Source organism: Rhinolophus hipposideros (genome assembly GCF_964194185.1).
Source record: "Rhinolophus hipposideros genome assembly, chromosome: 23".
In the NCBI taxonomy this organism is placed as follows: domain Eukaryota; kingdom Metazoa; phylum Chordata; class Mammalia; order Chiroptera; family Rhinolophidae; genus Rhinolophus; species Rhinolophus hipposideros.
The window spans coordinates 12,244,447-12,313,847 of NC_138069.1; the positions used below are offsets into that span (position 1 = coordinate 12,244,447).

Consider the following 69,401-nt stretch of genomic DNA (forward strand, 5'->3'; position numbering starts at 1 on the left):
GGATTCCTGGCCTGCATCATTCAAATGTCTTGCCTCCCTTTCCTCATGTCACCCCCTTGGGCTGTATTCCTCCTTTGTCTCTGTGAGTCATTATGATTGTCCCCTCATAGCACCTGCTACTGGGAGCATTGAGTGTGGCTGGTGCTCCCCGCAAGCTCTCAGTCCCCTCGCTCTGATGTCTTGTTTACATGTCCGGTGGCTGTGTCCTCATTAGAGACAGTTAACAGATCCAAGTAGCATTTCTTGATCCTTGTAAAGTAATAAATTGTGTTATGTTTACCTTTTGGTTTCTAGGTGGAGTGCTAGGGTTTGCAAGAAAAACTGCCTGCGGTTATTTAATTACAGAAAGCTGCTCATGTTAAGGATTCTTAGCTAAACACGCCATTAGCTCGGGGAGAGACAGCCCTGAACAAGCCATGCCTACTCATTTGCTGGCTGCTGATGGACACTGACTGGCTCCCAGATCTCACCTGGGAGGAGACAATGTCACTGTTGCTCCTGCCTGTGGGCAGGGTTGCTCCAGTGTGCACTGCCCTGCCGGGACAGCGGTCTGGCTGACTCTACCCTGGGGCTCAGAGTTTATGGGTCAGCCCCTGCCATCCTGTCTCCTCCCCTCCCGTTCCCCTGAGGGCTGCCAACAGGGCAGGGGGAGGAGATTATCAGGCTGGTGGGGACCCCCCACAGCCCCGGCTCCCACTACTCAGGTGCCACCTCAATGCTGAGGCACTCCCTGGCATACACAGTATGTCCCATGTGGGTCCCCTGTGGGATGCGAGGCCTGTGGCCCCGAGCAGCGCAGTACACCAGCCACATCTGCCATTTTCTGGGGACAGGCTCATCTCTGTCCTTTTCATTCTAATTAAACTTTTTCTTTTGAGATAATTGTAGATCACATGCAGTTGTAAGAAATAACACAGAGAGAGTCCATGTACCCTTTACCCAGCTTCCTCTCATGGTAACGTCTCACAAAACTATAGTACACCATCACGACCAGGATGTTGACCTTGATGGTCAAAATACAGGCACTTCCATCACCATAAGGACCCCTCCCGTTGTCCTTGTATAGCCATGCCCCCTCCCTCTCCCCTCCACCCCTCCTGAACCATTGGTAACCACTAAATGCTTCTCTGTGTCTATAATTTTGTCATTTCAAGGATGTTGTATAGATGGAATCATACTGAGATGGAATAGTTAGCACGTCCCTAGGTAGACAGGGAGGTCCCTGGTGGAATAAACAAAGACAGCCATATCCTGAAACTCCAGGTTTTGAAATCACTCCTTCACTCCAGGACATAATGTAACAAGGCCTTGAGGTTAATCGTAAAATTCCTTTTGGCTTGACAAACGGAGCTGATCTGATAGATAAGAGTGGGTTACTTGGCTAATTCCTTTAGGATGGACAAGCAGAACAAACCTGGTAGACGAATATCATTAGAAGGCGCCAGTTCCCTTCTTCAAACAGCTCCCCTTCCCCAACCGGCAAGGGAAGGTATAAAAGTAAGAGCTTTTGCCTCAGTCATGGGGGCACCCCCATTCAGGACGCCCTCCAGCTCGGGAGCTTTGACTCTTTGCTTTCAATAGACTATCCTCTTTTTAAAACTCTTTGCCTCTCCTGGGTCCATGTTTCCATTCTTCGGTCTCACGAGACATGATCCCGGCCCACACCCAGAAACTGCTAGCAGATCCAACATCACCTACATCATTTGGGGAATCACAGGAAAAATATTCCTCCATCAATACAGTATGTAAATTTTGGGGATTGGCTTTGTTCACTTGGCATATTTCTCTGGAGAATCATTCAGGTTGTTGTATCAATAATTCCTCCCTTTTTACTGTTGAGTAGTAAGTCGTCCATGGTATGGACGTACCACTGTCTGTTTACTCTTTACCCATGGCAGGACATCTAGGTTGTTTCCAGTTTGGGGCTACTATGAATAACACTGTTAAATATGTTCATGTATAGATTTGGGTGTGAACATAAGTCTTCATTTCTCTGGTCTAAAGGCCCAGAAGGACAATTGTTGGCTTCTATAGTCATGGCCTATTTCGGTTCTTAAGAAACTCTTTTCCTGTGTGGCTTTCCTATTTTACGCTCTTACCAGCAATGTACAAGCGATCCAGTCTCTGTATATCTTCCCCAGTATCTGGTGGTGTCACTGATTTTTATGTTAGCCGTTCTCATGGGTGTGTAATGATACTTGGCTGTGGTTTTCATTTGCATTTCCCTAGTGGCTAGTGATGTTGAACATCTTTGCATGGGTTTTCTTGGTCACCTGTATATCCTGTTTGGTGAAATGTCTTTTGTCCATTTTCGAATTGACTGTTTTTTTGTTTGTTGTTGTTGTTTTTTATTGTTTGGTTTCACAGGTTATTTACATAGTCTAGATACTAGTCCTTTGTCAGATATGTGGCTTGCAAATATTTTTCCTCCTCTTAACAGGGTCTTTTTCAGAGCAAAATTTTTATTTTTAATGAAGTCCAATTTATCAATATTTCCTTTTATGGGTTGTGCTTTTGATGTTATGTCTAAGAACTATTTCCTGGCCCTGAAGTTTTTCTTTTTTTCCCCTAAAATGTCATAGTTTTACATTTAAGTTTGTGACCTATTTTTAGTCAATTTTCATACGAGATGTGAGACTGACGTTGAGGTTCACTTTTTTTCCCTCTTTCCCCCCCACAGATGTCCAGTTGTTCCAACATCATTTGTTGAAAAGACTGTCGTGCCTCTATTGATTTGCTTTTGTCAAAAATCAGATGAACATACTCATGTGGATCTATTTCTGGCTCTGGCTTCTGTTTCATTGACCCGTTTGTGTCTCTACCAATAGCACACAATCTTGATTGCGTAGTAAATCTTGAAATCAGGGGAAATGGTTCTTCCCATTTTATTCTTTTTAAAAAATTCTTTTAGCTGTTCTAATTCCTTTGTCTTTCCATATAAATTGTACCATAGTCTTGCCTATCTCACAAAATATCTTGGTGGGATTTTGATAGGAATTTTGGGTTCTGTCTTTTTTTTAATGTAACTTTTCTATAGCTAGCATGTGTTTCACGTATTCTTTTTAATTAGTTGACAATAAATTTAGCAAAAAGAGAGAGACCATTTGCAAATCTGCCACAATGTATGTATCCTGTATAGACTGTTTCATAACCAGCTGTCTTATTGACTCTTTTTATGTATTGACACTTTCTCCATGGCAATAAACACATTTCTATGTTATAATTTTAAATTATTTCATAATATTTACCTGTGTGGAGACAGCATTATTTATTTGACCAGTCCCCCATTGTTCGATAGTTTAGGGGTTTTCCTTTAAAATTATTTATTCATTTATTTATTTTTCATTGTTATAAACAACACTGTGACAAATATCTTAAAGCCACATCTCTGTAAACATCTTCAAACATTTCCTCCGGAAAAACTCCTGTGAGTAAAATAGCTGGTATCTTCTTGATTCTTCTGTTTTTCTGACCTCAGATGGAAATTTAATTCCTTAACTGAAGCTAATGTGTGGTTATTCGCTCAAAAGAGGACTGAGCATGAACCCACTTTTTACCTCTGGCTTACCTACCACCTGGGTTTCCTCTTGGAATGCCCTCCACCCCCACCCCCACCCTGACAGAGGCTTGGATGGGAGATCAGGCAGATGAGAGATCCAGCTTCTCCACAGCTCTGTTCTTCACGTCGTCTTTGAGGCTCCCACTGTGGTTCAGAGCTGTGTGTTCCTAACCCCACATATAAATAGGTTCCTAACCCCACATATAAAACTGTGCCTTGAGCTTAGATTTCCCCCACATCCCTCCACTTGCCTAGCGATCTCTGTTCTTCCTTCTGGAAGGAGGTGGCCAGAAATTCATGGGCTCTTCCACCTCCACTGTCACTGAAAAGACCTTCTCCCTCATCCTGAATAGCATGTGACTTTTTAAAGAAAAATCTTTCAAGACTTCAAAGAGTAATAGGATAGTTTCTGAGATGCTTGTTAACATTCTTGAATATGTTTAAGGGATTTACATTTTCAAAGAGAGAATGTTTTCTTTCTGATGTTGAGAAAAGATGACTTTTTCCCCCTGTGAATTTAAGTTATTTGCTTGACTTTCTAGTGGAAAAACCACGGTGTTCTTAGATTCTCGATGTGGCATTTGTTAGAATCCCCAATGATTGACTGCAGGGAGAATGTGTGTGTAAATGATTCTGAAATGTTTTTAAACCAACGGCCATCTGTAAGTCGTCAGCTTAAGAAACATGGCATCTGCCCTGAATAGGGAAAGCTTATTTCTTTATATCAGTTTTAGATGATCTTTAACGATGATTGAAATGGTACCTTTCAGAAGAAATGGAATCAGTCTTCCCCCTTGTGGATAACTAGGAAAGTGATACCATCCTAAGGTCCCGCTGATGGCCACTTGGAAACGTTAAAAATCCAGAGACCAGGTTGGTGGAAAGAAAAGTAGGTTTATTCAGAATGTCAGCATTCTGGCAGAATGGTGACTCCTGTCCAAAGTCCATCTCACCGTTTCTGGACAGGTCAGAAGGTTTTATAGGTGCACAAGAAGAACAAAGGAAAGGGGAGTGGGTCAGGCAGGTCCCAGGACTGACATGCTTCCTGGGGGCTGGTCTGCTTTAAGATAATGTTATCTCCGGACCCCGGACTCTGGCCTGGGGCGTTGTGTGTATTCCAATGTGTGGGCACCTGAGGATGAAGAAATTGCCCTTTCCAGCTTAGGATTTTGTTAATTAATGAGGTAAGGATAGCTTTGAGAAAGGGAACAGAGTTCTTCAGTTAATCAGTGAAGGGAGAAACAAAGAGAAAACAGATGAATATCCGGATGGATCAAATAGCAAACAAAGTCTATTACAGGTGGCTAGATAGCGAGCTATGTGGTGAATTAAACTGTAAACTAGCTAAGTTTAACTGTGTTATTGATTTCCTGAATTTCACCCTTACAAAAGTACCTGTTTCTCCCAATACAAGTTACAGGTAACAATTCTGAAGGAACTGTAGAGTATATGACATTTTCCTTCTCATCTAAAAGTAATAGTAAGTACTCAATGTAAAATTTGTGTTAAAGAAACAATATCTCTGTAATAGCTGATTTGGCTTTATGACTGGTATTTTAAAATAGAACATGCAAAAAACTAAGTACACAAGGTAGTGTGATATGTATATAAAATTTTAGTTTCCTGTCCCACATCTCCAGAGCAATGGCAACCTGTCAGATAAGGTAGTCTTCATGTTCCTGACCGTATCCTGTAAACTGAGAGATTCGGGGTACGCCAAGAGTTCATGGCGAGGAGCTTGGGGCTCACAGCAGAGGTAACAATAATGATCACTGCCGTTTGGGGGAGGTTACTATATTCCAGGCACTGTTCTTATGCCTTATGTCTGTGCTCTAAATCAATTCTCATAACAAGCGTATGCAGTTATGATCCCAGGTTATAGCTGAGGAATCTGAGACTCCAAGGGGTCATCTTCCTCAGAGTCACCCTGCTAGGAAGTGGCAGCTGGGATCTGAAGGAAGGCCTGCCTGACCCTGGAGCCCTGTGCTCCGTGCTCCCAAAGCGCTGGAGGCAGACGCCCTGGGAGGGGACAGGGACACCACCGCCGCAGTGGCACAGGGCACTCGGGGAGCAGGGGCCTTGTTCCTGCTCCCAGGAGGCCGCAGCCATTCTCTCTGTAACACAGACTGAGAAAGGGGAGCAGAAAAGATCTGAGCACCTGTTATGAGCTGAATCGTGTCCCCCAAATTCCTATGTTGGAGTGCTAACCCTAAGAACCTCAGAGTGTAACCCTATTTGGAGATAAAGTGTCTTGAAAGCAGTAATTAAGGTAAAATGAAGTCGTCGGGATGAGCCCTAATCTAATATGACTGGTGTCTTATAAAAGGAGGTTAGGACACACACACACACACACACACACGCGCGCACACACACACACGCACACACACACGCGCGCACACAATCACACACACAGTCTGAGCCTTAAAACTCTGATGCTACACAACTGCAGCCTGGGTCAGCTGACTCCAACTTTCACATGTGTACTCCCGGCAACCCACCCTGCTGCCTTTTGGGGTCATTTGTCCCAGATACATTCCTTGGAGGGGACTCACTGTGGTTGCAGTTTGGACCCTCCTGCATCCTGCAGACAGCCTTCCCTGACCGCCCCAGCCTTCTAGAGTCTCTGCTTTGTCTAAACTCCAGCTGTATTTGGCAGTGCAGGGAGCACGTGTCCCCGGAAGTCTAGGAGAGTCTGCATTTCAAACCTCCGCGCACACTGCCTTAACCTGCTCCTGTCAGGCCAGACAGATGGTCCCTGTTTCACAGGTGAGGTGTGAAGCATGGGAGGGTTGGTGTCCTTCCCCACCTAGATGGTGGTCTGTCGGCGTACACAGCACGCTCCTCCTGCCCAGCAGCGGCTCAGAGCACAGGCTCGAGGGCCAGGTACCTGGGACAAGAGGCTTAGTTTAGCCACCTTGACCTTGAGGGCCGCATCTCCAGAGTGGCGGTCCGAATCCCTGCCCCAGGGCCTGTGAGAATGACATGCAAGGACACATTTACAGGGTCCTGGTGCTGAGGCCTGGCTCCTCATTCTATAACCCTGGATATGTCAGCCCCCATCTCTGGGCCCCATCACGCCCTGGGGTCCACGAGTGTGAGGATCAGTGAGGATTGGGTGAAGCCACGATAGGCCGAAGCCTCGTGAATTGGCAGCAGCCCCCGGGGACCGGCCCACAGTGGTAGCGATTCTCCTGGGCCAAATGCTTGGGCTCCAGTGTGCGGAAGCTCCCGATGACAGGTAAATGGGGCACATTTCCTCCTGGGCTTTGTGCTGGCTGGGATAACGGAGGACTTACTAGGAAGACCCCGGGACCCTGGACTAGCACTGGGGTCCCCTGAGGAAGCAGCTCTCTGAAAGTCACCTGAAACTTCTGGCAGGTAAAGGAGACGATGAGCCCCATAGAAAGGCTTGAGGGACTGGCTTTAGCCTTTATTATTTGAGAAGGACAAAATCTAGCACATGTTATGGAGTAAAGGGAGCAAGTTGCAACGCATGACTCTCTTTACGTAAAATTTGGTGTAGTCACCAATACACACGCACACAGGGACCCGCCTGGAAACATACTCACCAGACTGGCGTCCTGTGGTCACGTGTTCTCGCGTCACCTGCATGACCTTGCCATAGATATTTAAACGGACACATCTTTTGATAGAAAAAAAAAATCTACTCTTGTTCTAAGCAAAAATATCTGCAAAATCGTGGCTTTGATGTCATCATTATATTTTCTTTCTGATATACATTAAATTAAATATATTTGCTGTTAAAAACTGTTCACCTGTGTGTCACCTAAAATCACTTTTCAACGGCAAAGTTATTAAATACTTCAGCTTCAGAGTCTAACTGCCTAAATTTGAATTCCAGGTCTGCCGTTTTACTACTGGCCATTTACTACTCAATAAATTCTTAACCTCTTTACACCTCATTTCCTTCTCTTCACATAGGGAGACAACCTCAAGGCCTGAGGCTGAAGACTCACTCTAAGCCGTCTCCCCCAGGCTCACCTCTCCAGCCTGTAAAATGGTGTAACACTGGTAAACTTGGAAGTCTGCTGTGAGGACCCCATAGGGGGTGGGGGGCACTTGCCCAGCACCTTAGCTGACACTTGGCAGATGACAACCATTGCCGGTCTCTTCCCTCTGAGCAGGAGCCACAGACTTGGGAGAGAACCTGGGGATGGTGGTTTTGTGGGTGAAAGCAGACATTCTGTGACTGTCTCTCTGGGGTCACGAGTGACTGGGGAAGAACCACAGAGGAGAGGCAGCTGGCATCAAGTGGCAAGAGTAGAGACCCAGCCCAGAGAAGACTGAGGCACCCAGGTAAGAAGAGGTCACAGCCCCGGGCGGTTAAAGGGATCCTTGACCTCCCCTCTCCCCTTCCACTGGAGGCCCTGGGGCACTCTGTGAGTGTCTGGGCACAGGTCCCAGGGACAGCTCACTGGCCCTGTCAGGGAGAGCTGATCTGATTCCAGGTGATGTCTGCCTCCCCTCTGTTCCCCCCAAGTCTCTGGGGGAGATCTGGATTAAGCTGAATTAAGAGGCAGGTGATAATCACAGGTGTTGGGCACTTGGACGGAGGTCTCCATGGTAACAGAGCCATCTGGCTTTCTTGCCTGGCACCAGGCCTTGTGACCTCATGGTGGAATCTTCTCTGACAGGCAGGGTGATTTGCCAGGGGAAGAGCAGGCCAGGAGGATGGGGCCTGCCGAAGGAGGCTTTGTCTTTTCAGCCGAGTTAGAAGACCAGGCTTGATCATCTCAACACGGGGCTTCTGCTGACTCCAGAACGGGTGCTAGAGGTGGTGTCTGAGGGCCAGCACAGGCGGCACTATGCACGTGCCATTCTGCTGAGCCCCTCTGGGGAGTGGGTGGGCATATCTGGCCTCCTTCAGTTAGGACTCGTTGGTGAAGTGGAGCCAGGGCCCCTGCGGGAAGAACTGAGGTGTGGCAGAGCCACTGGCCCACCTCAGGGAGGTCTGCCAGCACCACAGGACGGCAGGAAGGGTAAGGCCGAGGTGCCCCAGCCCACGGAGGGGACCGCGGTCATGGCGATGGGCTTCTCCACAAGCTGCTCACCAGGTCGTGCTGGGAGAGCCCTACAGCCTTCATCCTTGTGCCGAGTCCCTTCATCCACACAACCAGCCACCTAACCGACCTGTGTGACGGGGTGCCCTAGGTCTCCCGTAACAAATCCCCAGCGAAGGGGTGGCTTCACACCACACAGATTTACCCTTACAGTTCTGAAGGCCAAAAGTCCAAAATGAAGGTGGGGTTCCTTCTTGGGGACTCAGAGGGAGAATCTGTTCCTTGTCTCTCTCCTGGCTTGTGGTGGTTGCTGGCACCCCTGGCCGCTGCTTGGCTTGTGGCGGCGTCAGTCCAATGTCTGCTCCATCGTCCCGTGGCATTCTCTCTGTGTCTGTGTCCAGATTTCCCTGGTCTTATAAGCACAGGCAGTCACGGATTAAGGCCCACTCTAATGCAGTGTGACCTCGTCTTAACTTGATTATATCTGCAAAGGGCCCATCTCCAGATCAGGTCACGTTCACAGGGACCAGGGCTTAGGAATGGACAAATCTTGTGAAGACACAATTCACCCCCCCACTACCACGTAGCTCACAGTGAAAGGCACGCACAGGCTTTGGAGCAGGGCAGACTTGGGCTCCGACCCCAGCACTGCCACTCACTGTCCTGTTTCCTCGGCACAGCGAAGTTGGAAAGGCAAGCCTGGCCTCAGGGGCCACCTCAGGATGGCCTGAGAGAACACTGCAGCGTGCCCGTGTAGTGTCTGGGGAGTGGTAGAAACCCAGCAAAGATGGCCCAAGCTGGACCCCAGGACTCGAGGTGGGGGGCTGGTCCCTGATTTCCAGGAGTTCACCTGTGGGACAGCAGGTGCTGACCACAGGCTAAAACTTACGATTGGAACTGCAGGGATCCAGCTGCAATCAAGGAGTGAGCACAGGCGTGGGCCCCACAGACGTAGGCTGGGGGAGGGGACTTCAGGCCCAGAAGCCCCAGCAGGGACTAGGAAGCCAGGGCTAGACCACAATAGGTCTTTCCTCGGGGACAAAGAGTCCACCCCATGGGCTCTGGGCCTGGCGCTGACAGGCAAAGGTGGAGAATTGGCTGACTTTTCCCTAACAGGTGCTCTGGGTTTCTATGTCCCTTCATTTCCATCTTTCCCCCTCCCCCAAAGACATGGCTTCTCCCTCCTGTCGACGTTGAGTCTGGCAAGGACTTGTTTCCTGGCCAAGCACACTTTAATATTCTCTTTCAATCTTCTTCCTTCCTTTCCTCCCTCCCACCTTCCTTTCCTTTCTTCCAATCTTTGGTATCTTCTGTATGCCAGGGATGTTGTGAGCACTGAGGATACAGAAGACAGATGGGCCAGGCCCTGGTGGAGTTTAGAACTAGTGGGATGAGAGAGATTTAATCAAATAATCATGCAGATGAAGGTTTCACACTGGAGGAATGGGTGCTCTGAGTGGTATCAGGGCAGTCGAAGCAATAATAGAGTGATGCTACTAAGCAGGGAAGTAAGGGAAGTGACCTTGAGTCAAGAGCTAAAGAAGTTGTCATGAAGGAAAAAGGCGAGGGAAGAGGTTCCAGGCAGGAGCACATGCAAAGGCCCTGTGGCAGGAATTTGCTTGAAGGACTGAGAGGAGGTCTGTGTGGCCGGAGTAAACAGAGTAAAGGGACTAGGAGATGGGCTGGGAGTCAGCAGATTAGGCCAATCATTTGTTGGCATCATATCAGTTGAGTGCCTACAGTGAGCCAGGAGCACCGTGTACACAGAGGGGGAAGACCACCGACCGAGAACATTCCAGTGTAGGAAAAGTGAAGGGCAAAGTGATCCATAGTCACAGGGAGGGGTGGGGGAGGAGGGGGCTGGACGGCTCTTCTGAGCTGAGAGTGGAAGAACAGCTGTGGGCACAGGCTGTAAAGCAGGAGCGGCTTGGTGTGACTGAGGAGAGGTAAGAAGGCCAGCGTATATGGAGTGGAGCGAGCAGGGGGAGAAGGACGCAAGATGAGGTTACAGGTGCTGGCAGGGCCGGGTCTGCCAAGGCTCATGGGTAACCTAACCACAGGAGCCATTGCTGGGTTTTAACAGAGGAGAGAGCCACACTCAGGTTTGCGCTACGGAAAGAACCCTCTGGCCTCCAATGTAGGCAAGAATGGGGGGCGGGCGGGATGGGGGGGGTTGAGTTGGAAAGGTCAGAGAAGTTGGGGTGGACTAACAGATGGAATGCCCTCTCTTCCCAGACATCCCGGAAAAGCTCTGAGGATGAGCCTGGAGTCTTGTCCACTCAGAGCTTCTTGGAGGAGGATGACATGGGACCCCTGTCCCAGCAACTACAGGCCACCAGTTCAAGGGCCAGGAAGCCCCTCAGCAACCGTGAACTCTCCCCTGGGTCCCTGGTGGACGTGCCCTTCTTCCTGAAGTTGCCCTTCTTCCGCACCTATGGACAGCTCCTGGCTGAGGAGGAGTGGGCCCCGCAGCTGCAAGTTTGCAGGGACCAAGCAGGAAACTGGGGTGTCAGAAAGGCACAGTTCTGGGAAGACTTAGAACCACCCAGCGGGTACTTCCCTTACTACCGCTCCAAGGAGGAGAATTTTCCCAGCCTTTTGCATGGGGGCTCCCAAGACCCACCCACCAGGAAGGAGGTGCAGACTGGATGCTTCTGCAGGAGGACAGTGAGCACTGGGAGCTCTGTGAGTGGGGAAGGCGGCATGGAGGGGCCACAGAAGGGTGCGGGGAGCAGCGCTGGGCCCCGGGGCCTCCTTCCAACCTCTGTCCCAGGGCCCCTGACCCCAGTAGGCCAGGCCGGTTCACCCCACCACCCGGGGTCTGCTGGAGCTCCTGGAGCGCTGAGTCTTTGCTTAATTGCCCAGAGGCTGGAGGCAAACTATCTCACTCAATCCCAGCTCAGCCCCTTGCTAAGAGAGTGGCCTGGGGAATGTGTTTAAGCTTCAGGAGCCTCGGTTTCCTTATAAAAGAGAGAGACTAGTAGTAGCTACTCTTAGAGCCACTGTATGAATGACATACAATAATGTGATCATTACGCCAGGCTTCGCCTGGTGTTCCTGTTTCATCCTTATGACTTGCTAGGAACCCCAACAAATATTACTCATATATCATCTCATTTATCCTGATAATAGTCCTATGAGAGAGTTCTGATTATTATTTCCTTTTTATGGATGAGAAAAATGAGTCTCAGAGAAGCTAAGTGACTTGGCCAAGGACAGGTGGCTAGCAAGAGCAAACCGGAGACTTGACCCCAAACCCATGCCCTGTAATGTTCCTAATAGCCACCGTCTGTACCATGAAGTTGGGCTCCGTGCCCCATGACTGCAAAGGTGGAAGAAGCAGGATGAGTTGCTTCTAATCCCAGATACACCTCTCCTAGCTGGGAGCCCTGGAGGGGTGAGTGACATCATTGTGCAGTATGTGCCAGAGCACAGAGCAGCCCAGGTCCTGCCTTCTTCCCTTATTGCCCCCGGGGTTTTGTAGGCACAGGCCAATGCCAGGGGTCTAGACTGAAGCTGGGAGCCTGGCTGACTGCCTGTCTCCTCCTGACCCAGGCTGCCTCAGCAGGCCCAGACCTCGTCTCTACGTCCTCACTGACCTGCTGCCCCATCCTGCTGGTCTCAGCAGGGCCCTCCCAGGACAGTGGCCTGGTGGCCCCTCACTGCAGTGATGCTGCCCTCCGTGGCCACGCCCTATGTGCCTCAGGATACGTGCCTTACTACAGAACCCCCGAGGAGGGGCTACACACTAGCCCTTGGCCTCCTGCTTCTCCGTCGGGGGGTCCAGGAGCCCACAGGGCGGCTGCCACACTGTGAAAGGAGCAGGAGCTGGTAGCAGCAGGAGCCACTAGCGAACGGGCCCACAACACTTGCTGATCACCGAGGGGTGAAGGTGGCTGTGGGTAAAGTTCCCATAGCTGGGTTTGCCCTGGGACCAGAGCCTACGGGCCTTTATTCCCCTGCCTCAGTGCCAACAAGCTGCAGAGCTAGCAGGAGGAGCCCAGCCTCTTGGGCAGGCTCTGCTGTCCCCTCTCAGTCCACTAACCTGGGCAGGCAAGAAGACCCTGCACCCTGCAGGGTGTGGCTCCACGCTGGTGTCTGGCTCAGCAGACCTGGGGTTTCCCTTTCTCCTCAAGGAACAGAGGGGCGAAGCTCAGCCTGTGCCTGCATTCAGCCACAACCCCAGGAGGTGACCCCACCACCCTGGGCGGCTCCCATCTGGCTCTCCTAGCAAGAAAACCTGCCTAATGAAACATGGCGGGCAGCAAAGCCCCCAAAGTGTGTCCACAAAGGGGATTCTGCCTGGTGCAGCACTCACATCTTCCCACTGGTCCTGTTGTAGCCTGTTCCACGCCCAGGGGGAGGGAGCAGGTCCACCAGACCACTAAGGGATGCAGAGACCAGAAACAGGTTTTGGAAATAAATCATTTCAGTACAAGGGTTGGCGTCGCTGCGCTAATTTGATGCTAGGGAATAATGCTTGAAGCTTCCATTTACTGAGCATTTACTATGTACTGGGCACCTTATCGAGACCATCTCCATAATCCTTAGGGGTAGACCCTGGTGTCATCTCCCTTCTGCAGATGAAGAAACAGGCTCAGAGAGGTTACGCAGTGTGCCAGAGCTCACACAGCTTCCAAACACTGGAGCTGGCATTCACACCCACGTCTGTCTGATCTTGGGCCTGAATGCTTAAGCTCTTCCCCGTACAACCCTCTCAGTGAGTCTTCACACAGCAAGGAAAGAGCCAGCTGCTCCCCGCCAGGCTCCTTTGGACCTATCCCACCTTCCTTTTCCTTATTCTTCCCTTCCCTGGCTCCCTGCCCTTTGGAGCAGCAGGCTGAAGACAGTAACGCAACACATGTCACTGCTTTCTTGATTTCTATGTCCCTTGGAACAAAATGTAATGATAGTTCTAGTTACCGATCCCCCATCCCACCTCCATTTCCCAGTCCCATCCCCCACCCTAACCCAGAGGGCATGCAGAGACCACTAAGTGTGGGTGTACTGGGGTGAGGGTGACCTGCCTGTCATCAGGCAGGTGTGGGGAAGGAGACCACAGCCCTTCTGCGAGGCTGGACCAGCACAGGCGTCAGCTTCCCCTGAGGTCCCCTCAGAGAGAAAAGTCTGATTTGCAAGGAGCCTGAGCCCACCTCAGTGGGCTCCAGGAAGGTGTGTCCAGGTGAGAGGTAGTGGGTCCTGAGATGGGTCCCCTATCCACTCACAGGCAGCAGCAGAGGACTGAGGACGGCTGACAACAAGCAGATGCCACTGCCAGCAGTGCCATCGTAGCCCTCCCCTTGTCAGCTGAAGTCCTCCGCCCTCAGACTCCACACCTCCAGCATGCTTTCCCACAGCAGCAGACTTTGGCCATGGTTTCTCACACCTGGCGTCAGAGGCTGTCCCCATCTGTCTACAGTGCCCTCACCTCCTTCCACAGGGCAAAATCCAGCTCGTCTTTAAGGACCTGCCTAAGTGCCACCTTGTTCCCGCGGCTGCCCTCCAGACTTTACTGTCCCTTCTTGCCACTATTCTTTTTAGGCCAGGAAGGTGTGAGGTTTCCTGAACCCCCAGAGCCCTGGTCCCTCCTTGTGGTCCCCGCCCACTGTCAGCATTGCAAGCTCTCTGCATCCCGGGCAGTTTAGCGCACAGTAGGTCCTTGGCAGGCCTTCTAGAAGTGATCTCCACAGCTGCAATGGCTCCCTCCACCTCCCACCGCCTTTTCTACAGAAACCCCTCGATTCCAGATCTCCCAGCCAGGTTTCCTGGCCCCCTGACCCACATGACCTACCCTTGTCCTCGGCACCAGCCCACTTATGTCTATCAGCTGAGAAGAAAAGGCCGAGGAGGGCCAGCTTCCTTGTTTTCAGATGTGCACAGAGCCAGCTGCCCCGGGGGGCATGTCGGGAAGGACAGAGGGCATCCCAGGGCACAACCCCTAACTACTGAGGCATCTGCTCTAGGAGCCCGAAGCATATGAGTGTAGTTAGCAATATTAATACTATGTCACTGAGGGAGAAACTGAAGCCAAGAAGTTAGGACACTTATGCAGAGGGGTTGGGGTGGGGGCAAGGACTTTTGGGAAAGTCACTTGCACTTTGAGTCTTGACCAGAAGGCATCACTTTGGTTAAGATCTGGGCTCTGGAGACACACAGCACATGTGAATCTGTAATCTTCTGTTTACGGGTGGTGTGGCTTTGGAGAAATTGCTTAACCTCCTTGAGCCTCATTCTTCTCATCTGTAAAATGGGGAATTGCCTCCCAGAATTCAATGAGATGGTATAGATAGAACATGTAGCACTGGGCCAGCTTGGTGCCCTGAGGTGGAAAAGAGTCTGGTACTTTTGAGGCCCTGATAAATCAAGGCAGGTGAAGAGATCGGGGGTGTGACCTCTCAACTGGGGTGCTCTCTAAATACACAGAATGGGTCCTCATCAAGCCCCTCAGAGGTCCACTTCGGTAGCCTCCGACTCCTCGTAAGACTTTGGGTCAGCACCTCGTTCACTGTCCAAGTGTACACTGGATCTGACTGCCAGGCAGCGTGGGGAAGCTGGGCCAAAAAACTCCTCCTGGGGCAGCCAAGGTGGCCTTGTCCTCCTGCAAGTCCCAAGTGCTGTGCCGCAGCGCCCTCTGCTGGCACATCTTGACAAGACACCCACAGCTGGGGTCTCCATGGCCCAGAATTTCAGACTTCCTTGACACTGCCTAAGAGGAGACCCATCTCTACCCTCCAAAGGACAGGGGGGAATTAAGGTGTGGACCTAAGGTGCCCAGTGAGTCAGTGGCAGCACTAGGAGCACAGCCCAGGCAGCCCAGCCTCCCAGCGCCTGATCTGCCCCCTCACTTCCACCACTCGCCTCTCGACCCATCTCTACCCTCCAAAGGACAGGGGGGAATTAAGGTGTGGACCTAAGGTGCCCAGTGAGTCAGTGGCAGCACTAGGAGCACAGCCCAGGCAGCCCAGCCTCCCAGCGCCTGATCTGCCCCCTCGACTGGGAGTGTCACATTGAGCAGGTGCTGGAGCAAATACAGTCTGAACGTGCCCTGAATAGACTTTCTCAAAGAAGTGTCAATAAAGGAAGGAATCCTGCCCCAGAGGAGAGGCTCACATAGCACCTTGAAAGTCACCATATACCCTTTTCTTACCCCTGGGACTCAGGGAAGGGACCTCGGTGCTCCCATTACCTGAGAAGGCCAGCACAGGAGTTGATGCCGCAGATAAAATGCCCAAAGGAGAAAGAGGACACGTGATGTGTTCCTACTTCATTCATTCATTTGTACTCAGTCATCAGTAATTACTGTTTACCTGCTCTGTGACGGAGGCTGAGAACGGCCTCCAGGGCTTCCTGGAGGGGTGAGGGCTGGAGGGAGAAGCAGGGACGCCTGGAGAGGGACAGCGAGGCCTTGGCCTCTGCCGAGGGATCTGGAGAGTCCTCTGTGCAAAGGCTGTTTCACCTTAGGCCTGAGGTAGCAGTTGGCCTTGAGAAAGGCAAGAAGAGGGAACCGTGGGCCTCCCTCCAGCGATGTGTCTCAGGGGGAGATGCGTGGCACACACTTGGAAATGGAGCTCAGTGGTTCATCCTGGAAAGGAGCCCGCTCCTCCTGCTCAGCTCCAGCTCATTAGCAGCACAAGCAGGAGCTTTCTGGGCTCAGGAAGCCATCCCAGCACTGCCAGGGCCACTGCCTGCCAACTCAGGACCTTCCCGATTGGTCCCATGCTGACACGGGTCTGAGGGAATGACAATCCATCTGGCACCCACTGGGTGGTCCTCCAAAAGAGTGGGGCTTTGGGGAACTGGCTGGCTTTCCACCTATGGACTTGCTCCAACAAAAGGGCCTTAGAGGCAAAGCAAGCAGGCGAGGTGGACTCACAAAAGGGCCACTCTTTGGAGACCTCTCGTTTCTCATAACTGTCCCAGCACATATCCTGAGCAGGGCAGGGTACAGCCTGAGGCTGGTATTGAGAGTGACCCCACAACTCCGCAGCAGGCCTCTCGGCCCTTGTAGGATCAAGTCTCAGCGGTCAGAGTCCACCTTGCTTTGGAAGAAGGAGGCCTGGCTGGCTGCCCTTGCATGATGGCCTGTGTCGTGCGGGGCGTCTGGCGGGGAGTCAGCTCCCACTCCCCACGTAAGAATGCAGGACATGGTAAGGCCAAACAGGAACACCCACGGAGCCATAAGTAGGGGAGTCATATCACTATGTTCTCGCCAGCGGCATCCGCCTCTCTGCAATCCACTCTTGCTAGCCCCCATTCTCTGCTGGCGTAGCCACGGCGGTCATATTAGTGGCCAATGGCTTACGGGTTACAGCTGATGACCAACTAGCCACAGCTGATGGCCATCTGATCACAGTTGATGGCCATTTACTACCCGAGCCAGCACCTTTCTATGTGAGGCCAAGAGCCTGGAAACTGCTTTTTGGGGCTTTGTCCCCACACCCTGGATGACATGACACGGATGTGCCAGTGGGAGAAGAGCAGGCCCAGCAGAGGCGCCTTCCTCCAGACCACCCCCCCCCACCACTTTCTGCAATCCTAAGTGCCAGCGTGGGTCCCTGCGGGAGACTAGCAAGACACTGGAGGACATCGAGTTGTCTTCCTTCTCAGAGGAAGCCAGGGGGCTTCCAATGGACCCCAAGCACTCCCATTGCCAGGCCACATGTCCCCATGAGCATGGACCTGCAGCTGGGTGCAGGGCCTGCCTACTACAGAGAGGGAGTCTGAGGGAGAGAGGACCACCCACTTCCAGATTGGCGCAGGGTGGACCATGTAGGCTGAGCCTGGACCTGGAGGGAGCTGGGCCCCTGGAGACCTGTACCTGAGAATTAGACATGACCCTGCAAGGCCAGGTACTTGCTGCGGACTCAGGGTACCAAGTGGGACATGGCTGGGATGGCAGTAAGCATCACTGCCCACGACTGACTGAATCAGCACCGTCTGTATAGGCCCAGGGAGAGGCAAACACCCCAGCAAGTGCCATTTCAGGAGAAGGGGCTGGAGAAGAAAGGGGGGGCTGATGATGAGAGGTGTTGTGGGAGAGGTCAGAGGGAACAAAAGCAACCTCTAAGTTGTCCCTAGGATTCCTCCACAACCTCACAGCTGTGGGCCTGATACTTCCTGACTGATGGGATCTCGTTTAACCCCATGGAGCCCTCGTCTCCTCATCTCTACGGGTGAACACAGTCAGGCTTGACCCAGAGAAACAACCAGTGGGAGATACAGGCATAGCGTGTCTTATTGTACTTCACTTGATTGCTCTTCACAGGTGTTGTGTTTTTTACAAACTGAAGGCAAGACCTTTCACTGGCAAAAAGATTGTGACTGGCTTTATTGCTGTGGTCTGGAACCAAACTTGCAATATCTCCAAGGTGTATGTGTTGGGGCGTGTGTGGGTGTGTGGATGGGTGTGTGTGTAACATAATTGTGGGGTCTGGCTGGGTAAGTCTGAGATATCTGGAGGGCAGGCTGGCAATAAGGAAACTGGCAGGCAGGAGCTGACACTACATTCCAATGGGGCAATTTCTTCTTCCTCTGGGTAATCTCCATTTAGCTGTAAGGCCCTTCAACTGATTGGATGCGGCTCACCAGATTATCAAGATAAGCTCCCTTAAAGTCAACTGTTTGTAGATGTTAACTACATCTACAACAGACCTTCATAGCAGCACCTATGTCACGTGTTTGATGGAATCACCAGGGACTATAGGCCAGCCAAATTGACATGTAAAACTGACCATCAGTGGGCGTGGCCCCGCTGCTTGCTCACAGCTGCTGTGAGGAGGAAGTGGGACCACGTGTAAAGCCCTGTGCAGGGACTGAAGATATCCTCACGCCCAGGCAGCTCCAGCGCCTATTTGCTTGCCTGGAGCATGCAGGTAGAGAGGTAGGGGTATGCATTTGCGGGTGGTAGGAAATGTTTCAGCCAAGGTGGCAGATGGGATTTGGGGCCTGCTTGTCTGCAGGGAGTGGGGTAAGGGCTGGCCCAGAGAGCCCTGGGGGGAGGGGGGCAGGGAGTCTCCATGGGTTCTGGGAGCTGCAAGACAGGCATGTCCAGGGGCACCGTGTGCTATCTATCTGGCCACTGGGACCTCATGCCCAGGCAGCTCGCAGAGGAAATTTCCAGCCCAGCGTCACCCCTCCTGAAGGCCTGGCCAGAGACAGGCTGAGAGTTTTCAGGGCTCTGGAAATTCCCACCTGGCCAGTGTGCCCTCAGCGTGGGACTGTGTGCCCTCAGCATGGCCGCTGCAGACCTTCAATGCTGGGTGTGGTCCCCCCTGGACTCTCCACTGTGACAGCCAGGTCTTCGGGAATAAGCTCAAATCTGTGCTTACACAGCCCACAACTCAGGGGTGACAACTTTTATCTCCTCATTTGGACCAGTTTTCTAAAAGATTCAAACTATGTCACACACACACACCTTATATACACCAAGGCATTTTTGTCACCTAAATGGGGATAATGATGATACCCAACTCACAGGGTTGCTGTGAAGAGAAAGCCCAGGTGAGTGCGGAATGATTTAGGGGATTATGAAATGTTGGATGTTATTAATAGCTAATATTTATTTAGAGCTGACTTGGAGCCTATCCCTGGATTGGATGCTTTCCACACGTTGTTCCAGTTATTTGTGAATAGATAGTGTCCTAAAAACCTGTGGGCTATGGGGAGGCGTGGGGCAATGGGGGCCTGGGGGAGTGCCCCTAACCTCTACAACTGGCATGGAAAATTGCATGTCCTGTATATTTTATATCGAAACTGTCCATGGCTTTCAACCAGCTCCTCAGAGAATGAAGAACTTGTTTAGTTGATAGTTGGATATTCAGTTAGGATTATTTCAGGGTTGTTTTAGCCTAAAAGAGGACGTGTCTTCACAGGTAAATAATCTACTTCCTGACCTCAGATGAAGCACCTCGCCCTCCCTCTTGTAATTAACTTTGCAAAAATGTCCCTGAGATCATTTCCAGGGTCAGAAGCGCTGTGAACAGTCACAGGCAGCAGCGGGCCCTTTGCCTCCCAGCGCCGAGGTTTGCAGTTGGCAAGGCAGCAGTGGACGGAGGAGGGAGGCGAGGGAACACCCCGTGGCCGGGCCCCCGGGTGTGCGGAGGCGCGGGCGCACCGAGCCCCGCCCGCCTGCTCCGCCCTTAAGCGCCGCTGGGGGCGTGCTGGCAGCGCCTGCGGCCGGACGGGGGTGGGGGCCGCCCACGCGCGGCCGGGCCTGGATCCTGGCTTGGGGACCCACCTGGTGCGCGCGGAGTCCGGGCTGTCCTCCCTGGCGCCGCCTGCTGCGGGCCATGCCCCGCACACGCTGCATGGGCACCGACCCGGCTCCGGGCGGGCGGGGCGCCGCGGCCCCGGCCACCGGCAGCTTCCAGCTGGAAGACTTCGTAGCGGGCTGGATCGGAGGTGAGCCCACCCCGGACGGGAGGGAAGCCCCTGCCCCCAGAGGCGGGTGTGCTTTCGGGAGAGCCCGTGCCGGAGAGACACACAGAGAGAGACGGCTGGGCTCTGCGCCCCGTTTACACCCCGGGCTCCGGGCGGGGGCTCTGCACCCAGGCTTCCCGCGGGCGCCGCGCGCCGCCTGCTGCCGGGAGAGCCCGGGGCCTGGGGGTCTCGCGGTGACCCTCCTAAACTCTGCGAGCCTCACCGAGGTCCACCTGAGCTGCCCATTCGCCTCCAACTTAGGGTCCCCGGAGCTTGACCGGTAATGATGAAGCCATCCGCCCAAGCGGACAGCCAATGGAGCGCCCCGGCGCGGACACACCCTTCGGTGACCGGGTGCCCACCTGAATTTGGGGAGGTGGCTGGCAGGAACTTGTGGGGAAGATGGTTCTTGTCCTCTGGCCCCGTAAGCGGGATGGGGAGCTCCACTTGGTAATCTGGCTGCTTCTAGGGGGCGCCCAGGCTGGAGGGAGTGGATAGGAGGAACCCTTTACCTTCTTCAGCTGCTGTCAATGTCAGGCCCCTCGTCCGGGCGCTGGGGTCCCCGGTACCGCTCCAGGAGCCTCTCCCTGCCGGGCCTGGGATGGGTTTGCTTGGTCAGGAGTTTCATCCATTTCCTTGCTTCTCCATTCTTCTCTTCCCAGTAGGACTCTCTCTCCTCTTCTTGCAGTATGCGTGGGGGTATGGAGAGAGGGTTTGAGGGACTTTACTTATTGTAAAATATTATCATTCTTTTGGCCCCATCTAAGAGGACCATCAGAAAAGAGGTGTTAGCAAATGCAGCCACTCCCCAAGATAAAATACAATATTGAGGTGCTGAGGCCGAGACTCTGGATAGCATGTCTGACCCCACCTAGTGTTCTAGGTGTGGAAGAGACCAGGAAATTTGTAGGGAAAGGAAACAACAAAAATCAACAAGCCAGGTAGCACCCCAGGTTCTTCCCCTCTGGTGCTCCCCTCACACCGAGCAGGAGGCCACGTCTGTCCCTCCACGGGTGGCTGCAGGGTGCCTGCTTCTCACCATCCTGAGCAGAGTAGGTTCCTTCCCTGGTGGGCAGCCCTGTTGGCACAGGCTCTCCTGGGCTGGGCTGAGACCTGCGTCTCCTAATTTTCCCAGTCAGGGGGCTGTGCCTGGAGGCCCGCTGGGCATATCCAGGCCCTCTTTGGACAACCCTTCAGCCATTCCAAGGGAGAGCCTTCCCTGGGCTGTTTCCTTCAGTAGCCAGACCAACTTCAGTAGGCCCGCCAGTGGCTTGGTTTAAGAAACACCCTGGGGGGTAAGCTGTCAGAGGAGTTCAAAGTTTCTGATGACAGGGAGACCCTCCCCAATTCACACAGAAAATAGTGCTGGAAAATAGTGCTGGCTTGTGCTGGATTCTGTAATTGTATTTACATTGATGACGTTAACGTAGCTTTTTCTTTTTTGCTTCCATGAAATGATGATGAACATAGTAATAGTGATTACTTAGTTGGTACCAAGTGCTGCTTAAGTGCTCTAAATATAGTTTTAAACCAACTTTCTTAAGGTTATTTTATATATCATAAAATTCACCCACTTCAAGTGTACAATTCAGTGATTTTTGAGTAACTGTACCAAGTGGTCCAACTATTACCATAAATCAGTTTTGGAATGTTTTCACCCCACAGTAAGATCCCTCATGCCCACCTACAGTTAAACTCCATCTTCTCCTTCTCCCTCTGGTCAACCACTAATCTACTGTCTGCCTCTACAAATTAGCCTTTTCTGGGCATTTTATATAAATGGAATCATAAAATAGGAGGTCTCTTATGTCTGTTTATGTATATATATTTCTTTATAACCCCAATGAGGTAGCTATTATTACATTCCCATTTTACAGATGAGGAAATGGGTATACAGAGGAATTCAATGACTTGCCCAAGGCCATGCATCTAGCATGAGCACTGACATTCTAACCCAGGCAATCTGGTACCACGGCCATTTTAACCCCTGTACTCATCTATGGCTGTTTTCTTTCTTACTGACCTTGCATAATAAAATTTCACCATTACATCATTCACATTTTGTTTGACATTTTACTGGTCTGTGAAGTCCCAAGGTCTGGAAACCACCGACCTGATATTCTGATTTCTTATATTGTACCCCTTGCTTTCGGATGGGTGGGCTACTGAGTGAGCAGGGAGATACTGGCTCAAGGCTGGCTCTGCGGTTCTGTCCTGGGCTGAGGGATGCCCACAGGGAAGGATGCGCTCACTAGGGAGGGGGGAGAAGCTGGAGCCTGAGGACCAAGCTCCTTCCTTCCCCTGCCGGGAGGGGTTCCTGTGGAGAGAATGCTCCAGCTTCCCGCTGCCCATCACCATTCTGCCTCTGCCCAGGTGTGTGGGAAGGAGGGATTGAGAGGGGATTGGAGGTTCCAGACCAAAGAAACATTTCCTCTGGGATTAGCTGGTTTCTCAGCCCCTGGAAATATGTAATATTTTTTTTTAACTTTATTTATTTATTTATTTATTTATTTATTTATTTATTTATTTATTTTCATGCCATAAGTTTATTTACAAACATTTCTAGTATGTTGAGTTCAACAGTTTGATCCATTTTTTTTTTATTTATTAGTTTCAGGTGTACAAGACAAGGTAATACTTAGACGTTCATCATTTATATCCCTCACACTGTGAACCCCCCTCTCCCCATCCACTATCCCTCCGACCTCACACTGAACCATCACATTATATATATAAAATTATAGTTGGCATTTATTAATGTTTAGCTTCTGGTGTACAATGCCATGATCAGGTATCCACAATATCCCTGAGGTGGTCTCCCAAATAGGACGCATGTCCATCGGATACCCAACAAAATCTTTACAACATTATTGAATACCTTCCCCAAATTAATATTTTAGGACCCCTCACCTGCTAGCAGAGACCCTTCCTCATCAGGTGATGGGGAATTGGTCTTAGAAGAATGACTCCTGTTTCAATCTCATAGTCACTGACTTCTGCAACTAGGGCTTTTTAATCTGTGTGGACTCAGGGTGGCCTTCCTTCCCTCCAAAATGGTTCAGGCTTTATGAATGAGTGTGGGGATGGCATTTTTCTGTGAGAAGCTCCAAAGTATCCATCCAAAGTATCCTTTCCAAAGACACCTTCTTAAAAACAAAAATCAATAGCGTCCCTTTCTGAACATCCTGTGAGCGCCCAGCTCTCTGCTAGTACTTTGCATTCAGACCTTATTTCATCCTTACAATGGAACCGTGAGGTAGGTGCTAGTATTATGCCCTCCTACACATGCTAAACGTGAGGGGTAGAAAAGTTCAGTTACCTGTAACCTGGAGGTAACTGAAATTTTTCTGGGTTTTCTCGTCACACATTCCCCCCTTTTTTCAGGAGAAATCCATATAACATAAAGGTAACTATTTTAAAGAGTACAGTTCAGTAGCATTTAGTACATTCACAGTGTTGTGCAACTACCACCTCTATCTAGTTCCAAATCATTTTCCTCGTGCCCAAAGAAGTCCCTGGACCCTTTAAGCTGTCACTCCCACTCCCCTCCCCCAAGCCCTGGCAACCACTAATCTGCTTTGTCTCTGGACTTACCTATTCTGGATAATTCAGACAAATGGAATCGTACAATATGTGGCCTTTTTTGTCTGGCTTCTTTCATTTACATAATGTTTTCAGCATTTGTCCACGTGGCAGCCTGAGTCCGTACTTCCTTCCTATTTTTCTAATAATATTCCATGTATGGTATACCACGTTTTCTTTATCCATTCACCCAGCGATGGACAGTTAGGCTGTTCCCTCCTTTTGGTCATTGTGTGTAGTGCTGCTATGAACATGCGTGTACAGGTACTAGTTTGAGTGCCTGTTTTTATTTCTTTTGGGTATACACGTAGGAGTGGAATTGCTGAGTCACATGGGAATTCTATGTGTAACTTTTGAAAACCTGCCAAACTATTTTCCACAGTGGCTGCACCATTTTACATTCCCACCAGCAATGTATAAGGGTTCCAATTCTCCACATCCTTGCCAACACTTGTTATTTTCCTTTTTTTGTTTTGTTTAAATTATAGCCATCCTAGTGGGTGTGAAGGGGAATCTCATGGTGATTTTGATTTTCATTTTCCTAATGACTAATGATACTGAGCATCTTTCCATGTACTTGTTGGCCATTTGTGTATCTTCTTTGGAGAAATGTCTATTTAAGTCCTCTGCTCATATTAAAAAAAATTTTTTTTAGGTGTTAGAGTTCTTTAATTATTCTGGATTTCAGACCCTTGACAAATGTGATTTGCAAATATTTCTCCCCATTCTGTAGGTTGTCTTCACTTTCTTGATAGTATCCTTTGATGCATAAGTTTTAATTTTTTATGACGTTCAATTTATTTTTTCATTCGTTACTTGTGCTTTTGGTGTCATATCTAAGAATCTATTGCAAATCTGAGGTCATGAAGAATTTCCCCTGTTTTAAGGATACGATTTTTGTAGTTTCAATATTTCCATTTAGGTCTTTGGTCTATTTTGAGTTACTTTTGTACATGATATGAGGTGTGGGGGGGAGGGGTCTCACGTCATTCTTTTCCGTGTGGATACCTAGTTGTCCCAGCACACTCACTGCCCTTTTCTGGGGAGCTTGTTTCTGGAGGCAGAGCCCTGGTTTGCCTCCATTTTCTCTGCCTTCCCCAATGCCTGGCCCAGTACCTGGCATATTAGGGGTCCTCTCTGGCAACTGGGCATTGACTGAGGAAGTGAATACAAGTGCCTGAGCCCTCTGTCCTGTCCCAAGAGCCAGCCAGTGTCAGCTAGGAGTCCAGGGGCTGAGTGACCAGGTGTTCTGCTTCAATCCACAGGTGCAGCCAGTGTCATTGTTGGCTACCCACTGGACACAGTCAAGGTACAGTCGCCATGTTTGTCACTACCTCTTGGAAAGGGTCCTGGAGTGAGTCTGCCTCTAGGTGTGTGCCTGCTGTTTCTGATGCCTCCAGTGCAGGAGAGGTTCTCTGCAAGCCCATGGGTGTGTGGTGCCAGGAGGCCTGCTTTGGAATGGCTCTGCCCTCATTACTTGGCAGTGATTTTGTTTTTGTGAATGTCTCATGTCTGCCTCCAGATTCTCATGAAGTATGTGTGTGTATGTCTGTGTGTGTGGGGGGCGGATGGCCAAGGCACTGGTGAGTGTCCTCCTGTACGTCCTTGTGAAGCTAAGGAATCAGGAAAGGCTTCCAGTGTGAGGTGGCATCTGAGCCCAAATTTAAGATGGGGCCTCAGGTGATGAGAAAAGATATTTCAGGCGCAGAGAACTGCATGGGCAAAGGCACTGAGATGGGGACGCTTTGTGGGCCTGCTTGGGAGACGCCGGCGTGGCCAGTTTCCTGACGCATCGGGTTGCTGGCAGCAGCTACCGATCAGAATCCAAGGAAGGCAGGTCAGCACTCAGACCTCTGAGTCCTTGGAGGGCAGGTTAGGAGTCTGGCCCTGGGCTGGGCCTGGGGAGCCATTATAACCTGAGGTAGTGCAAGGCGTGTGAGGATTTAAGCCAGCAGGACCACCCGGCGTGGGTTCATTCAGTTCCTGTTCCACAGATGTAGAAACTGGCTCATAAAGGGGAAGCGGCTTGCTTCAGTCACACAAGTTAAAGCATCAAGGAGTGAGATTCTCTGACTCCACCCCCACCCCTGCCACCTGTCCCCAGTGGTGAGCAGGACTCAGCGCCATCCCCTGAGAACCTGGCCCCAAATAGTGACTCCCAGATCTGTGCCTAAAGCTCAGCCCGGATCTGCACAAAGAGGAACTCCGAGGCCTTTCTCCAACGGCTGTTGTCATCTCCTTTCTCTGCGTTCCTCCCTGGGTGACATTGGGCTCCCTCCTAGGTCAGAGCCCAGGCCTGCTCTCTTCTTGATGGGGAGGTCAGCCTACTCGTCTTAAACTGTTGAAGATATTTCCTGGCTCCTCATGTCCCCCATACAGGCCCTGCCTTTTGCTTGTATGTCAAACGCACCCTGGACACTTGCTCTGTGCAGGCGCCATGAGAGTGGCAAGGCATCGGTGGTGGACAAAGCAAGTGCAGTGCCTGCCCCCGGGAGGCTGACAGCCATTCTGTATGCAGGTGACCTTTGTGTCTCCTTGGGAGAGTGTCCTTCCCTTGCCTCTAGCCTGGCGAGGGGCTGGTGGAGCCTGTGGGAGTCACCACCATCCCCTTGCCCAGGCAAGTCTGGTCACATGTCACCTGAAAAGGCAGGAGCTCTCCTCCTCTCCCCTCTGGAGGGAATCCTCTTTTTACATAAAATCCAAGTCTGCTCAGCCTGACAACCTCCTCAATGAGGGGACAGCCTGGTGGTGCCCAGGGGTGTGGCCCAGGGCCCTTATTTCTCCCCAGAACATCCTCCTTTCTCCCTCCCACTTGGCTGGCATTTTCTCTAGAGTCCTTGTCCACTGAGAAAGTCCAGGCAAGAGCTTCAGAGTCAGAATAACCTGGAATCCAATCTTAGCCTCTCCACCTACTGAGCAGGCCACAGCACTTAACCTCCCTGAGCCTGGTGTCCTCGTCTATAAAGTGGGCAAAGAGCACCTCCCAGGCAGGGCTGTAGTGAAGATTGTCACTGTGGCACTGAGGATAGAGCAGTGAGTGGGCCATTCCCATTCTGGTGAGCACACACACTGGGGTATGTCTGAGGCCCCCGGGCGGGCCCATGGGAGAGCCAAGCTCCAAGGACCTGGCTTACTGAGTTGGGGCAAAGACTCCTTGCCCTGCCTGGGCACTTCATCAGAAGTGGCAGAGCCAACCACTGGCTGCTTGGTGGCAGTGGAGCTGGGGTCAAGATTCTCACCTGGTTCCTGGCACAGCTGGTACTTTCAGGGTTTATGCCTGATGCAGTGTGAGCAGCTTTCTAATCAGGGCTCGGCTGCCTTTAGAGCAGCTGGCAGACTGTGAGAGAATAAATCTGCATTGTTTTAAGCCACTGAGTAATTTGTCATGGCAGCAACAGGCAGCTAATACAGGGAGCGGGCTTTCTTCGTCTGTGAGACAGGGGTAACATCCCGGCTGCAGAGCATTTAAAGATTCAGCGAGAGGACTTCCTGAGGTGCCCAGTGTTTCCTCATGTATGCAGTTGGTACACACTAAATGCCAGCTTCTGTTGTCATTGGAGTTCCTGGAGGCTTGAGCTGTGGTGCTGGCCTTGGTGGCAGCCTCCCAAGTGCTCAGCACGGCTGGCAGACCTTTGCTCCGTGGCTTTGAACCTGCTCTGTGATCTGGGTTTGGCTTTTGGGTTGTGTGCCCTCATGTACCATTTGCTTGAGTGACTCGACCACTCAACCTTCTTAGTGGGACCTTGATCCTTCCTGGGGCTCAACCGTTTCGTGGGTTCACTACCCAGGGCCAGCCCTGACAGGGCTGGGGCCAGCAGGGGAGAGCGGTCAGCCTCAGGCCAGCCTTCAATGGGGCAGACAGAGGCCTGTGCCCCCACCTGCCCTGGCCCACGGCCCTGCCTTGGTTGGGGACACCCCAGCCCAAGGTAGACCTCTGTGGTTCTGCTTAACTAGGAGACCCTGAGGCCCGTTCTCACCTCGCTGCATCTTCTGGGACCTCTTCCCCACCACCCAGCCCTTCTGATTCTTGGCTTATTTGTATCCATGGCACCTGCCATCTGACATATATTTACTTGGGAATTAGTTTCAGTTCCACTCAGTTTAAGTTCACTCGGTTTAAGTTCCACGAAGACAGGGAGTTTGATTTTTCTACTGCTGAATGCCCTGAGATTGGAACAGTGACTGTTATAAAATACACACTCGGTAAGTATTCATGAAGCCAGGCAATAAATACATTTCTCTGATGATGAAAGTAACAGAGTGGTCCCATTAATGACTCATACTTGTAGGAATACTACATATTTCCTCTGGCTCTACCTGTACAAAACTATGTAGAGGAATGCCTACCAGACTCCCAGCTAGGCTATTAGCCATGGTTATGCGATCAGGGAAGGAGTGGGGTGAGAGAGGGGTGGGCCAAAGGAGACTAGCTTTATATGGAATGTTGATTTTTTTTTTATTAAGAGAGTGTAGTCCCATATTAGTTGTATACTTATTTTTTTAATTACATAAGCTAAAAATAATTAAAATAACCCCTGCTTGTGGTAGGAAAGTTGGAAAATGGAAAGTTCAATGCAGGAAAATATGACTCATGATTTTTACCTCAGAGACCATCACTTTTATGATATGTGTTCTTCCAGGGTCTTCTCACCTGTCTGCAGATTGAACCGAGGCTGTTAGTGTGAAGTGTTAGTCTGCACCCTGGGCCTTAGATTCTCATGGGACCCTGGGTTCAGGCGGCAGGGTCCAGATTTCCTCCTCTGTGGCCCTCACAGCTCCTTCCTACCAAGCGTGGCATGTTGTGGGTGCTGAGAAAGTGTTTTGATGGAGAATTATAGGCCACACATCTTAAAAGAAGTGGAACCCTCTGAGACCAGGGTAAAGGGTACCCTGGGCACTTTTGTGGGCTTACTGAGACCCTCTGTGCTATCACAATGCCCCTGGCCACCGGAGCCGTTCGAGGACAGACGCCTCCACCATCCAGCCCCTTATTCATCCAGGAGTCGTGTGTCAGGTCCCTACTTGGCTCCCGGGACAAGAGGGAAGTAGGAGACGGCCCTGCCCCCACGGGGGCACCCAAATAAACCCTAAGCAAACAGACAAAAAGATGACTCCATCGTAACATTTAAACTCAGACCCAAAAAAAGAGCGAGAACTGGAGGAAGAGACTTCTGGGAGAGGAACAGAGGTAGAAAGTTCTGGAGGCAGGAATCCACTGATGTTTGAGGGACTGAGGAGCCGAGGGTCCAGGGCTGGTGTGGACGCAGGAGGTAGACAACATGGAAGGGTGCAATGAGAGGCGGGCTCAGGTGCTCACCCAGGGTGTGGAATTTATTCTACGCTGCTAGGAGGCCACTGGAGAACTTTAAACAGCAGTGACAATTCACCGTTGTTTAGAAAAGATCAGGCTCACTTGTATCACTGGTACCAGCCAGATACCAGGCCATCGTCCAGGTGAGGGGTGAAGAGGTTCTGGAGGTAAGAAGTGCAGGTCACTCCAGGGAATATTTAGGAGGGTAGAGTGAGGAACAGCAGATGGGCTAAAGCCATGCCACAGGTTGGCTTTCTGTGCTCAAGAGGCAGGGATCACACATCTCCAAACAAGCATCGTTTTTGCTCAACAACCTGGCCTTTGTCTTCTGGGCTTCTGCTGCATTTAGGCAGGCCTGAATGGGACACTGAGGGAGGCAGTGCAGGTAGAGGAGAGAGGGCCAGCCTGGCTGGTCTGACACCCAGACCTACTCCCTGGCTGGGTCACTTTGGGCTGGGCCTTCCCCTGTCTGGGTCTCGGTGCTGGAAGCTCAGCATTCTGGGGGCAGCAGGGATGTGAAGCATCTCTGCCTGGGCCTCACCGTTACCTCTCTCCACAGACTCGCCTGCAGGCTGGCGTCGGCTACGGGAATACCCTCAGCTGCATCCGCACCGTGTACAGGAAGGAGAGTGTAAGTGCCCCTCTGGTGCGTGGCTGGAGCCCTAGTGGCCAGGGCCTCCCATGAAACAAGGAAGAGCCCACTGGGCCTGGGGACCGAGCGGCCCCAGCCCTCCCACCAGCATCTCTCTCAGGAGGAGGCCTGTTCATCCCCGTTCATCACATTTGGCTCAATTTTCCCAGAGCATCTCATACCACATCTCAAATATTACATGTTACCTAAATGTAGCTCTGTCCCCTAATGTGATGTTATTGGGCGGGGTGTGGGGGGTGGGGTGTGTGGAAGAGGGTGGTTTTGTGTAACCTCTCTGGAGAAATTCAGAGGAATTTAGAACCACAGTATGGAAAATTCCTGCAAAAACAGGGTGACCTGTCGGGTTTTCAAAACCGAATAAGTGGCTGGTAACTGTGTGCCCACAGGCTTTCCTTTATCCGGGCGCGATGGGAGCCGTGAGCTCTGACTGCATACGCCCAGAGCGGGCTTGTACCACAGGTTACTCGAGACCATGGGTCCCAAGGTGTTTTTGTTTGTTTTTTCAAAGGGGAAAACCTGAGTCATATTTTATAGAAGCTGTATCGAGTGCCCTTTTTGAGAATTACCATGTGCTTTAGGGAGACTTTCTAAGGCCCCTTTTTGGGTAGTTTAAAATAAATATTAAAATTTAGGATGACATGACCTGTGGATTTAAAGCAAAGGTTAGCCCTCTGGCAGCCCAAGGCACTTCCTTGACTCACCAGAAGTTTGGCCTGGTTGTTGACCCCTGTTTCCACCCGGCTCGTGTAGGACATGCCTTGGAGCTGCAGAGACTCTGTCTACACCTGGAGTTTCTCCTTAGACCCTGTGTCTTGTGTCAGGGTGTGGTTCTGACTCTCTGATGGGCTGCTTTAAACTCAGGGTGAGCACTGCCAACGCAGGACTAACTGTTCCAGGGTGATGTTGTGTGGTTCCTCGGTGCTCTGAAAGGTGGCTATCGATTCTCCAAGGTTGGCACACGTTCCCCGCAGTGTCTGCCTGCCAATGTCCCTGCTCATTGCTTCTGTAGGGACCGTGGATGTTCCTCAGACACATAGCAGCTCAGGGCTAAGTGCTGTCCCAGTTTACCTGAGGAAGAGCCTGAAGCCGGGTGTGTGTGTGTGTGTGTGTGTGTGTGTGTGTGTGTGTGTGTGTGTGTGTGTGGTGTCCTGCCTCTGGCGAATGGGGTATACACACACAAAATTCAGGATTAGCAGGTTTGCATACAGCCTGGACTTTATACGACAGCTCCTAGTACTTTTTCGTCTTTCGCGTGGAGCTCATGTGTGCTGCCCTGACTCCTCCAAGGGCCTGTGGAATTTTCCAGTTTCAGACGAGTGCCTGTGGTGCTCATTGAGGATGCAGTGTGGACGGGCCCCTGATCTCAGCCTCAGCACCCTCTCCTTAGCTTCCTGCTTCCTGTGAATTTGCACAAGCATCTTGGTGCTGTCCCTCCGGGGATCCCCCCTCAGCTATTCTTCCAAGAGACATCCATGCCCAGGGGCATCCATCTAAGGCTGGCCCAGGTGCCCCTGGGTGGCCGTGGGAGCCACTTCTTAGCCCCGCACCACAAGTGTAGTACATTCCCTTTTAATTGCCTGTCAGTTTGTCCAGCCAGGTTCTCCCCTCCCCCAGACTGGGAGCTCAGTGAGCACATTTCTGTCTTATTGTTGTCCCCCAGGGCCTGGCACAGGGCAAGTGCCAGAGAATGCTTTTGTTGGCGTGGCACATGAGGGGGCACATGTGGTGTGTGGCAAGCCCCCTCCTCACCAGGGCTCCATAGGCTCCCCGTCAGCCACAGCCCAAGAGCACTGCCACTCTGGTGCAAATACGGGTTCCAGGCCCAGCACCCCACTGCTCCGCCAACAAGACCTCCTGAGAAGCCGGTTCCTCCTGAGGCGGGAATGTTCTCACACACCCATATTTCCTATCACCTCAGCGTCCTCTTCCATCCTCTTCCCTGGCACATTGCTTTATTTGTGGAGGGTTGCGCTACCAGCCTGCGGGCTGCAGGAGTGCAGGGTCTGTGCCCAGGACGACATGGGGAGCTTGGCACCTGCCTGCAGTCAGGCCCTGGCAATCACACTTCCTCCCCTGGGATTTTCCCACAGGTGTTTGGCTTCTTCAAGGGCATGTCCTTCCCCCTGGCCAGCATCGCCGTCTACAACTCCGTGGTGTTTGGGGTCTTCAGTAACACACAGAGGATCCTCAGCCAGCACCGGTGCAGGGAGCCCGGGGCCAGCGCGCCCCGCAGCCTGTCAGACCTGCTGCTGGCCAGCATGGTGGCCGGTGTGGTCTCCGTTGGCCTGGGCACGCCCGTGGACCTCATCAAGATCAGACTGCAGATGCAAACACAGCCCTTCCGGGAAGGTAAGGGGCTGGAGGAGGGTGCCTGATGTCTGGGCACCTGTCACCCTCTCCTGGTTCTTCGGGTCAGGGGCGCAGTGCTTAACATTCTTTGTATTGAGCCTGGTATCACCATGATGACGTAATCGTCTGTGATTAGTGTTACTGGGTCTACAGTAGTAACGTTCATTGGTTCAGTATTTTCTGGGCTCCTGCCAAGAGCTCTGCATATGTTCTCTCCATTAGTCTTTCTAGCCATTCTGTGAGGCAGGAGCTCTCAGTATTTCCATTTACAGAAGAGAAAACTGAGGCTCCCAGAGGTTAGGATACCATGTTTCCCGAAAATAAGACCTAGCCGGACGATCAGCTCTAATGCATCTTTTGGAGCAAAAGTTAATATAAGATCCTGTCTTACATTATGTTGGATCATATAAGACCCGGTCTTATTATAGTAAAATAAGACTGGATCTTATATTAGTTTTTGCTCTAAGAGATGCATTAGAGCTGATGGTCTGGCTAGGTCTTATTTTCGGAGAAACATGGTACTAATTGAGGGACACACAATCAATGAATGGTGGGTGAGGACCAGCTACATAATTTACGGCACTCCATGAAAAATGAAAACATGGGGTCCCTGTTAAAAATTATTAAGGTTTTTTTTTAAATTAAAGTTTACTGGGGTGACAATTGTTAATAAAGTTACATTGGTTTCAAGAATTTTTAAGGGGCACCACCATGCATTAGAGCAAGTGTGGAGGCACAGGTCTCAAAGCCACGCCTGCCCCACGTGCCAGGGAGTCTCACACCTGGACGGGCTGCCCAGGTTTGAGGTGGACACCCCTCTCCTTGCCCTTGGCACTCCAATTACAGCTGCATTTCTTGGTGTGCTATGCCGCTACTCCTGCATCACCAGCTACACCTGTCATTTCCTCCTCACTGAGAAAGACGCCTCTATGTCTTCTCCTGGAAGTGGTTCTGATAAAGGAGGAAGGAAAGAATGGGAAGGCACTTCCTGTGCAGAGTAGAAAGTGCCAGCTCTAGGAGGACAAGCGAGGGGTTTAGAAGGCAAATTTCAATACCTTGGGGTTTGGTTCTTGGCTCTAATTTTAGGGTCTCCTCAGGGAAGACACTGCTTTCTGGGCCTCAATCCCCTTTTCTGTACAATGGAAGGGCTGGATCCACCGTGCTTCCTGTCATCTCAGGTATTCCATGGGGCCAACAGCTCTCCTGGATAAGCCCCCTCCCCCTGGCAGCCTTCTGTTGTGTGACACCTCTGTCCACAGAGACTGGCGCTCAACTGGTTTTCCTCTCTGTCCTGCCTACTTCGGCAAAGCTTGTTAGTCTCCGGTGCAGAGGAAATCTCCCCACAAGTCTTAAAGCTCTTTTGCGTCCGGATGTTGGAAGAGTGTCAGGGGTGAGGCTCCTCGGCTCCTGGGGGCAGCCCAGCCTCCTTCATATCCTGAACGCTTTGTTTCTGGAAGGGGAGGAAATAGGGGCAGGTGTGCATGTATATGTGTGTGGCTGGTCACCACGGGCGATGTTTCTCAAATAGTGACTTCCTTCAGAAAGCCTCGGGCATTTCGCAGCAAATTAACTGGTGAGCTTTCTTGACAGTGTTTGGTTCCGTCCTCTGTCCTGCTCTCACCCACCTGCACCTTCCCTGCAGAGGGGGCTAGAATGGTGGCTTTCTTGGCAGGCCAAGGCCTGAGCGCCAGGGGTCCCGAGGCCAGGCTAGAAGCGTCTGGAGGCTGGAGGAAGGATGGGAGCAGCCAGCTAATAGCCCAACCCAAGAAAGGCCCCAAGCGGGACGTGCGGCAGCCTCCATTTTAGGGAGTCGAGCAGCCGCCGTTAGCAGCTGCCAAAGTGGTTAAGCATTCACTCTGGGCCTGACTCTGTGGTAAGTGCTGTGTGTGCACCATCTCATTTAATACCCACTGGGACAGTGTGAGATGGGTCTGAGTGTTAGCCCTATCCATTTACCCAGCACACACAATAGTTATGCACCTGCTGTATGCCAGGCACAAGGCAAGGTGATAGGAGCACAGCAGTGAGCAAAAGTCTCCATACTGTCTCTCTGTAGTGCTCTGTCCAGCAGACAGGAATTGAGTCACTTCAAACGTGGTCGTGGGAGAGAGTGGGCCAGGCTCTCAGCCAGGCTGGGATCAGGAAGGGCTTTGGAGCAAGTGGTAGGAGGGTTGGAAGGAGAGCCTAAAGGTCAGGACTGGGGCCCTCCAGACGGTCCATCCAGGGAGTCCGAGCCCTTCTAGAACCTCGCTTCCTGGATAAGCACTCCGAGCAGTGAAAGCATGGGGACCTGTGTGGCCTCCCTGTCCCTCTCCACTATAGGAGGCGTCCGCAGTGTCTCACTTCTCCTGTGTGGGTGGCATCATGCCCGTGACCGCAGGTTGTCAGTTCATCCATTCGTGGTGCCAGTGGAAAGCGTTTATTATACTTAAGGCAGGGACCCCTTGAGGCAGCAACAGTAAATGCACATGTGTTTGTTTTGTCTTTCCCAGTGTGGCAGAAACTGGACTTTGGGTGCTCAAGGAAGGCTCTTAATAAGAGGCCAATACGAGGTTCCTGCAGGCAGACGTTGCTCAGCCCTGCCAAGCTCTAAGTCACTAGTCCCTGGTCACAGGGGCTTAGGTGTCACTGAAAGACACGATGGTTTACCTGAGTGGGTGGAGGAAAGGTAGAAACTAAGATTGGAACGTCTGCCTCAGCGGTGCCCCTCAGGCCTCTGGTCTGGGCTAAGCCAGACTGGCCACAACCGTGGGAGCTCAGGAGCCAGCATTTACTGAGCCCTTATGTGCCAGACACTGTGCTAAAAGCTTTGTGTGTGTTTAATCTTCATAACAACCCAATTCCTAGACAGTTATGGAGGGGAGACGGAGGCACAGAGAGGTTCCATCCCTTCCTGAGGTCGCTTTCCTAATGGGAGGCGGTGCTGGGATATGAACCCAACCAGTCTGACTCGGAGTGCACCGAGGTTGTTTCTGCTTCTGCCCCCAGGATTTGGTAGAAGCTGAGGCTTCGGCAACTTTGGGAATACCTGGGCTTTGCACAAAAACATCATGCCCAAAACCATCTTCAGATTTTCAAGGGGGATGTGGGCTGGGAGCACGTTTCCAAAATGACATTGTTCAAGTAATGGGCATAGCTTGTGGGTCCCAAGGGATGGATGGGTCTGAATTCTGGGGCTTTAGGCGGCTCCTCTCTGCATGGTCCACTGTTTACACCCTCCCCCAACCCCAGCTGCTTGAGAGAAGGATTTTGGTGACTACAGGTGCTTGGCAGGGTCAACTACTGAGGATGGGGCAGGGAGGCAGGCATTGTGTCAACAGGTGGTACTTTCTGCCAGGAATCTCTTCAGAATATGAGGAAGGATACGGTTTCCTTTTACCTATTTCTCAGGAACCCTCTAGGCCAGAGGTAGACAATTCAAAGATTCACCTGCACCAGGGAGATAACAGAAGTGAACAGAGGTACCTGGCAATTGTATCCTCTTCTACGTTTCTGATACCCACAAGCCTCCTGGCTTATGTTTCATTTTTCTTCTTTTCAGTGAAACCTGGACCTAGCACATATTTCACTCTCCACGTCACTCTCCTGTTAGAAAAGCAGCAGTTCAAGCACATGTGTCAGCTTTGGTACCTGGGAGGCCATAGGAAGTGGTGGGCCCACGTCCTGTCTGAAGGATGTGACTTTGCTCTAGCTCACTGTTGCCCTGTGGCCTGGATCTTTTGATTTTTAAGAGACGGTAGAAAGCTAGATTTTTCTGTGGAGTCTTTCAATTGGAAGTTGTCAAGTAATGCAATGGAAAAGAAAGCCAAACACAACCAAACGATTGTAACACCGCACAGCCCCAAGCACGGTGGGGCCGGGGCTGGCTGCAAGCTTGTGGTCGCTGCTTGGGGTCAGGCCCGTTCTGTGTGATGACTGGGCTGAATGGGCATTTCCAGGCAACTTTCAGCAGGGCTTGTGGGATGGCTTATGGCTGTGGCTTTACCCCAGAATTACCAGTCCACTTCCTGGGTGATGACAATGAGCCATGAGCGACTACACCCACACACTGAAGCCGGGTGTCAGAAGCCTCTGGCTTCTTTCCTTTGGGACAGTGACAGGTGGACTGGCAGGCTGGGGGCAGAGCTCAGCTCATCGGGTTGGGGATTTGCAAATCTAAAGCCAGTGAGTTCCTCCTGATTGTCTATTAGTGGTGACACATGGTGGAAAATGTACAAAACACAGAACGTTGACTGTCGAGGGAGAAGATGCCCACTCAGCCAAACACAGGCACTACTGACACATCCGTGTGTTTCCTTTTTTTTTTGTATGTACACAGATTAAGTATTTTAGGAGGTTGTCCTCATGTTATATAGACAGTTTCATATCCTGTTTTTAACTCAGCTTAACAGAAACATTTTGATATTATTAAAATAGCACATAAAATTATTTTAAATAGATGGGTAATATTTATAAAAGGTGTTCAGTGTTCCATCAAATGCATGCATGTACACACACACACACACACGCTCTGAGAATGATGATGCAACGTGTAAGAATTCCTTTTCTGGAGTTAAACTACCCGCTTCTAGCCCACCTCCACCAGTGTCAGGAAACTCCGGATGACTCACCTAATGTGGCCAGGCCTCAGTTTACTCATTTAAGAAGCAGGTAGAACAGCAGTAGCTACTCCGTACTTGGGATGGAGCAGGATGGTGTATTGCACAGAGCGATCATAGGCAAGTGCCTGTCATGCTGGAAACACAAGCTCAACATAAGCTATAACGTTAGTAAACTTATGCCTTCACAGCCATCCTAGTGATGGAACATTTAGGTTGTTTATAGTTTTTCCTCTTTTGAAATATTGATGTGTTCAGCAAATTTGTCCATGAAGAGTTGCCTTCATTTAGAATTATTTCCCTAAATGTGTGGGCTCTTTGATTCACGAGTGAGTCAAACGCAATGGTCATTTTTAAGATTCTTGGAACATGTTTTGAAATTGTCATACAGAAGGGTTTTACCAAACTACATTGAGAGTTGCTGAAATTGAGAGGGAATTTCCATTTGTCCCTGACTACCATTGCATATGAAACAGCTGTTATCCCTCATATAAACTCTTCCACCTTAACTGAGGTTTTCTCCTGGGGCCTCTGCCACTTGGCAAACAACAAAGAGCTGGCCTGTGTTCAACCGGATGTGACCTTCATGGGAAGGCATCTGTGAAGAAACCCTCCCTTTTAAAGTCATCATTATCCTTTGCATGGACATGAGCCCCACTGGGTGCCCTGCTGGGCCTGAGCTGGAAGTCAGGGCTGTGGTCCCTCTGCTGCCTGGGTCAAGTCACAGCCTGGGGGGCCGATGGCCAATGAGGGCAATGATACTCACTGCTGCCCCATCTGGGAACTTTCAGGTCTCTGTTCGGAATTCAGAGCCTAATTACTATGCAGTTCACAAGGCCCTCCATACCTCCAGGGGGCAGAGTTTGGGGATTAGAGGACTGGGCCTTAACTCTACTGACCAACATGGAAACTTCACAGGGCCCAGCTGGAAGTGCGGGGCTGACGGTCATCCCTGTGTGAATTCACTCTTTCATTTGTTCATTCACAAGCATTCCCTGAGCTCTGCCCTGAGCCAAGCAGACCTGGTAAATCAGGTATTCAGACCACAGCTCCTGCCCTCAGGGAGCATACAAGCTGGTGGGGAGTCAGATGTATAGAATGGAAACGGCCTGTGGAAGGCTCTGGAACCTCAGCGTCTGTGCAGATCAGGAAGGCTCCAGAGAGGAAGTGGCTATTGACTAGGTCTTTGAACACTGGCCAGGATTTGGAGATGGGGTTGTGGGGATGGACAGGTATTTCAGACTGTGGAACTGCATAGGAAAGGAGTCCGTGGCAGGAAAGGCGAACGTGTTGCAGGATGTGAAGCAGTTAGGTTAGTGCCGACATGCAGCGCAGGGAGGGAAGGTGTGGGTGAGATGTGAAAAGCGTGGCTTTCTTAGCCGAGGATGGGCTTCGGTGCCGTTGGACAGGCAGTGAAGCGTCCGGGATACCAGAATGACCCAAGTAGAGCTGTGTGATGGGAACATGGATCTGGTCTTCGGAAGAGGTGGGAAAAGTGGGAATGGCGGAATTGGGAATAGGGATGGGGATTTGGAGGCTGATACAGGGCTGTGGAAGGGAGGAAAATGGCACCGATGCTGTAGAACTAACAGGCCATGCAGGAGAGAAGGAAGTGTCAAAAATGACCCAGATTTCAAAGCTAAATGACTGGGGAGGGGGCAGCTGGCACCCCCCCCACACAGGGAATTAGGTAGCAAAGGAAGTGTATGAGACAGCCCTTGGCATGGATATGTGATCAGTCCATGCTTAGTGACTCTGCTGCTGGTTTGGAACCGGGCTGAAGGGACAGGCTCGAGTGAGAACCTGAAGAGTTCAGCTCGGCACGTATTGTGTGAGGTGCCTGGGCTGCAGCTGGAATGCCAGGGCTGGAGGTGTAGACAGGATGGGCAGACATAGCAATAGCGATGAAGTCATGACATTAGGTACAAAGGCCAGGCGAGCTGCCAGAAAGAAGAGGGTAGACACTGATAGGAAAAGAGTAAAAAAGTTTGGGAAGGGACAGAGTGCTGTAATGACACTCACAGCTGTAGTTAACAATTTCTTTTTTTAATTGGGGAACAGTGTGTTTTTCCAGGACCCATTAGCTCCAAGTCAAGTTGTTGTTTTCAATCTAGTTGTGGAGGGCGCAGCTCACTGGCCCATGTGGGGATCAAACCAGCCACCTTGGTATTATGAGCACTGCGCTCTAACCAACTGAGCTAACCGGCCGCCTAAGTAGTTAACAATTTTTGAGCCCATACAATGTGCATTGCGCTGACACACATTCCGTGATTAAATCATCATAACTCTATGAAGTAGGCACTTTCATTCTCTGTACTTTATAGGTGGGGAAACTGAGGCTCAGCTTATGTGATGTGTCTGTGCTCATACAACTGCCCTTGGAAACAGGGTCCTGAGAGATTCCTGTCACCAAAGTAGGGGCAGGAATGTCAGTGAAATGGGGAGAATTGCAGAGGTTGGGGTGATACTGGGAATAAAGACCAAGGGGTGGAGAAGGAAAAAGCCTTTCTTTTCTGTATTGGGAGAGCAGAAGGAAAGAGACAATTCAGAGAGAATTTGGAGGGAAAAAGGAAGGAAGTTGAAGGAGCTTGCCTCAGAAGGCCTGGCTCTACCATGTTCAAGATCATCTGAATTAAGTGAAGAGGAGAGAGTGTGGCCAGGGTTTGGACAAGAGGAAAATGTCCTAATTTCTGGACATGCTAAGAGGAGAGAAGCTGGGCTAGATGGTAATAGAAGAGAGGTTATCTGAGGGGTGGATTTGGGCAGGCAAGATCATCAAATACACACCAGAACAGAAATCCCATTTGAGCCGAAGAATCTGTATGGTGACAAATGGGGTGAAACCATTTGTCCGGTTTCCCTGACTCGCCAGAAATGTCTGTCTGGGAAGGTCACCAACTGTGCCTCAGAGCCTTCAATACACTAGTTGATCTCTTTGGCAACATAGTTTTATTGTTATCATCAAGATGCGTGGCTGCCAAGAAAAACTCTTCCCCAGGCAGATTGGCCTTGAGGAGGAGGAGCCTTCTAATACAATGGATTTTCCAAGACTTCCTTAGTGTAGAGCAGGAAATATTGATGCTAAGTTCCCTGAGGGGAAGCCTAAAGGCAGACAGGAACCCTTGAAGCATGACAAGAAGCATAAAAACTGCAGACAATCCAGAACCATACAGCCTGGGCCTTCTTCTCAAGCAGGCTGTGGGCTGCCAATAGGAAGTAAGTGTTGGTGCAATGGCAGCCCAAAAGTGGAAGAAGGTTTGCGGAGCAGCCAGGTATATAGCCATGTAGTTCAGGAGGAGTCCTTGAATTCTGGACCTTTTGACTGAGTCTTTTTCAAACTGCAGTCTCACGTAGCTACCAGAGATTAATAAAGGTGCACACAACATAGCACACCATCATGCAAGTTACGTGCATTGGTGACTCATTCGTTTGTTCTTTGAATCAATTGACAAGAGCAAGTATTGTCCTGATTTCTGGACTTGACACTAGTATGGGTCGTTCTTGGCCCCATGCAGGCATTCACAATCTCCCACAGTAGGCTTGGCAGCAGGCCACAGCTGCCTGAGGTTGGCAGGTCCGGCACTTCCGGAATCCGAGGTCACATCAGAACAGGGTAATAAAATTAGGAATGATAACTATTTGCCTCGAGTAAAGTACATTTGCACAACACGCATTTTAGTAAAGTACATTTGCCAACTTTCTCACTTAGCTTTCAGAAAAGCCAAATGAGGTGGACAGGCCACTTACTCTTCCCTGTTTGTAGATGATGAGGAAACTGAGGCTCAGTGTGGATGAGCCCTCTGCATAGCACTGAGCAGCAAAGCAAATCCCAGTTGCTCCTAATCTAGGAGTTCTTTCTACTAAACAATCTGCATACCTTGGACCCTTCAGATCACGAGGAAACTGCTGGATCCTTTGGAAACAGGAAGTGGGCAAGAGTTTTCCGGTTGCTAATATCCTGGTGAAGTGAACTTTGGGGTTATACCAGCCTGCTCAAACCCAAACCACAGAGGTTACACCCGGACTGTCTGCTGGAGGATGGACATGCCAGTTGCTTGATGTTTCCATAGTATCAGACCAGTGGTAGAGGACCATGGTTTGGGAGTTTCTTTTAGTATCTACAGCCTCTGGCACAAGGACCAGACAGGGCCAGGCTTGGATGAATGCTGAAGCCTTGGGAGGTGCTGGTGCTGAGATCTGCCTGATGAGAAGCTCAGGTGTTCACTGACTGGTTGTGCAGCCCATGTGGGCACAGTGCCTTGGGACATGCCACCGTGTGTGCTTCCTGCCACCAGGAAATTCACTGCATCAGTTAGGGCAAAACACACACTAAGAAAACGGCAGTAACCAGAATAAATCATAATAGGTGTACAGCTTCTGGCATGTGTTGGGGGCCCCCTGCTTTCTCTAAAAGTTCCCTTTTAATACAGAAAATGAAGCAGCAGTTATCCTTTCCGTGTCCATGGATTTAGAAAGCACACATGACAGGAAGCTACTATGGGTTATTAGAATAGTTAAGTAATTTTTTTGTGTGTTTCCCACAATAGCACACACATGAGACAAAAATGGCCATAACGTGTGTAACAACCATCATCTAAAAGAAAGATTTGCTTCTCATTGAGCAACACATGGTTGATGTCACAGAGTTCTTTTACCTTGAAAGGCAGGAGCGGGTAGGTAGGCTTGTAATCTTTGCTCTACCTAAGTGGGCTGTGACCAAAACAGTTTGTTTCAAGCATAAGATGTCATTTTCTCAGTAGGATATGGTAGCACAGGTCATGCAGTTGTCAAAATTCACCAACTGTATACTTACAAGCTGCACCTTTTATTGAAGGTAAGTTATACCTCGATTTAAAAACAAACTATAGAACAAGGATAGGAGGCCAGAGAAGGAGAAGACCACGGGCTCTTGAGAGTGATTGATCTTCGTGGGGAAAGAGGTAAAAATGGGGAGGAGGTTTGGACACGAATGCATAACCTCAACGTAATAACAAGGAAACATCAAACAAACCCCAAATGAGGAAAGTTCTGTTTACAAGAAAGGAGGCAGTGTACTCTTTAAAAGGTCAGTATCATAAAAAAAAAAAAACAAGAAAGGCTGTGGAAAGGCTCCAGATTAAAGGAAGCAACAGAGACATGAGAACTCAATGCAGTACCTGATTAGACTGGATTGTGTCCTGGGGAGGGGGAAGGATGTTATGAAAGTCACTATGAGACCAAGTGACGATGAGCATGTAGACAGTACATTAGATAAAACTATTGTCACAGTAGGTTATGGAGCCGAGAACTATACTGTGGGAAGACAATAGCCCTATTCTTAGCAAACACATACTGAAGTATTTGGGGGTAAAGTTCCATGTTTGCATGTTACTCACCCTGACATGGTTCAGAAAATAAACTTATGTATGTATGTGTGAAAAAAAAATATGTATGTGTGTGCAAAAGAATTTCCTGATTGCTTACTTTGGGAAAAAAAGAAAAAAAAAAGTGCAGATTTGGTTGTGGTTTAGGTCTTGTTGATAAAGCTGGTTCAAGGTTTGGCAAGCGTTTTCCCAGCATTGGCACCTCCAGATTGGGAGGACCTTATCAGGAACTGTCCTTCTGTCTGTAACTCCTGAAAGCCATGTCCTACCCCTAACAGACTCATAAAAACGTTGACTTTTGGTCAGGCCACTGTTGCCTGGAGACGAACACAGGCCAGGCAAGTTCATGCGTGGGGACACTGGTATCTGCTCTGTTCAGCTGCACGCACATGTTTGAGGGAGAAGTGGGTGGGTGGGTGGGTGGGTGGGGAGAGCACACAAACCATAAAACTAATGAGGTAAAATGTTAACAATAGGTGAATCTGATTAAAGGATATAAAAGGGTGTTTTTTTGGTACAATTTTTGTTTTTTGTACTTGTTTTCAAACTTGAAATTATTTCCAAATGAGTTTCTTTTTCGTTTGTTTTTTTAAATATTGAAGATGGGGGAGTTAGAAGGAGTTCCAAGGGCTTTGCAGTATCAATTTGTGCCCAGAAGGCCCTGGCCACCAGCTCAGATTCGTATCAGTATTCCAGGCCATGGTTTTCTCCCTGACAATTGTATTGCTTTAATACTCGTAAATGGATCATTCTCGAGCAATAAAAGCTAGATTGCTCATGTAACAAACCCGGGAGAATGTGAAAGAATTTCCTTATTGTTCACCCTGGAAACAAAAGGAAACAAGTTCAGGTTTTTTGTTGACATAACTAGTTGCAGGTTGAGCAAGTCCTTTATTCAACATTGCTATGTCCAAACAAGCAGAATGTTTTCAGACACGCTCCTTCAATCAGTAATTTCTGAAAGCTACGTCGTACCCATAGTTGATTCCTGAAAACTTTGGCTCCTGGGCCAGACCACTGCACTTGGACATGAGCATGACTCAGGCCGAGTTTTTACGTCAGAACAATTACATCTATTCTGTCTAATGCCAAAATTCCCCGGGATGACCGTAGCAATCTCACAATGGATTTGGGAGAGGAAGGGGTGCCCAGTGACCTCTCAGTGGGCTTTCAAACACCACAGTGTCTGATCTTGCTCTGAGCTCAGAGGGCCCTGCGCCTCCCCTCAAGTGACCACCACCCCTGCTCACTTCCTGTGGGATGCACTGTAGAAGTGAATGGGACTCCATCTCCTGCCCGCACTGCAGTTGGTCTAACGCGCATGGCACTGATTACTTTCTTCTCCCCACACAAAAGGAAAACACAGGCTTAGTTTGTTCAAGCACACTTCCTAGGCAAATAGAAACCTCACCCTCAACCTCAGCTACTTTTGGTATATGTGAAAGGACAGATTGTACTTTACTCCCAGAGCTCCAGTTTGGACTGTGGAGTCATGCAGCTGGATTTTTTTGTCCTAATGTGTCCTCTGGTAAAGAGGACCTCCATAGGGGACTTAGAAGTTCAACTCTGTAGTGAAAGTCATCTGCCTCTTTGCCAGCCTGTGTAAAACTGAATTGAGATGGTACATATTGGGAATTAAACCTACAGTAATACCTACACATGCTCAGCGTAGTTCTAGGAGCTTGACAGGGATGCAGATGGTATCCTCAGATTATTAGTGAGACCAAGGTGATTGGCATGAGTCTGGTGCAGGAGGTACTGGCTGGACGGCTGGACATGTTCTCATTGACTCACTTCAGCCCTGGCCAGGCTGTGCCCTGAAACACCTGTTGGTCACCACTGGTGGTATGGGCCCCTCAAAGTCCAGGGGCACAGGACTGCTGTCTCCTGGTCTGGCCGCTAGGGTCTCTTTTGGCAGAGTGTGGACAAAGGCAAGCTTCGTTTTATCTCTTTCCTGGACATGTCCTGTTAGTTTTTCAAAAAGGGAAAAAGTTGAGAATAAGAGTCTGCTTTATCTGCATGGGTTTCTCTGTCCATAAGTCAAAGTGATGCTAAAGGGTCCATAACAGAGATGAGCAGCAGAGAGGGAGATGGGGGCAGCCAGGTAGAAGGAGTAAGTGGGAGAGACAGAGTCACTGCTGGCGACCTACACCCCTAGAAGAAGCTACAGATGTAACCCATGATCTGCCAGCAGAGACCCCCAAGGTCAGACGGAGACAGTAGCTGTGCCCCTGGACTTTGAGGGGCCAATGGCACCAGAGTTGCCTGACAGGTGTTTCGGGGCACAGTGTGGCCGGGGCTGGAGTGAGTCAGTGAGAACTTGTCCAGCCCTCCAGCCAGTGCATCCTGCCCCTGACTCATGCCAATCACCTTGGTCTCACTACTAATCTGTGGATACCATCTGCATCCCTGCCAAGCTCCTAGAACCATACGGAGCATTGGTAGGTACTGATGTATTTATACTCACAACAACCTGTTCTCCTTTTATTTTTTAAACACACGTTTTTCTAGTTTTATTTAGATATAATTGACAGAACACTGTGTAAGTTTAAGGTACACGATGTGAGGATTTGATTCATGTGTATATTGCAAAATGATTACCAAGAAAAGGGTAGTTAACACACCCATCACCTACAAAGTTACCATTTTGTGAGTGTGGGTGTGGTGAAAACTTTAAAAATCTACTCTCTTAGCAACTTTCAAGTATACACTACAGTATAGGCCTGTCTTCTTTTTAAAGATAAGGAAATAAAGGCTGAAACATGTGACCTTCCCAGGGACAGAAAGTTTGTAAGTCGTGGGGCCAGGATTTGGAACCAGGACAGTCTGGGTCCAAATCTCATATACTGTTTTACCACACTGTGCACAAGTGTGCACACACACACACAGTGTGAAATCGGTATGGCTTGTCATATTTGCTCCTAGGCATTCTGCAGTCACATCTGCTCAGAAAGCATGATGATGGTTGCCCAGATACCCTCTGGATAGTCAAGGCAACTGGTGCTTTATCACCAGGCTGGGATTGTCTCCATTCTGGCCACACATGTTGGCAGGTGCTCTATGTTGGGATTTTAGAATCCTGGTTTGAGCTGCCAAGAAGGTCAGAAGGTTTGGTAAAAACCAATGGGCCATGTGTGGGAACTGTCCATGGGCTAGCTCCAGTGCCAAAGAATGACCGATCTCTTGCCCTGGGTCACTTGTCATCTTCTCCCCACTGTCTTTGCAGCCGATCTTGGTTTGAAGCCCAGGGCAGCTCTTGGGGAGCAACCAGCCTACCAGGGACCTGTGCATTGCATCGCAACCATCGTGCGAACTGAGGGCCTGGCAGGGCTGTACCGGGGAGCCAGCGCCATGCTGCTGAGGGACGTCCCAGGCTATTGCCTGTACTTCATCCCCTATGTGCTCCTGAATGACTGGATCACACCCGAGGCCTCTGCAGGCCCCAGCCCCTGTGCCGTGTGGCTGGCAGGTGGTATGGCAGGTAAGGCAGCAGCGCTGATCCCTGTCCTTGTGCTGGCCATGGCAGTGGGACAGCTGGGGAGTCTACCGTGCCCTCCTCAGCCCCAGGGAAGGGCACGATTTACCCAAGAATTGTTTGCTAAGTACCTACCATGTCAGGCAGAGGAAAAGCTAGGAATAGGGAATAGTCCCCCGTCCTTCTCCCATCCCCTTTCCTCTGGACCTCTGGGGTTGGCAAGTCCCTATTTGGACCCATTGAACTTTCAGTCAGAAGACATATTTTGAGCACCTTATTCTGTTGCGAGAATCGCTGAGCTTTGAAAATCTGTTGTCATGGTTCACCTTTTTTTGACTATCAGCACACTGCAAACTTTTCTCATGTGAGATTTCCTTAGTTTCAGGAGGTAGGGATTCAGTCTCCCCATTTTTCAGATTAGAAAGCTCAGGTTCAGAGAGATGAAGTGACCCACCCAAGGTCATACAACTAGTGCAGACAGTATAGCAGGGATTCTGCAGTCAGAAAGATCCAAGTTCAAATCCACAGTTACTCATTTTGTGACCATGAACTTGTTCCTTAACCTCCCTACTCAGATGCAGAACCCATCCTGCATCCCCATATCCTGTCGCTGAGCTTTGAAAATGAAATCTGTTGTTTTCAAGTCGCTGTATGACCTGGATTCCTGTTACCTATCTGTGCTCATTTTCTGCTCCTGTCCCCTGATTTGCTCTGCTCCAGTCACAGGGGTCTCTTTGCCACCACAGGACCTCTGTGATGTATGGATCATTGGGAACTCTGACAAGACCCATTTTGGTGAAGAGAAGGGTGTGGAAGCCTGATTGGAGTGGTCTCGAGAGAGAGAGTAGGATGAAAGAAATTGGAGAAAGCACCTCTGAGGGGTTTGGCTGTGCTGTAATGGGACAGAGAGAAATGCAGCTATAGCCAGAGAGGGCATGGAATTCAAGAGAGGATTGTTTTCTAAGGAGGCTGGTAACATGGCATGTTTCATTCCGATGGGAAAGATCCAATGGAGAGAAGAAAATTATCATTCCTTCTCCTCCTTATCATTATAATTAGCTATGCTTGAAATTTAGCCAACACATAACAGAGCCCACATCTTAGCCACCAAACACCAGTGCTCTCCCTCCACCCCCATGGGTCTGAGGCCTGGCCTATGTCACCTCCTAGTAAGTGCACAGTAAGTACGTGCTGGCAGATAGGACAAACAAGGCCCCATCTGGTCTCATTTCTGGTGAAAGCAGGTGTGAGTGGCCTGGCAGGCACACCTCGATTTGTAATACCCTGGCCTGTGAGCTGAGGGACAGAGAGGCAGCGCATTATCCTGGCAGGAGGCAGGAGGGAGGAGAAGTCCAGAGGGCTCCCCAAAGGCCATGGGCAGGACGCCACAGGGGCTGGAGGCTGAGAGGACGGAGGGCCTGGGGCAGGTGAAGGCCTCTTTTAGAAGCCTCTGGACAGCAATTACAAAACCTTCCAAACCAGCTGCCTTGGACTTTGGCATCAGTTTGTTTTTCTCTCCCCATCCAAGAATGTGCCAGTTTTTATGTTTACACAATAACCTGGTGGTGTTGTCCTGGAGTCCCTTAAAGTCACAGAAGCGCTCAAACTAGGGCACCCGAGCGTATCCAACAAGGATGACCCAGGGGCATGTGGTCCCAAGGCTCCTATTCCATATATCTGGAAAAGATAAGAGATTTTTAAAGATCTGTTCCTGCTCTTCTTGCAACCCTCAGGCTGGCCCTTCCTTAGCCAGCAACCTATCTGCAAGTGTTTGTTTAGCTTCTTTATGTTCAGTGTAAATCCTGCCTCTGGGGAGTGGCAAGCCTTCAGCCTCATGCCTTCCCCTGGGCTCTTTCCCCTGGTGCCCTGGGAAGGTGCTGCAAAGTACGGGTGGGGTCTCTTCCTGTTTCTCCAATAAAAGCTGCTGATACAAGGCTTCTACTTACGAAGCCCTGGCTATGGACCTGGCACTGTGCTAAATGCTTCACAGGCATTCGTTTAGTTATCCTCACAACCCCATGAAGATGACAAACCCAAGGTCTAGTAGATATAGGAGAACTCTGCAAAGTCCCACAGCAAGAGGATCAGGAACGGCCTTCACAGGTCCTAACCCCAAGCTTTTCCACTTCCCTCGGCAGCTTATTAAGTCTCTGAATGGTGGGAATCTGTAGGGTCTCCTCCAGACCCCAATCAGCCAGCTCCTGACCCCTGTTTGTCTCTCTCTTTACAGGAGCAATTTCTTGGGGGACAGCGACTCCTATGGATGTCGTGAAAAGTCGACTCCAAGCTGACGGAGTTTATTTAAACAAATACAAAGGTGTCCTGGACTGTATCTCCCAGAGTTACCAGAAGGACGGTCTTAAAGTAAGCCCAACAGTAGTCATGTAGGGTCAGTGTCAGTCCCTGGAAGGGGTGGGGAGTCAGGCATTGTAGGGGATGTGAGATTATAGAAAAGGAAAACTGAGGTGCTGACAGTTACCATTTTTCAAGCCCTATGAGAGAAACTTGTCTCATCTAGTCCTGGCCCCAGGCTGGTGGAAGAGGTGGGTGTATATCCAGCTAGTACACGGCAGAGCTAGGACCTGGACCTACATCTGTGCGTCATCAATCCTTGCCTTCTCATCAAGATAGGCTGGGAGGTCCTTCCTCACTCAATGCTTGGTAGCTCAGCCTTGCCCTCTCTCTAAGTGGGAAGTCCCAGAACCACCTCAGTCTGCAAAGTTCCAGTTCCTTCATCTGTCATGCTCTCCCACCCAGGGACGTCCAGACCCCATCACCTCTGCTTTTACCTATTGAGGCAGCCTCCAACCTGGCCTTGTCTCCCTTCTCTTTTCTCCTTCTTGCACCCAAGTTTTCTGGTCATGCCTCTTAGAGTCAGCAGGCTTGAGTTCAAAGCCAGGCCTGACTACTTGTGAGCTGGAGGAATCCAGACAAGTTGCTTCACCTCTCAAGGCCTCCGTTTCTCCAAGGATAACCATCCCTACCCTGAACACCAGAGGTATTTGTGGGTGAAATTAAATGAGGCATATAAACAGTGCTTAGCTTAGTATATCAAACATAGAGAACATTTAGAAAGAGTTAGCCGTTGGTCATCAGCATTAGTATTAGTCATTTTATCAGTGTTAATGTTACTACTCAGCTCTGGGCTTTTTCTCATGTGCCTGCCTTGTCCTAAGCCTGCAGTATTTATTAACTGCCCGCTCCAATGTATCTTAACTTGCATTTTTTTTTGCTCCAGTGGAGTGCTGGAACTTTTCCTCTGGAAACCTGGACTTCCACAAAGGCTGTCATCTGTGGGTGACTTCCCAAGGCAGTGCTCTCCAGGTGCTCCTGGACCATGACCAAGAGAGGTGGAGCCACTAACAGGCTACCACCAGCACTGAGGTCTGTCTGCCTATTACCTGATATACAAATGGGAGACACTTCTCTTGGGTCCCTTGGCGGATGGTGCCAGGTTCCACAACTCCCATAGAGGCACTTTTGTTCGTAGAAATTTTGTTGTTGAGATGGGGACAATACGGGGACATCTTGTACTATCATGATGCCGATGTCACTCTTCCTATGAATTTACCTTTATTGAGATCTTTATTTTTTCATACAGCTTCAGGTTACTGTCCAGTGTCATTTCATTTCACTCTGCAGGACTCCCTTGACCATTTTTTTTTTTGCAGAGTAGGTCTAGTGGTAATGAACTTCCTCAGCTTTTGTTTATCTGGGAATGTCTTAATTTCTCCCTCACTCCATAGTTTTTCTGGATATAGGATTTTTGATTGATTATTTTTTTCTTTTAGCATTTTGAGTATATTGGTATATTGGCCCATTGCCTTCTGGCCTCCAAAGTTTCTGATAAGTAATCTGCTGATAATCTTATTTAGGACCTTTTTTGTATAATGAGTCGCTTCTCTCTTGCTGCTTTCAAGATTCTCTCATTGTCTTTGAAAGTTTATTATAATTTGTCTTGGTGTGGGTCTCTTTGAGTTCATCTTTTGGAATCTGTTGAGATTCTTTGATGTTTATATTCATGTCTTTCATTGAATTTGGGAAGTTTTCAGCTATTATTACTTCAAATATTCTCTCTCTCTTCTCCTTCTGGGACTCCCACAATGCATATGTTGATCCACTTGGTAGTTTCCCACGGGTCCCTTAGGTTCTGTTCATTTTTCTTCAATCTTTTTTCTTTCTGTTCCTCAAACTCAGTAATTTTCATTGTCCTATCTTAAAGTTTGCTGATTCTTTCTTCTTCCTGCTGAAATATGGCTCTGAATCCTTCCAGTGAATTTTTCATTTCAATTATTGTACTTTTCAGCTCCAGAATTTCAATTTATTTTTTCCTGAGTTTTCTGTTTCTTCACTGATATTTTTATTTTGTTCATGTATCATTTTCTTGACTCTCTGCACATCTTCCTTTAGTTCTTCAAGTATCTATAAGACAGTTGTTATAAGGTCTTTGTCAAGTATGTCTGCTATCAGGTCTTTGTTAGGGACTGTTTCTATTGATTTATTATTTTTTTTCTTTGAATGGACCATACTTTCCCCTTTCTTCGTATGCCTTGTGATTTTTTTGTGGAAAACTAGACATTTGAATCTAAGAATGTGGTAACTCTGGAAATCAGATTCTTCTCTTTTTCCAGGGTTTAGTGTTTTTTGTTATTGGTTTGTTTTTCTGAGTCTGTAGAGGCAGACTATGTTGCTGATATGATTTCCTCCAAAAATTACTGTGCTCTGTTAGAAAAAAAAAAAAAAGAGTCCTACAGGGCAACTAAGGCCAAATGATAGATTTTTTGTTGCAGGCTATTTCTGGATCAAGGATCATGTGTGAATGTAAGGTCTTTTTATGTCTTTTCTGAGCCTGCACCTTTCCCTGGGCATGCACAGTCGCTTTCTAATTTTCCCCAAACATGTCATTGTTTTTTGATTATCCTAGTCTTTAATGTCTTCTTTCCAAAATGGGAAAAAAGAGAAAAGTGAAGAGGGAGGGGCATTATCCCTTTAAATCCCCTGGAAGTCACTTCAGCCTGAGGGGGAGGGGTTTGCATCAATGGTGGCAGGAGAAACAACAAGGACCACCCTTCTCTTTGCACCTCTGTGATCAGAAACAGCAATCAGTGATCAGAAACGGATCTCCAATATTGGGAGGACAGGGTCCTTATTGCCTATCCTGGCCCCTGTAAACTGTGTGCAGATTGCTCCAGAAACACATGCACAGCTTCCTGCCACAGGGGTTGAGCAGGGGATGGGTAACTGCTACTGTGCTAAGAGCTGAAATTGACTGAAATTAATCACGATTTACTGTCCAAACCTTCTCCTGGAAGTTGCAAGCCTTCAATAAACTCTAGAATTCCAAAATAGTTACATCTGACAGATTCTGCCAGTACAATTGTTGTCCAGGTGGGGAGATGGATTCCTGGTATCTGCCATCATTTTTTGTTTGTTTGTTTGTTTGTTTATTTTGGCAGAAGCACAGTTTGTGATTCAACCAATAAGTACAGAGGGACATGTAGGAGAGATTCAAATGAGTTGTTCTGTTTTAATATGAGATATTTTTGTCTGTTATCCAAAATATTAATGTGTCACAATTTTTAAAAAGTCTGTAGAGGCAGGATATATTACTGATATTATTTCCTCCAAAAATCACTGTGCTCTGTTAAAAAAAGAAAAAGAAAAAGAAAAAAGAAAAAAAGTTCTACATGGCAACCGAGGCCAGATGATCAATTTTTTAATCTTGTTAGCATTTGATCCATAATTTATAGTCAGAGACAGATGTTAAGCAGAGACAGCAATATTCAGCTTCGTTAACCACTTCATTGACTGAGATTAATTTTTAACCATTTTTATTAGTGGGTTATAAAAATGGATCGTGTATGAATATAGAAAGCTTCAAAACGTGAAAGAGGATCTGCCGTCTAAATGTGTCTTGTGTGGTTCCCAGTCCTTTCTCAAAGGCAATCACTGTTATTTCTTGTGATATATTTCAAAAATCTTCACAGCCTGTGCAATCATATATGTGCGTATGCATATTTAAGTACATTTATGTGTGTATTTGCATATAAACATAAATAGTAACATAAAAAAATCCCATCCAGTCCTGGAAAGTTGAATTGTCTCCCAGTCATATCTCCAGCAGGAGGAACACAGTTTCCCAGGGCCGAGGGATGGCTCCAGTCCCAGCTGCCTTTGTGGAGTATCCATTCTCAAAGTGTTACTGCAGCTTACTGAGACAGGGTACAAAGCCCTGTGCCAACTTGTTGACACTTTCCCAGGGAAGAAGAACTCAGTGGTAATAAAGAATTGGAAAGGAGTAAAATAATGCCCATGCTTAGTAGCCCTTTGTAACTCACTTAACGATTACCCATAAAACAGCCTTCGTGATAGAGGGAATTAGACACCCATGGACTTGCAGGTCATTCCCAAGTCATAACAGAAGAAAGGCCTGGTCGTTTCGGATCTATTCTTTGCTTGCTGTGAGGGGCGGCATGGGCCACTGGGCTGTGGCTCATCCTTAGAGAGTTGTCATCGGAAATAAGGAGGCTGGAGGAGTGACTTGGTGTCTGTTAGCTCCACAGAGATGACTGGTGTGAAGGGCTTTATGACAGTGGGATGAGATTAGATGACTCTATGGAGAGATGGGGAGGAAGATTTGTATTAGAGAAGCTTCCTGAGGCACCAGGGGTGGTTGCTGTTTGGTTCTGCCATTTGGGGGTCTGGAACCCTCCCTGTACCCCAGGAATACCCCTTTATCACAGCTACCACCAGGGCTCTTTAAGCTCAGAGACCATTCTTTTCTGCACCAAGGAATTCATTCATTCATTCATTTGCTTATTCATCCATCCATTCATCCATCCATCGATTCATTTATTAAGATTTATGGAGGTCCTGTAGGCCAAGCACAGTGTAGGTGCTGGGGATTCAGAGGTAAGCTACACACACAGCCTTGCTCTCACTACCCTTACTGGGATTGTTATTAATGAGAGGATGCACAAGCCTCGGGCAATTGGAAGATGGTGTGAGAAGTGGTGTGATGGCAGAAACATGGAGTGCACAGAAGGCAACGGGCCATAATCCAACTGGGGTGGCCCTGGCAGGACTATTAGAAGGTGCAGCCAGGTCTGGGGAGCGTGCCAGGAGAGGGCCAGTGAGGGGAAAGAGTTGGTCTCTCAGGAGGAATGACAGGGTGTTCACTTGCCCAGAGTGTCGGGTGTAAGAGGAAGCCCAGAGAAAGTATAGGAACAGAGGATGTCGGTCCTGACAGGCCAAGGAAGCTGTGGACTTGAACTTGGACAGTAGGGAGCCATTGAGGCTTCACGAGGAGAGACTCGGTCTAGTTTTTTTGGTTTCTGAAAGCTAGTGGTAAAAGCCAGAGGCCTATACTTTGCCACATTTGGACCTCACAGTAGAGTAGCCACAGCTGGTGGGGAGGGGTCACATCTCGGTCTGACGTGGCCCACAGCTCAAGGAAGATCACACTCCACACTGGGTCGCGCCTGGCTTGCCTCGCCTTGCAGAGCCCAGCCTGGATCCATGGGGAGCCTCTGTGGGTACCTAGCGTGGAATTTTCCTCTTGGAGCCTGACCCAGTTCCTTGCTGTTCCTCAGTCGCTCTGGGTGAGCCGGTGGAATTCCAGAAAGGTTAGACATGAGACAGGAGTGCTAAGGTTACAAGGGTCCCACTTGCCCCCTACCTGAATTGCTCCAGGGTTTCGTGGAGCCACTTGGTCACCTCTGGGATCCTGGTCCATCAGATCCCTCCCCCAGGGCCGAGGCTTCCCCCCAGGCCCACAGAGCCCTTCTCTCCCCTTCCTGATAAAGCGTCATCTCCCAGGCTGCCACAGAGCACCTAGGTGCAGGCACGTCTCCTGAAGGAAGGCCACCTGATGTCCTGGCCAATGACAGTGGCCTCCACCTACCCTGACTACCAAGGAAACTGGGGAAATGCAAGGAAACTGGGGAAATGCTTTCTTAAAATCACAGTACCAGTTCTATTTCATAATCTTACTAAATTATCCAGGAGTCAGTTAATGGGTTTGGTTCTCATGCGTGACAGGTCTCAGGCCACTTATGCTTGGTTAGGCACTTGCCTTTAGATGGGCTGTCTCTTCCCAGAGAGGACAGTTGAGGACACCTCCCCCCACCGCACCCCACCCCTCACCAAAGCCCTTATCTGTTCTCATCACATCCAAGTGATATTGTGGTTATTCCTGAATGGGGCTTAGCTCCTCAAGTAGGTTATACACTTCCCGAGGACTGGAACTACATCACATTGACACTATATCACAGTGTCTACCCAGTATCAGGCAGGGCGGTTCAGGAAGAGAAGCATCTTCTATTCCCTAGTGATGGAGGACAAATATAGTCTTTTTGTATTAAAAGCTGAGTTTCGCGGCTCACAAGACAGACCGCTACTCCTAGGCGCACACACACCGATGACCGAGGTTGAGTGCTACTCTGATGAGTTGGTCGGAAGGACGGTGCTGTGATGGTCAGCAGTTAACAAGTGCTTACTGCGTGGCAGGCACCATGGAAGTGCTTAAAAGCATCACCTCATTTATGCCCTCAACAGCTGATCAGGTCCATAGTATTATTGTCCCCATTGTACAGTTGGGGAAATTGAGATTCCAGAGGTTGCCATTGGCCCAAGTAACGCAGCTACTACGGGGCAAAGCTGTGCCTCGACTCTGTGTCTGCGATCTTCAACACAGCCTGAGCTCTCCCCCAGCCGACCCCTTTGGGATGTCGTGGGAAGCACCTGCACAGCATCTGTCATGGCTGGGTGCTCTGTCCACCATTGCAAGGCGAGTGGGGCGGAGAGCTCTGACTCCTGGATTCCCTGGAATCGTGTGTGTGCACGCACACACATGTGTGCATGTACATGTGTATTCACAAGAAAGAGCAGCGATTACGCAAGCATATATGTGTTTGCAGGACTCAACAGCTTGCCCATCGTATTGAGTGTATGTTGACCAGGATCTGGGAGGCAAAGTGCCATCAGATGTGACCCAGGTCAGGGCATGGGTGTGGCTGGGGCATCTCAGGTGGTCCGCACTCCACGTGAGGTCTCCACCGTCTCAGGTGGTCCTTTGGGCTCGGTGGGGTCCAGCCTGGGACAGGAGGCCTGAGTGGGCAGCACTGCCAGCCCTCTCTCTGCCCCTCCGTGGTGGCCCTGCAGAGGGTGTAGACCAGTCCCCTGTGGTAACGTCACCTCCTGCCAAAGGTGTTTTTCAGAGGCATCACTGTGAACGCTGTGCGGGGTTTCCCCATGAGCGCGGCCATGTTCCTTGGGTATGAGCTCTCGCTGCAGGCCATTCGAGGGAGCCACGCCGTGACCAGCCCCTGAGTGCCAGGTCAGTGTGCTTCCTGCCCAGCCAGGTGTGCCTCCTGGATCTTGAAACTCTCTTCTTTGCCATGAAAATGTCCCTCTGTCATTCATTTCCTATCGAATCTGTGTTAATCCTAGGGCTAGGATTGCCAGTCTTCTCATCAAAAAGCCCTTCTCCAATGCCCACCTGTGACTGGCGGTGAGCCGAGGGCTCACTGAGATCAGCACAGAACTTACCTGTTTCCAGCGAGCTCACCTCCGTCTTTCTCATTCAGCAGCTTTCACGGCCCTTGGAGAGAAGTATAGTCTCACTGTACAAATTTAGTAACCCAGGCTCAGAAGTGAGGACTCAAACCAGGGTGCCCACCCCTGTCACACGGACACAATCTCTCCACCTCCCTACCGAACTCAGAGCCTGGTTCTGAGAGCCACCAATGGGCTCCCCCAGCCATGGGGGACAGCCTCTGACCCTATCCTCTCCCTCCCCTTCTCCCCTTTTCACTGCAGAAAGATCACTGCAGCCTCTGGGATCGAAGAACAGAAATCTGAGCAAGAGAGTCCCTTGCTCAAATGCCCTCAATGGCCCCCGATTGCCCTCTAGGTAAAGCATCAGTCCTTATTTGCTGTGTCTTCACCCCCCCTCCTAAACATATGTACCATCCTCACTCTCATCTCTGGGTCTTTTCACATGCTGTCCCTGACCGACACCCTCTTCTCACACCTTCCCCCTTATTCTTGGTTTCATCAACTCCTCTTTGTCATCCAGGCCTTGATCTAGAGGTCTCCTCCTCCAGGAAGCTCGCCTTGATGCCTCAGCCAGGAGGAGTTGTGCCTGCTGTAGGGTCCCTTGCATGGCCTTTGCTCAACCTCTACCACATCCCTCTGCATCATAACGATATTCCTCATTCCCCAGCCAGCTAGAATGTCTCCAGAGAGCTGCGACTATTATTTCACCTCTGTATGGCCTGTGCCTCTCACGGAGCCTGGCACACAAATGGCCACTTGGAAACATAGTTGAATGGCTGGATGATCACCCTCCAATATCCCCTCAGTTCTTCCTCATCTTTTCCTCTTGTTTCTCCCTCTCTGGCCCCAAACAGGTCACTTGCAGAGCTCAGAAGACAAAGTGGGGTGAGTCACTGAATTTTCTAGTCACCGAGAAATCGTTTTGCTTTGGTTGTGGTGACTGCAAATTCTCTAAGGAAAGATGGTCTTTGTCAAGTAGGTATAGCAAACCTCCCACCCCCCTTCCCTGAGCAGCTGAGCTCTGCTAGGATGCCTGGATGGGCCAGACCCTGGAGCCAGGGAAAGGGTGGTCACGCTGACTAGAGTGAACCCAGGACAAGCCCTAGATGCTGGCTTTAAATCAAATGCTTTCAGCTTTTTACTAAAGCACCCACATTCACAGCTTTCCTGGCTTTTTGCCCTCTCTTATAAAAGGAAAAGGGAAGCAATGCATTTTGCATAATTAAACATCTTAGGTGACAAGTTACTGTATTGGGGTTATGTCCAGGGCAGGGTAGAGAAGTTGCCCAGTTCTTAAATATGCGCTCAGATATTTGCCACCTTCACCCCTGCCTCATTGGGTTCATACAGAGGTGAAAGTGACATCATAAAATCAACGTATATTTTTATGGGAGAAAAATAGAAATTACAAATAAACTGAAAGAACAATATAAAATACCTATAATCCCAAGACTTTGCTCTTATTCTTCCAAGTGTTTTTTATGTGTACCCCTCAAATGGGATCCTACTTTACGCAGTGTTTTACAATCTGCTCTTCCCGTTTAATAGTCCAAGACCATTTTTCCATGTCCTTAAATTTTCAGCTGCAAGGTGGTTTTACTGCCAAGACCTGGCACAGCCCAGAGTGGCTGGATGCTTGCCCGAGTACCCTGCCACTAGTGACCACCCTGGTGATTGGCTACTTCAGGAGGAAGGAAGAAGTTTCCAGCAAGCCAAATCCTGATTGTTCTGGATTTGGCCATTCAGGGCAGTGACCACCCCAACTGGAAGCTTTTCTTTTGAAAGTGCTCTGAAAGTACAAGAGGCACAGATATCTGTCTGCCTTTCCTCTGTTGTGTGGGGAGGAGGCTGGTGCCCCCCAGCTGGAATAGGGGGTTCCTGGTGATTCTTTAGAGCCTCATCTTGAACAAGCCTCACCCAAGAAGTTCAGCTTCCTGCTCTAACCTAAGAACACCAAGGCTCTCTAACAAGTCCTGAATTTGAACTTGCCAGGTGGCTCTGAGATCTCAGGCAGGTCATGCTCCATCCAGGTAGCGGTGACATCTACTCTTTGACAACCTGGAAACCAGTGCCTGAAGACAGTGAGATGATGTGTATTAGAGGGCTAGGGAGCCTTCAGTTCCTAAGAAGTAGAGGATGGTGACCATCTCAGGAGTCCCTGGGTACAGGAGATGGGAATGATGTCGAACTGTTTCCAAGTTTCTGCAGAAAATCGAGTCCAGCTCCAGCAGCTGCAGCCTCCTTCCAACAACCAGATACAGAACTCCCCCCAACTCCCACGACGTCCTAAGAAGAACACTTCCTTTTCACTCATCTGTTCAGTTATTTCTCTCCCAGGTCAATATATGAGTGACCCAAGGACCATGTGTAACCAAGGAAACACTGCATGAGGTTGTTGTTTTGTGATGTGGTTAGTTTATCTGTTCATATGGAGAAATCAGAATCAGAAAATACGAGGAGGATGACCTTTGGTGAGAGAGGAGAGGTCCCAACCACTGGTCAGTGGTCAGCTCTGGGGCTTGTCTGAGGCCCGTGATTCCAACTGCACCATTCCTACCTGTCCACCAATATCCCCTGCCTCCAGAACCTTCCTGAAGTAATGCTGGTCGGCCCCATGCCATGGCTTTCATGCTCCAAACGTCAATGGCCTACTTTCAATTTCAGGAAACATTTATTTTCAAGGAAAGGAGATATATTCTCCCTCCTGTGATATCTTTTTCTGAACATTTACAAATCACCCAGACAACCTCATAGCCTTTCACTGGTCTGTCTCACGGGGATATTTCGCCAGTTGTTGCTTCACAAAAACAGTTACAAATGGGTTGTTTGACTCCTGGGTCTTGCTGACTGATAACCCCATTTAGATGAAAGTCTTATCTTTCCTCCTTTTTCCTCAGGGCCAGCGTCATCTGGCCAGGGTGTCACCTAACCAGGGTCTCACTCCGCTACAGGTTGCTGCTGACAGCCGTGTCTCCAGAAGCTGCTGACCTCAGAGTCCCTTCCTTCTCAATTGTAAGCATCCTGTTCCTCACCCAGCTGGAGTCACTGAGCTGCCGCCTTGGAGGGACCACTGATCAGTCACCATCCGGTTCAGATCTGCACTGGCGCCTGGGAAAAAGGGGGGGCAAAGCAGACCCTGCCCCCACGACCACGGTCAACTCACTGGGAAATCACCAAGGAACTGCAGTTATCTTTTCAGTTTCCAAATAAAAACATTGAAAACAACTTCAGGTCATTTCTGTGTCAGATGCTTCTGCCTGGCTTCCAAGAGACACCGGCTGCCCTCATCCTTCCCTCTGTTTAGACCCCTGTCGATAGCAGCAGCTCAGAGAGGAGCCCACTCCATGCAAGTGAGAAGAGAAACTAAGGATGGCAGTGTCACTTCCTTTTTCCGGGCTGTGGGCCCGGTGAGCAGGAAGGGCACACAGGATGAAAGGGCAGTAGAGGGAGAGGAGGTCCTGCAGGCACTCCCTTGCCCTGCCAGCCACGCGTAATAATTGAGCGTCTCAGAGGCGGGCACTGAGTGTGGGTGGGGTGGGCGCTGTCTGGACCTTGTTTTTCAATGGAGAAGAAAATAAAACAAAATAAAATACTTTGGTCACAGTCTGTTATCTAGAATGATGTCATGATTCTAAATGTTATTTCTCACCAGAACCATGTGGGGAGACCGTTGCTCTCCTGCTGTTATGTGGCATGTGTCCTTGAGGCCACTCCCACTTCTGTGCCCGTGACAGGCATCAGGCCCGTGACAGAGCAGCTTCAGAATCCCTCTCAACACAGTGGCCTGAATAGCTACCACCATCCAGTCAGAATTGACATACAGATGAATCGGTTTTACCATTCCTGGCTTAAACCCCAGTGGGGGAAAATATCCTTAGACTCCTTTTTTTCTTCTTTTGTCCTCCAAGGAAGAGTCTTCCTTGATTTCTCCACTCCCTCATACCCCACCTTGAATAATACAGAATATGTCTGAAAAATCCCCTGCCCTGACAGACCCAGCACAAAGACAGCATTGCTCAGGCACAGAGAAGTTGAAAATGTTCAGTCTCACCTGTACCGAGGGGTTCCCTCCTTCAAATAAGCCCTGAGTATGCCCTCCTGGTCTCTCGGCCTCACAGGGCCTCCACTGCGAAGTCCCCCCGGGAACCTCCACAGGCTGCAGTCTAGATTCTCCATCTCTCTGGCAGTGGGGCATTCATTCATTCCTTCAGTCATCAAACATTTGCTGAGCACCTACTCTAGGCAGATGCTGTCCTTGGTGTTGGGGACAGCCTCGAGGGACTCCAGTGCTACTTCCATTCAGCCGTATTAGAGATGGTTCTGTTGACAGGAGACGTGGGTCTGCACACCCACCCAGCCTCACTGGTCCTGGGAAGGCACTGCGGACACTGGTGGAGAGATGTTCACTGGCATCTAATCCATTCCCGAAAGAACTTGACCCTGAGGTCTTTAACGCGTCCTAGAGTGTGTTTCTTAAGTTTGCCTCAACTAGACCATTTCCTGGTGCTTGTTCTGGTTTCCCAGTTTGTTTGGAAGTGGTAGTGTATTCACAAGTTCCAGCTGAGGTCTGCAGCTGGACGCCCCTGATAAGGCTGACATCCAACAATTTTCTTCAGGAGTCATAATCCCTCCTGGGTTCTCTTGATCATTTTATGATCCTCTCCATGGTAAGAGGAGGTAAGCCGAGAGAAGCATTGCTGACCAAGTTTATAGAGAGGGGAACTGAGGCTCCAATCTACAGGAGCTCCGGCTAAGAGCTTGGACCACCAATTCCATTTGATAACCTTCCTGAGTCTACATTGCCCCCTGCTGTCCAAGCCAAGGAACATCACTTCATGCTGTAAAAAGAAAGTTGTTGGGAGAGGTGTGTAAGAAGTCTCAAGCCACCATTAAAGGTCTTCCATAACTCCCATCGGAGCTGCTCTTCCAGACTCACCTTTCACTGCTGTGATTTAGGTTCCCTGTGCTCCAACCACCTTTCCCCATCCCATCCAATGCCAGGCACATAGTGCGCATTCAAATGTTTGCCGAAGGAATGACTGAGTGTCCAACAAACCCAGCTGACCAGGTCCTGTCCCACTGCCCTCCAAGGCTTTCCTGCCTCTGTGCTTTGCTGTCGCCTGAACACCCTGACGAACAGGGAACATTTCTGTTGGCGAAAAGAATAGTAACAACTGTTACTCTACAGCAGCGGTTCTTAACAGCAGTCCCTTTCACGCTTTAAAATGATGGAGGACCTCAAAGAACTTTTGTTTATGTAGATTGTAGCACTTACCAGAAATTAAAATTGAGAATTTAAAAAATATTTGTTTAAAGTATATTAAACCCTTTACATGTGAATATAATAACACATTTTTATAAAAATAGCTATTCTTTCCAAACAAAAATAAAGAGTTGCACTGTTTTACATTTTTGCAAATCTCCCCAATGTCTGGCTTAAACAGAGGACAGGTGGATTCCCATCCGTATTTGCTTCTTTCACTCTGTTGTGATATTACTTGCTGTGTGGCCTTTGAAAAACTCCACTGTACAGTCATGAGAACATGAGAGTGGAAAGGACAGAAAACAATCTGGTGTTATATGAAAATAGTTTTTGACCGAGGGCGGGGCGGTTGTGGGGGGCGGGTCCTTTGAGAATCGCCGCTCTCCAAAAAAATCCCTCACCCAAAGGCTCACTTGTCTGTTAAGCTGCAGAATTACCACTTGATGGCAGCAGAGGTCAACTAAATCCTCTCTGCAGGTGTCAGCTTCTGGTAGCTTGTGCCTTTGGCCTCAGTGTAGGAGCATCTGGGCCCTGTGACATTGCTCTTCCTGTTTTCTGGGCGACCTGCCTCCCTTGTTGTTGTCCTTTTACTTCTCTGTGATGGAACGAACCTCAGGCTAGGGAGACCATTGCCTTGCATTCCAGTTCCAGGTGGGTCGGTCATCAGCTACTTGTGTGACCTTGGTAAGCTTTTGCCCCTTCTGGGATTCAGTTTCCTCATCTGCAAAATGGCCACACCTGGTCTCCCTTACTTACCTTCCAGGGCTTTAATAAGAATCAAATGTAAAAGTGGTTTTGTAAATTGTAAGGTGAAAACAATAGGGGTTAGAGGAAGGCGGTGGGGGGTAGATTGGGGGCAGTCACTGTGTGATTTTTTTTTCTTGTTTATGATTTCAGCCTGCCTTCCCCTTCTGTGAGATCTGGGTTGTTTGCATGTTTCAGGGGACAACACGGAGTGGTTGCAGCAGTGTTCCCTGGGCCTTGTCTCTGCAGGTGAAACCTTGAGAGCTTCAGATGCCTGGCTACCAGGCCTTTGGACCTGTAAGTGAACATCTGATACACATGCTTGGGTGTGGCCCTTCTGATGATATGATCTTGTATACGATCTTGTATATATAGAAACGATCTTGTATACGATCTTGTACATATAGAAAATCCTAAGGAATCCATTTAAAAAACTATTAGGACCAATAAACAAGTTCAGCAAAGTTTCAGGATACAAGACCAACAAACAAAAATCAATTGTATTTCTATACCCTAGCAATGCACATTCCAAAAATGAAATTAAGAAAACAATATCATTCACAATTGCATTTGAACATGAACTATTTAGGCATATTTTAACAAAAGAAGTGTAAGGCTTATACATTGAAACCTATAAAACCTTGTTGAAAGAAATTTCAAAAGACCTAAAGAAATGGAAAAATATTCTTTCTATATCATGGGTCAAAAGACGAAATATAGTTAAAACAGAAACACTCCCTAAATTGATCTACAGATTTAATTAAATCCCTCTCAAAATACCAGCTGGCTTCCCCCCGCCCTCTATTCTGGAAGAAACTGGCAAACTAATCCTAAAATTCAAAATGGAAAAGCAAAGGACACAGAATAGCCCAAATAATCTTAATAATAAAGAGTAAAGTTGGAGGACTCACACTTTCCTATTACAAGGCTACAGGAATCGAGACAGTGTGGTGGTGGCATAAGGTAGACCGGTGGAAGATCATAAAGATCAATGGAATAAAACTGAGAGTCCAGAAATAAACCCTTACATTTGTAGGCAACTGATGTTCAACAAGACAATTCAATGGAGATTCTTGTCTTTTCAAACAATGGTGTTGGGACAACTGGATATCTTCATGCCAAAAGAATGAAGTTGGAACCTTACCTCACACCATCTATAAAAATTAACTCAAAATTGATCATAGACCTATATGTAAGAGGTAAAAATATAAAACTCATAGAAGGGGATATGGAATAATTTTTTGTGACCTTGGGTTTGGCAAAATATTTTTTTAGATAGAATACCAAAAGCATAAGTGACAAAATAAAATATAGATAAATTGAACTGCAATTAAAAACTTTTGTGCTACAAATGATATCATCAATAAAATAAGAAGACAACACAAAATGGTAGGAAATATTTGCAAATCCTGTCAGATTAGGGACTTATATCCAGGATACATAAAGAACTCTTACAACTTAGCTATCAAAATACAAATAGCCCCATTTAAAAATGGTCGAAGTATTTGATTAGACATTTCTCTAAAGATATATAAGGGACAATGAGCACATGAAAAGATACATCACTAATTATTAGGGAAATGAAAATCAAAGGCACAATGAGATACCATCCCCTGGGACAGCTACCATGAAAAAGGCAGATAATAACAAGTGTTGATAAGGATATGGACAAATTGAAATCCTCATACACTGCTGGGAATGTAAAATGGTGCAACCACTTTGGAAAACCGTTTGACAGGTCCTCCAAAGTTAAGGCAGAATTACCATATGGTCCAGCAACTCCACTTCTAGATGCGTACTGAAGAGAAATGAGGAAATATATCCTCACAAAAACCCATACATGGATGTTCGTTGAAGGATTATTCGTAATGGCCATAAAGTGGCATCAACCCACATGTCTATCAAAGGATGAATGGATAAATGAAAGGCAGTATATCTATAAAATGGAATATTATTTGGCAATAAAAAGAAATGAAGTACTGGTACCTGCTACAATGTGGATGAAATTTCAAAGCGCCATGCTAGGTGAAAGAAGCCAGTCACACAGAAAAACACATATCTCATATAATTCTATTTATAGGAAAAATCCAGAAGAGAAAAGTTTATAGAGACAGAAAGTAGATTTTTTAGTTGATTAGGTTGGGGGAAGGGAGGATAGGGAGTGGCTGCTAATGTGTACAGGGTTTCTTTTGGGGGTGATGAAAATGTTCTCAAATTAAATTGTGGTGATGGTTACACAGCCCTGTGAACATACTGAAAACCATTGAGTTGTACACTTTATTTTTTAAATTAATTACTGTATTTTTCCGTGTATAATGTTCACCCATGTTTTGGGCCCAAACTTTCAGGGGAAAGATCTTTTGTTTTAATTTTTTAATTCAAATTTTTATTTGTTTACATTTAGGTACTTGTTTTTTGTATTATAAAGAAATTTTAGCATTTATTTTTTAACATATTATGGTACAAGAAATTTGATGTGGTAAATAATTACAAAACACAAGAACAGATACAAGATACAAGAAATCCTATGTACCGGTAACAAATTTACGATATATACTCATCGTAGAAGGCCAAGAACTCTTCATCATTGCAAGTTCCTCGTACGTTCAACAAAACCGATTATCTTATTCCAGGGTATTATTTTGCATACGGATATCGTTATTGATTTCTAGAGTTACACTTTTAACTCATAAGCATAAATAAAAGAATTAAAAACATTTACATAGATGTGGAATTAGTACTACCCATGTATAATATGCATCCTTATTTTTCCCTCACAAATGTGGGCAAAAAAAGTGCACATCCTACACAGCAAAATAAGGTATTTTTTTTTTACTTACAGTTGACATTCGATATTTTAATGGCGCACTTTAAACGGCTGAATGGTCTTTGCATCTCTGCTGAGGACTCACTTTCCAGAGGAAGATAGGTCTTCATCTGGGGTGGATGAGGGCAGCTGGTTAGGAAAAAGGTTGCAAGGTTGAGACTTTACAATATGTACCTGCTTCAAATTGGATGGCTGGGAAAACAGAGAGACAGATGCATGTGGACTGATTGAGCTGAACGTCTGCAGCACCTGGCCATGGCTTTGGCCAGTGGCAGTGGACCCTGGTCTGGAATCTCCTGGAAATAACCCTGCCTGGGACCTGGCAACCCGGACAAGGCAGCTGGCTGTGTGGGGAGCTGCCACTCACCCCTCTGTTGGTCCCATTTAAGAGTATGGCTCTAGAGTCAGTTACCTGAGTTGGGATCTTGGCTTTACCCCTTGTAATCTGTGTACCCCGGCCGTGTTGAGTAACCTCTCTGGGCCTCATCTGTGCACTGGGAATAATTATATAGAAGAATTACATACCTATTTTATGGAGTGGTTGTAAAGATCCAACTAGATATTTTGCAAAACATGCCACGCACAATGCCTGGGCCACAACAAACACTCAGTAAATGTTAGTTCTTCTTTCTCCAAGGTGACTTCTAGATAAATCTCAACTTTCCTGGCACAGGGAGGAGAATAATTACATCACACCTCACACAGGCCCTGAGAATCCTGCTGTGAGCTTGCCTGCAGGGGTGTGGGTTTTATGACTTTTGCAGAAAAGCAGAGGGAAACCACCAACCCATGCTAGTGACTAATCTGTGACAGTGGGTCCAGCTTATCTCTCTGCCCACCTTCTCTGGCAGCTGATTGTGTTCCCAGGTTGTGTTCTGAAACCAACCACCAGCATCTGTCCTTCCAGTGATCCCCGGGCGGGGCGATCATCATTGAGATGGCAGCTGCGAGGCTGCAGGCTATAATCCACACTATATAACGTGACACAGCTGTGTCCGGGGCAGTCATTCAGAAAACCCAGATGGAGGAGAGGAGAAAAGAAGGCCCTGCTCTTGCAACCTGGGACACCACATAGCTGGCCGTCCAGGGAGCTACAGAAGCCTGTGTCCCTCCTGGAGACTCCCAGCACAGTCCCAGGTAAGCCCTTGGGAGAAGGAGCCCCTCTCTGTAAGTGGGGCCAGAGCTGGGGAAATGCTCCCCAGGCCCTCATCACAATCCTGAAGTCCAAACAGCTCTGAAAGCCCAAGATTTGTGGAGACTCAATCAGCTGCTAAATCTGATCACCTCATGTGACAGCTCGTGTGTTTTGCTGCTGAATATTAATGTGTTTAATTACGGAATCCTGCCCCAGGCCCTGCTGTGGGTGTTATGTAATACATGGCGCATGAACTGTGTGTTTCCTTTCTACAAGGCTAAGCAGTCTGAGTGCGGAAGACTATCAGGCCCCGGGTTTTCAGGTTAGGGAGTGTGGGGCCATATTATTATGAATCTGTTTTACCCTCGGACTGCAGTCAGAGGAAACAACATACACATTTGATGTACACAGAATAAGAGCAGAATGGTTGGAGCAGAGACAGCTGGGGTGGGAGTCCTGCTCCAACTCTGACCAGCTGTGGGGCCTTGGGAACACCATTTAACATTTATGAGCTTTGATTTCCTTATCTATAAAATGGAAACAATAATACCTATCCCTTGCAGTTATTAGGAGATTAAATGAGATGGTGCAGCCTTAGTACAGACAGAGTAAGTGCTTACTTATTACATACTTAATATTAATAAATAATAATAAATGAATTATTTGATAGACTTTTTTCTCAGTGCCTCGTCCATGGCAATCCACAGACCAGCTAGGGACCCAGGGAAGACAGACACACCTGGATACTGTGTGTCTGTCTCTGTGCAGGGCTCTGTGTATGAAGAGGGTGGGTCCTGAAGAAACTTAGCGATTAGAACTTTGAGTCTTGGAGAAGAAGTCATGCAGCAGATGCTGGGAGATACTACTAAAAACAGTAATGGTTGGAACGCAAATCCTCATGCCCACTATTATGGGAGAGCCTCAGGAAATCTCCTGATAGAACCTGTGCCCAACCTCCACCGACCCCCCCCACTGCCACACAATGCTTTTCACTTCTCTCGGGAAGCAGATGGGTCAGCAGACTGTGAATATTGTCTGTCTTAAGGTCTGTGTCCCTTGCAAAGTGCTTAGTGGCCTTTCATGCTGAAGAAGGACAAAAGATAAACTAGTGGTCCCCTTCTGAAAGCCTCTTGACTTAGAAATCCAACTTGTTGCCCTCTGATATACATGTCCCTAAGGATAAATCCCTGAGAAATTTGCCTTTTTCTGTCCAAACTAAGACTAAGAAACTTATGATTGGATATTATCTTGGACCCACAAGTTCTGTACCCAAGAAGATAATAAAACATTCCCCTGACATGGGCCCCTTTGCTAAAACTCTTCCATCTCTGCTATGTGGGAGGGGCTTGGCTGCAGGTGGAGGCCAAACTTGTGCCCACCCCCTTGCTCAAGGAGCTATACAATGCCAGTGCCAGGGACAGGGCTACTTAGATTATCAGAGAAGCTCGCCTCTGGCCAAGGGCTGTTTGCAGTGCAGGTCACCTGGGATGTTGTTTGACGTTGTAATTGATTGAAGATAAAAGCCAAGCAAAGCTCTTTGAGGAACTCTGTCTCTGGGTGCTCCAAACTTTCCATATTATTGTGACCAAAAGTAACCAAGGATGGTCCCCTCCCAATAGGGAGGGGAAGCGATTCTATTTTTGATGGTACCAAGAGAAATACTCCCCACATTGGGTTCTTCTAAGCTCTTCCAAAGCCTCTAAGCTTTCAGATAGCAGGGGAGATGGCCATTTTGATTGTCAGACCACCCCAACCCCAAGATGCCCACATATACCCTGCCTCCATCTCACCCATCACACAAAGCCAGGGAGGCCAAGCAGGATGGTTGCCGGGGGGGGGGCTGCCCACCCCCACTTGGCCAGGTCACGTGAACCCCAGGTTTGGGGCCTACTTGGAGGTGTTTGAAGGGGCCTCACCTTTCTGAACACATGTCAAATGTTCTAGGTACCATCCCTTCTCCAGGTGAGCACTTTCCTGATCTACACATCAGTTTATACTTTGCTTTTGTATCTCAAAGGCCTTTCATCCATTCAGTCAATAATTATAGAGCACCTGGTCAGGTACAGCAATATAGGCTCAGGATAGGCATTTGGGATACAACAGTGAGAAAACCAAAGTTCTCTGCCCTCAGGGAGCTGGCATTTGAGCAGGGAGAGACAGGCAGTGAAAACAAATGTGGTAAGTTAATAGATGAGAGCATCTTCGAGGAAGTGGAACAGAAGCCAGGGCCAGGAGTGCTGCACACGGGATGGGGCAGGGGATGGACCGAATATCCAAGCAAACTGGGTAATCTATTAGTCGGGGTTTTCTAGAGAAGCAGAACCAACAGGGTGTATGGATGGATGGATGGATAGATAGAGGATAAGCACATTTATTATAAGGAATCAGCTCATGTGATTACGGAGGCTGAGAAGTTCCGTAATCTGCTGTCTATAAGCTGGAGGCCCAGGAAAGCTGGTGGCATAGTTTTAGTTCAATTCCAAAAGCTTGATAACCAGAGAACTGATGGTGTAAGTCCCAGTTTGAGAAAACTGATGTCCCAGCTCAAAGCTGTCAGGCAGAGAGCCAATTCTTCTTCCTCTACTTTTTGGCCCTCAGTGGATTGGATGAGGCCCACCCATATTGGGGAGAACATCTGCTTCACTCAGTCCACCAATTCAAATGCAATCCCATCCAGAAACAGCCTCACAGACACACCCAGAAGTACTGGTTAGTGAAATATCTGGGCACCCCATGGCCTGGTCAAGTTGACACATACAATTAACCATCACCGAAGGCTATAGCCATGCTATGCCAGCCAGGCAACCAAGTTCAAGGATCCCTTAGGTCTATCGCCCATTAGCCTCTGAACCCCAGCCAGACACTGCGCCTGGCATATGGTGGGTGCTAGCTGAAGCCCTTTAGGTGACTAGATGACTGTGTTGACCCCAGCGGGTCTGCTCCATGACCTGCTCCTGGCTCAGTTCCCAGCACTTTCCTCTCTTATGTATGAACACGTCCACATCTTCAACTGGTGTCCCACATCCTGGACCCGCCAAACTGCTGCCTTCTACCGTTTCGGGTACGTGGTTGGTTTCTCAGGACCCCAAAAGCCTTGGCAGTGCCCTGAGCCTCCCTCCCCCAGCACCCGCAGCTAGGGTACCTCAGGCATGCCGTTAATCTCCCCTAGTAGCAACCCCCAGACTGTCCCCACACCCTTCCTAACTGCAACCTGGTCCGTCCCCAGGCACAGCTGTGAGCCGTCAGCCATTCGGCCCTTTGACAGAGTTTGTAGCTTTCTTTGTCCTGGACAGCAAGGTGGGAATAAGCACCTGGAGACCGGATTGTCATCTCTTTTTTAACATATTTATTTATTCCAAAATAAAGACAGCATTTTAAACAAATACGTATTTTTAATTTAAAAATTTTAAACAACTATGACAACTGATTTTGATTTCAAGTGGCTTACTTGACTTTTAAATTGCAACAACTTAAGGAGGAGGCTTTTAAAATTCAATAAATAGAATAAATACTATTTCATCTTCATACACTGCCTCTCATCCTTTGTTTCTGGAAAGTTCCCAGGAGACTCTTCAGAAATGTCACTGTGTTGCCTGCTGTGGTTTGGTTGCATGGCTGTTCACAGGAGAAAAACTGTGGAGATAAAAGTTAACAAAGACAGAGTGGCTAAAACTGTGTGGAGCCACCCTGCCAGGAGCCTGGTGAGGGGTGGGGGAGTGCAGTGGGGAAGGACATGGATGAGGAAAACCAAGGCTAGCATTTTGTACAGACACATAGGTGGTTGTCTTTGTGGTAGGATTTCAGGAGACACACACAACCACCACCACCACCACCACACCTAGCTCTGGGGACCAAATCTCTTCATTAGAAGAGAGCTTTTCTTGGGATTATTTGAGTTGACAAATTTTGTTATTATCCTTTTTGGTTGTCCTTTCAAGGTCGTTTTATAGCATAATAACAAAGAGCCAGACTTTGGGGTCCCATAGATCAGAGTTGAAATCTCAACTCTGCCACTTATTACATATGTAGCCTTTGACAAATTAGTTAACCTTGCTGAGCCTCAGTTTCTCCTCTATAAAGTGAGGGTGATAAATCTAACAATTGTCCCTAAGGTAGGTACTCAATGAAACAGTATCTATTAAACACTTAGAACTACATACTGTTGATGACAGAAATGTACAGTTAAGTAGCTGAGTGCAGGGCTCTCTGCCTTCTGTGGACTCAGGTGGAGATGCCAACGCTCAGTGTTCCCTCCCCTCCCCTCCCGCCAAGGACAGGGTATATGCTGAAAAGAGAATGCACTGGTGGGCATTTAGGGCAAGCAGCAAGCTTTCACCCAGATCCAGGTGCGTTTCCCTTTAAATACCTCCTTAGCCAATCGAAAACAAATCTTTACCTTGCAGGCCACAACATCCACTCAGTTAGCAAATTGCATCACTAGGATATTAGTGTTGTGTGGGCTAGTGCCCTGATTTTCTAGATTTTAGCTTCTCATTACAATCAGATAGATTTGTTCATTATTTGATGGGTAGAGAGAAGTAAATGG

General features: G+C 48.8%; 1 protein-coding gene across 5 annotated transcripts; it reads left to right on the forward strand.

The window, feature by feature from the left end:
- The first annotated feature begins 19,551 nt into the window (after positions 1 to 19,551).
- Positions 19,552 to 58,500, forward strand: SLC25A48 (solute carrier family 25 member 48). 5 transcript variants are annotated; one of them, XR_013992345.1, is made up of 9 exons: positions 19,740 to 19,980; positions 24,846 to 24,889; positions 29,451 to 29,522; positions 31,634 to 31,892; positions 45,080 to 45,334; positions 47,559 to 47,692; positions 54,536 to 54,665; positions 55,148 to 55,241; positions 57,838 to 58,488. XR_013992345.1 is itself a non-coding variant. In XM_081034946.1 (9 exons), exons 1-7 carry the CDS (start codon positions 19,869 to 19,871, stop codon positions 54,656 to 54,658), a joined length of 999 nt encoding a protein of 332 aa, XP_080891072.1. In that variant the 5' UTR covers positions 19,740 to 19,868; the 3' UTR covers positions 54,659 to 54,665; positions 55,741 to 55,771; positions 57,838 to 58,492. The 5 variants fall into 5 exon arrangements, 4 of the variants coding, with proteins under 4 accessions (XP_080891071.1, XP_080891074.1, XP_080891072.1 ...); XM_081034946.1 differs by lacking the exon at positions 55,148 to 55,241 and adding an exon at positions 55,741 to 55,771 and having other exon boundaries at positions 57,838 to 58,492; XM_081034945.1 differs by lacking the exon at positions 55,148 to 55,241 and having other exon boundaries at positions 19,552 to 19,980; positions 57,838 to 58,500.
- Positions 58,501 to 69,401: the final 10,901 nt, after the last annotated feature.

What these genes read in the sequence shown, in the direction of transcription:
- SLC25A48 (XM_081034945.1), top strand. Translation starts at nt 19,869, where the DNA reads ATGCCCCGCACACGCTGCATGGGCACCGACCCGGCTCCGGGCGGGCGG. An exon ending in ACCCACTGGACACAGTCAAG is followed by an intron (nt 24,890 to 29,450) that starts GTACAGTCGCCA and finishes CTCTCTCCACAG; the next exon opens with ACTCGCCTGCAGGCTGGCGT. An exon ending in GCTGGCAGGTGGTATGGCAG is followed by an intron (nt 45,335 to 47,558) that starts GTAAGGCAGCAG and finishes CTCTCTTTACAG; the next exon opens with GAGCAATTTCTTGGGGGACA.